Here is a 70051-nt window from a genome sequence, read left to right as displayed (position 1 = left end):
TGTAGGCCGCCAGCCTCCTCTGTCCAGGGGATTCTCCAGGCAAGAATACTGGAGTGGGTTGCCATTTCCTCTTCCAGGGGATCTTCCTGACCCAGGGATTGAATGCATGTCTTCCGTCTCCTGTGTCTCCAGCATTGGCAGATGGGTTTTTTACCCCTGAGCAGCTGAGAAGCCCCCAGAGTGGATGAGCATCATTCAATCCACTGAGGGCCTGAACAGAACAATAAAATGGATGAGGGGAGAATTTACTCTCTGCCTGACTGAGCTGGGACACTGATCTGGGACTTAGACCATCATTGCACCTGATTCTCGGGTCTTAAGACTCAGGCTGGAACTGCCAGGTTTCTCTAGGTCTCCAGCATGCAGACAGAGCAGCAGACCTTGGGACAACTGCCTCCCTGATTGCACAAGTCAATGTCTTACAGTAAGAGCAACTATCTATCTACCGTCTATCCATCCTATTGGTTCTGTTTCTCTGGAGAATCCTAACAGTCTGCAAAATGTGGATAGCATTTAGTGTTGTCTTGGTGTGTACTTTAAAAATGTAAATATAAATGGCATCAAATTGTAGGTAGCTTTTAGGAACTGATTGTTTTTACTCAACAAAACATTTTTGAGATCTTGCATGTTTGTACATATAGATTTAGTCCTAGTTCATTCATTTAAAATGTCGAATAACTAATAACAAATCAATATATAAATATACTTCATTTTATTAATTCTAGTCTACACTGATATTCCACAATACATGTTTGGAATTTTTTCCCAATTTTTTTTTTAATATTGCAGACAATGCTGCAATGAATATCCACATATATCCTTATGAATCTGGGCTAGTTTTTTTTTTTTCCTTCAATATCTAGAAGTAGAATTGATAGGTTATAGATAATTTAGGTTAAGTGTATTTCCACTTAAATAGTTCTGATAAATCACCCTCCAAAATGCATTAATTCATATATCCCTCTCCACCAAGAATATTTAAAGATATTTTCTACCTGAAGATCTTGCTGATATTCTTTAATTCTTATAAAACTGTGAGGTTGTTCTTTTTTTTTTAGAATTTTAAACATGAATTTGTTTTTGTATATATTGTGAGGAAGAGATCGATTTTTTTCCTTAAGTCAACTGTCCTGACACCTCTCATGAAGAGTTGTCCTTACCCCACTGGTTCAAAATGCCTTCCTTATCCTAAGTCAAATCCCCCTCAGACGCATGAAGTGCTTTTATCAGGTTTTTTTTTTTTTTTCTGGACTCTAGTCTTTTCTTACAGAATTGGTTGACCAAAAAAATTTTTGTCTATTAGCAGCCTCTTGTAGCACATAGTTGTCTTTAATTTCATTCAAAACAATTTTGTTGGATTGTATTGTAACAGCTGTTATATTAGCATGTGTTTTTAAAAATAACTTATCAAAATTGGTGAATTTTTGTGTAGCCATTTTAATAATGAAAATGGAAAAAGAAGGAACATTTCAGCATATGCTTTATTATCACAAGAAAGGTAAAAATGCAATTAAAATGCAGAGGAAAAAAAGAAAAGTTTGTACAGCATATGAAGAAGGTACTGTGACTGATCAGAGTCAAAAATGGTTTGCAAAGTTTTGTGCTGAATATGTCTCACTGAATGATGCTCAACTGTCAGGTAGACCAGTTGAAGTTGATGGCAATCAAACCTAGACATTCATTGAGAATGATCAATGTTATACCACACAAGATAACAAACACACTCAAAATATCCAAAGCAAGCCTTGAAAACCATCTGCACCAGCTTGGTATATTAATTGCATGGAAGTTTGGGTTCTACATAAGTTAAGCGAAAAAAACCTTCTTGACCATATTTCCAGCAGCAATTCTCCATTTAAACATAACAAAAACTTCCATTTTAAAAACAAACTGTGACTGGAGATGAAAAGTGGATATGTAGAATGATTTAGAATAGAAGAGTCAAGTGAAATGAACCACTACCAACCACATCAAAGGCTGGTCTTCATCCAAAGGTGATGTTATGTTTATGGTGGGATTGGAAGGGAGTCCTCTATTATGAGCTCCTTCCAGAAAACCAAACAATTCATACCAATAAGTATTTCTCCCAATTAAACCAACTGAAAGCAGCATTTGAACAAAAAGCATCCAGAATTAGTTAACAGAAAACACGTAATCTTCCATCAGGGTAACACAGGACCCTGTTTCTTTGATGACCAGGCAAAAACTGGCTGGGGAGTTCTGATTCATCTACCGTATTCACCAGACATTGCACCTTCAGATTTCCATTATTTCAGTCTTTACAAAATTCTCTTAAATGGAAAAAATGTCAATTCTCTGGAAAACTAAAAGTCACCTGGAATGGTTCTTTGCTCAAAAAGTATTGGTTTTGAGAAATTGGAAATGTGACGTTGCCTGGAAAATGGCAAGAAGTAGTGGAACAAAACGGTGAATATGTTGTTCAGTAACATTCTTGGTGAAAATGAGAAAGGTGTCTTTTTGTTTTTAAGCTTAAAAACCAAAGGAACTTTTTAGCCAACACAGTTTTTATGTGCACTAATGCCAACTGCTTTTTTCAAATTTATTTGTTTATTCTTGGCCACACGGGTCTTTGTTGCTGAACCCTTTCTCTGTTTGCGATGAGCAGGGGTGGAGGGCTACTCTTTGTTGCAGCACAGGCTTTTCATTGCTGTAGCTTCTCTTGTGCAGCACAGGCTCTATCTAGGACTGGTGGTCTTCAGTAGTTGTTGCACATGGTCTCAGTAGCCAGCTGTTTTTAAAACTGCAGCTTTATCGTAACTCTTTAGATCTGGTAAAGTGGATCCCATCGTTTGTCTTTTTTTTTAGGAGGCTAATGTAACATTTATATATACCGCATAAAACCATCATGAGATATTAGGTATCTATGTCTGTGTGTTTACTACTGTTTTTTCTGCATTAGAATAAGAGCTCCAGGAAGCCCTTTTTTGTTTTGTTTTGTTTTATTTACCACTGTATCCTCAGTACTTAGAACAAGGTTAGGCCCGAAGTAGGCCCTCCGTAAGTTTTTGTTAAGGAAATGAAGAAACAGATTTTAGAAGCATCCTATCAAGTTCTACAAAGAGTCTTTTTAGTATCTTGTTTGAGATTGCATTCAAGTTTTCCATTACTTTGAGGAGAATTGACATTTTTATGATGATAGTTATCCCATTATTGAACAAAACAGCTGTCCAGCATTAGTCACTCAGTCGTGTCTGATTTTTTGTGACTCCATGGACTGTAGCCCACCAGGCTCCTCCGTCTATGGGATTTTTCCAGGCAAGAATACTGGAGTGGGTTTCCATTTCCTTCTCCAGGGAATCTTCCCAACACAACACATCTCTTCCCTTTTTGGTGACTTTCAATTTTATTGTTTTCTCCAGGAAAGTTCAAGTGTGTTCTCAAGCGTTATCATTCAGTCAAGTCTGACTCTTTGCGATCTCAGGGACTACAGTGGGTCAAGATGCTCTGTCTATGGGATTCTCCAGGCAAGAATAGTAGAGTGGGTTGCCATTTCCTCCTTCAGGGGAACTTCCAGACTCAGGGGTTGAACCTGGGTCTCCCTCATTGCAGAAGGTCTTCAGTTCAGTTCAGTTCAGTTCAGTTGCTCAGTCGTGTCCGACTCTTTGCGACCCCATGAATCGCAGCACGCCAGGCCTTCCTGTCCATCACCAACTCCTGGAGTTCACTCAGACTCACGTCCATCTAGTCCATGATGCCATCCAGCCATCTCATCCTCTGTCGTCCCCTTCTCCTCCTGCCCCCAATCCCTCCCAGCATCAGAGTCTTTTCCAATGAGTCAACTCTTCACATGAGGTGGCCAAAGTACTGGAGTTTCAGCTTTAGCATCATTCCTTCCAAAGAAATCCCAGGGCTGATCTCCTTCAGAATGGACTGGTTGGATCTCCTTGCAGTCCAAGGGACTCTCAAGAGTCTTCTCCAACACCACAGTTCAAAAGTATCAATTCTTCAGTGCTCAGCCTTCTTCACAGTCCGACTCTCACATCCATACATGACCACAGGAAAAACCATAGCCTTGACTAGACGGACCTTAGTCGGCAAAGTAATGTCTCTGCTTTTGAATTTGCTGTCTAGGTTGGTCATAACTTTTCTTCCAAGGAGTAAGCGTCTTTTAATTTCATGGCTGCAATCACCATCTATAGTGATTTTGGAGCCCCAAAAAATAAAGTCTGATACCTGTTTCCAATGTTTCCCCATCTATTTCCCATGAAGTGATGGGACCGGATGCCATGATCTTAGTTTTCTGAATGTTGAGCTTTAAGCCAACTTTTTGCTTTTAAGCCAACTCTCCTCTTTCACTTTCATCAAGAGGCTTTTTAGCTCCTCTTCACTTTCTGCCATAAGGGTGGTGTCATCTGAATATCTGAGGTTACTGATATTTCTCCCAGCAATCTTGATTCCAGCTTGTGTTTCTTCCAGTCCAGCATTTCTCATGATGTACTCTGCATAGAAGTTTAATAAGCAGTGTGACAATAGACAGCCTTGACGTACTCCTTTTCGTATTTGGAACCAGTCTGTTGTTCCATGTCCAATTCTAACTGTTTCTTCCTGACCTGCATACAGATTTCTCAAGAGGCAGGTCAGGTGGTCTGTATTCCCATCTCTTTCAGAATTTTCCACAGTTTATTGTGATCCACACAGTCAAAGGCTTTGGCATAGTCAATCAAGCAGAAATAGATGTTTTTCTGGAACTCTTGCTTTTTCCATGATCCAGCAGATGTTGGCAATTTGATCTCTGGTTCCTCTGCCTTTTCTAAAACCAGCTTAAACATCAGGAAGTTCACGGTTCACATATTGCTGAAGCCTGGCTTGGAGAATTTTGAGCATTACTTTACTAGCGTGTGAGATGAGTGCAATTGTGCGGTAGTTTGAGCATTCTTTGGCATTGCCTTTCTTTGGAATTGGAATTTACAAATAGCTGTGAAAAGAAGAGAGGCAAAAAGCAAAGGAGAAAAGGAAAGATATAAGCATCTGAATGCAGAGAATAGCAAGAAGAGATAAGAAAGCCTTCAGTGATCAATGCAAAGAAATAGAGGAAAACAAAAGAATGGGAAAGACCAGAGATCTCTTTAAGAAAATTAGTGATACCAAGGGAACATTTCATGCAAAGATGGGCTCGATAAAGGACAGAAATGGTATGGACCTAACAGAAGCAGAAGATATTAAGAAGAGGTGGCAAGAATACACAGAAGAACTGTACAAAAGAGATCTTCATGACCCAGATAATCATGATGGTGTGATCACTCATCTAGAGCCAGACATCCTGGAATGTGAAGTCAAATGGGCCTTAGAAAGCATCGCTACGAACAAAGCTAGTGGAGGTGATGGAATTCCAGTTGAGCTGTTTCAAATCCTGAAAGATGATGCTGTGAAAGTGCTGCACTCAATATGCCAGCAAATTTGGAAAACTCAGCAGTGGCCACAGAACTGGAAAAGGTCAGTTTTCATTCTACACATGGACATCACCAGATGGTCAACACCGAAATCAGATTGATTATATTCTTTGCAGCCAAAGATGGAGAAGCTCTATACAGTCAACAAAAACAAGACCAGGAGCTGACCGTGGCTCAGATCATGAACTCCTTATTACCAAATTCAGACTCAAACTGAAGAAAGTAGGGAAAACCGCTAGACCATTCAGGTATGACCTAAATCAAATCCCTTATGATTATACAGTGGAAGTGAGAAATAGATTTAAGGGCCTAGATCTGATAGATGGAGTGCCTGATGAACTATGGAATGAAGTTCGTGACATTGTACAGGAGACAGGGATCAAGACCGTCCCCATGGAAAAGAAATGCAAAAACAAAGCAGAAGGTCTTATATAATTCTAATTAGTTTCTTCCTAAGTGTCACAGTTTTTGTTACTCTGATGAATGAAATTTTAATGTTACTATTACACTTTCAAATTACTATTTTTTTAAACTTCTTTAAAGTTTTTTTTATTTATTTCTTTGTTTATTTTTGGATGCGCTGGGTCTTCATTGCTATGCATGGGCTTTCTTTAGTTGTGGCAAGAAGGGGCTACTCTTCATTGCAATGAGGGTATTTCTCATTGCAGTGGCTTCTCTTACTGCAGAGCAGGGACTCTAGGCAGGACGGCTCAGTAGTTGTGGTGCAGGAGCTTAGCTGCTCCTCGGCATGTGGGATCCTCCCAGACCAGGGATTGAACTCACATGCACTGGCAGTCAGAGTCTTAAAACACTAGACCACCAGGGAAGTCCCATCAAAGTGCTATTGTTGGTATATAGAAAAGGTCTCTTGATTTCAAACACTGATCTGGTGAACACATCAGTTGTTGCTCTGGGTTTTCAAGGTGAGTAATCACATTATCACAAATAATGGCAATAGGGCTTCTTCCTTTCCAGTCTTAAACCTCTTCTTTGTCTTTACTTTCTTATTGTGTTAGTTGTAATTTCCAGTATACTATTGACGAGTAGAGGTATTCGTTCATTCCTGACTGCATTGGGGGTATCATTCAAAAAAGGTCAAGGCTTGCTGCAATAATAAACAGCTCCGAAATCTAGTGGCTTAACACAATCAAACTTTATTTCTCACTTGTACCTCATATTCAACACAAGTTGTGGGTAAGGGAGGCGTTCCTTACTGTTCTTTCTCAAAGCCTCAAGCTGATGGAGGCTCTTTTCCTCCATGGACGTGCGCTTCCACGACTGCTATGACAGAAGGAATTGCACACTGGCTTTGGAAGCCTCTGCCCTGAAGTAACTCATATTCTGTCCACTAGCATTTCAAGGCAAGTCCCATGGCCAAGTCTAACTTCCAAAGGAGTAGGAAGGCGTGATCCTGCCATGTGTCAGAAAGACAGCTGAGCCACGGGAATGTGCCTCATGCTCCATCATCACATACAGTGTTTGCTCTACGTTTCTGGTAGATAGCCCTTTATCAAGTTTAGAAGTAAGTTCATGAGTTTGTTTAGAATTCGTTAAGCAAAGAATGTATCCTTATCGTAAATGAGTGTTAAATTTTATCAACTGGTTTTATGCCATCTGTTTTATGTATAAATATTGTTTTTCTGCCTTAATTTGTTAAGGCATTTATACATGATGATTCTCTGCCTAAAACATTCTCCTCCACAGTCCTCTTCAAACACTTTCCTTGTTAATTCTTTCTCATTCTTTAGAGCTCATTCATTCATCCAATCAATACTGACTGAGCAATGCTATGTGCCAGATGTTATTCTAGGCACTTAGGACAGCAATGAACAAAGCAGATGAAAGCCTTGCCCCTGTGGATCTACCTTACCCTGAGGGGCAGGAAGAAATAAGCATATGAAACAAATAAGTAAATCAGATGCAGACCAATAGTCTTTTTTACTTTTACTTATCTGTTTACTGATGGCCGTGCTGGATCTTCGTTGCTGCGCACAGGCTTTCTCCAGCTGTGGCAAGCTGCGGCTACTCCTTGTTGTCGTGCACGGGCTTCTCACCGCGGTGGCTTCTCTTGTTGCAGAGCACAGGCTCTAGGGCACATGCGCTTCAGTAGTTGCAGCATATGGGCTTAGTAATTGTAGCTCTTGGGCTCTAGAGCTCAGGCTCAGTAATTATGACGCAAGGGCTTAGTTCCTCTGCGGCATGTGGGATCTTCCAGGACCAAGAATTGAACCCGTGTCCCCTGCATTGGCAGGTGGATTCTTAACAACTAGAGCACCAGGGAAGTCCCTGTCAATAGTTTTGGACACAGCAGAAGAGAAGCAGAGTAGGGCAAGGGAGAAATGGAGGTATAGGGAGGGTACACTCAGAGTAAGTCTCTCAAAGAGGTGACATCAGGGAAATAACTCAAAACAGGGGCGGAGTTTACTAGGCAGGTATCCAAAGGCAGACTGTTCCAGGCAGAGGGCAGCTGCGAGCTAAAGGCCCTAGGGTGGGAGTTGCCATGTGGGTTCTAAAATCAGTGAGGAAGCTCGGGAGCTGAAACTGAGTGAATGACCCTGGCAAGCAATGAAGCTGGAAAAATAGTAGAGGAGGCTGACCATGAGGGCCTTGGAGGAGGTCATAGCAAAAACTTGAGTTTTTCTTGGGCTGATGAGTTTTGAGCTCTGGAAGAGTTTGGAGCAGAAGAGGTACAGAGTCTACTGTGCTTCAGAAGGATCCCCCAATGCAGTGTTGAAAACTGCCTGTAGGCTGGTGAGGGCAGAAACAAAAAGATAGGAGGAATCCCCTATGGTAAACCAGGTATGAGATGAAGATGTCATAGCAGTGGAGATGCTGAGCAGTGGTCAGATTCTGGGTATATTTTGAAGGAAAATACCATGATGATATTCTAATGGATTAGAGTAAAGCATGAGAAAAGAAGCCAACGTGGCTTCAAAACTTTGGCCTGAGCGATGGGAAGGATGGGGCTGGAAGATTGGAAGAGGCTTTAGGAGGATAAGGTTTCAGGTGGGGGAAGATCAAGAATTCAGTTGTTTTTCTTTTTCATTATGATGATTTTTTATTGATTATAATTCACATATCATAAAATTCACCTCTTTAAAATGTGGCTTCGATGCTTCTCAGTATATTCATGAGTTGTGTATTCACCACACTATCTAATTCCAGAAAATTCGTTGACTCCCTCAAAAGACCTATACCCACTATCCACTCTCCATTCCCCCCTCCTTGACATCTACTTTCTGTCTTTATGAATTTCCCTATTTCTGGAAACTATATGTAGATAGAATCATACAACATGTGGCCTTTTGTGTCTGGCTTCTTTCACTCAGCATTCTGTTTTCAAGGTTCTGGACTTGTTGAATTTGAGGTGTTTTATTAAACTTCTAAATATTTAAGTCTAGTAAAGAGGTTCGGAGAAGGCGATGGTACCTCACTCCAGTACTCTTGCCTGGAAAATCCCATGGACGGAGGAGCCTGGTAGGCTGCAGTCCATGAGGTCGCTATGAGTCGGACAGGACTGAGCAACTTCACTTTCACTTTTAGGTTTCATGCATTGGAGAAGGAAATGGCAACCCACTCCAGTGTTCTTGCCTGGAGAATCCCAGGGACGGGGGAGCCTGTTGGGCTGCTGTCTACGGGGTCGCACAGAATCGGACACAATTGAAGCGGCTTAGCAGCAGGAGTGGCAGCAGTAGAGAGATAAGGGCTAAGGGATAAAGAAGATATACGATATCTGTAAATAGATGCACAGAATCATTAACATATAGAATAACACTATTTCAAATCATGAGATGAAGTGCAATCCCTCATCAGGAAAGTAAGCACAGAGAGAACAAAGATGTCAAGCATCTGGGACACCTGAGCCCTGGGACCCTTAAACATCCGGAAGAGAAGACGCTATCACAGGAGACTGAGAAGGGTCTGCAACAGTGACTGGGGATCCTGAAAGCCTAGGGAGAAACCGCATGGAGAGAAGGCTGTGATCCCCTGGGTCTCAGAGGCTCCTAAGAGGTCAAGTGAGATGAGGACCAAGAAATGACCATTGGGTTTAGCAAACAGGAGGTCATGGTAACATGACAAAGAGCTATTTCAGACCAATGCTGGGGAAGAAAGCCTCATCAGAGAGAGTTCAAGAAAGACCGGGAGAAGAGAAACTAAGGACAGCAAGTAGTTTCTCCAGTGGGAAGCTTCTCTTCTCCAATTTCTCTTCTCCCCTGGGGTGATAGAGAGGGGAGAAGTGAGGCCAAGACTGGTTTTTGTATGGTTTTCAAGATGCAAGAATCAGCATGATGTTTGTTTCAGATGAGAAAGAAGGATGCAATAGAAGCCAAAAATTAATGGTGCAGGAAAGAGAGGAGAGAATTGCTGGAGGAGGTTCCTTGAGTAGGTGATGGCACAAGATTGACCCCAAGGGGAAGGCTGGCCTTTGATGCGGCACAGACAGGTCATCTACGGAAAGAGATGGGGAGACGGTATGTGGATGCAGACTTGGCCAGCAGGCAGAGTAGGGGTCTGTGTTCCTATGTTTTTGAGGGATGGATGAAGCATGCTCTTTGGCTGACAGTAAGGATGGGAGGAACGCACTGGGAATCAGAAGGGAATGGAATGCCATCTAGCAGGGAGCAAGTATACTAGGGAAGGATAGTATAAGTCCAGGCAGCACTAGGGTGCAGATGAAGTCTGTGTGTCCAGTTCAGAAATCACCCCCTCCCAAAGGTCTTCTGACCCCAAAACTAGGTTACTCCCCTTCCTGTGAGTCTCACGGCCCCTATGGTGCTTCTCTTTTACAACTCTGATCACACCTGGAATGAAATGTCAATGGTATTCTCTAGTTCTTTAATCCCTGTATCCCCTCACTTAGACTGTAAACCCCAGGAAGACATCAACAGACAGTGTCTACTCAGTCGCTGTATCTTGCCATCTAGCTCCTCCTGCACAGTATTCTCTAAATACATAATATTTAAATAGTTGAATCAGTTCAGTTCAGTCGCTCAGTCGTGTCCAACTCCTTGCAGCCCCATGGACTGCAGCACGCCAGGCATCCCTGTCCATTACCAACTCCCGGAGTCTACTCAAACTCATGTCCACTGAGTCTGTGATGCCACCTAACGATCTCATCCTCTGTCCTCCCCTTCTCCTCCCACCTTCAATCTTTCCCAGCATCAGGGTCTTTTCCAATGAGTCAGATCTTCAAATCAGGTGGCCAAAGTATTGGAGTTTCAGCTTCAGCATCAGTCCTTCCAATGAATATTCAGGACTGATTTCCTTTAGGATGGACTGGTTGGATCTCCTTGCAGTCCAAGAGACTCTCAAGAGTCTTCGCCAACACCACAGTTCAAAAGTTGTTCGGCGCTCAGCTTTCTTTATAGTCCAAACTTCACATCCATACATGACTACTGGAAAAACCATAGCCTTGACTAGATGGACCTTTGTTGGCAAAGTAGTGTCTCTGCTTTTTAATATGCTATCTAGGTTGGTCATAACTTTTCTTCCAAGGAGTAAGCGTCTTTTAATTTCATGGCTGCAGTCACCATCTTCAACCATATTCAAATAGTTGAATAAATGCATGAAATAACGAATGAGAAAAGTCCCCAAAGTGGCGCGTGTGCTTTTAGTCGGCCTAAACTTCCGCAGCAACTCCTTCCACATCCCTGACAGAGTCTGGACCTCCACTCTCCGCAGCTCCACCCACCCGTCCCCAACTCCATCTCCATCCTCATCCCCATCCCCATCTCCATCGCACCCCCTGCCCATCCCCATCCCCTTCGATGGCCTCTCGCATAGTTCCGCTTTCCCGGCGCTGCTGCTTTAAGAGTCCGCAGAAGCCGAGCCGGGCGCTGATTGGTGGTTTATTCTAATGATAGCGGATGAGCTCATCTGCAACCAATGACCAGGCTGCACCGGCCAGACCCCTGCACCTAGGAGGAAGGCGGAAAGCAGCAGCCCGCGGTGGTACGTCCCCCGCGGGGGCGAAGGGTAGGTGGCCGCAGGGCTGAGTCGGGCCGCGCGGACCGAGCTCCTGGCTCGGGCAGGTACGGTGTTAGCCTGGCTCCTCCTCCATACCCTCTTCCCCAGGAGAGAATGCCCTCATCTCTCATTCCCCCAGTCCCCTTCCTTGGCGACCCTCACGGGGCGGTGCACCTTGCTTGCAGGGGACTCGCTGGCTGGATGCATGTCTTTCTGGGTCCAGACGCAGCTTTGCAGCTCTGCCTAGGAGGACCCGGCCCGGCGGGTGAACCCTGAAGCTAGGCCCTGACTTAGAGCAGCACACACTGCCGACCTGGGTGCCTCTGATCACAGGCCTCCGAGCCGCATGCCCTGGTGACTGGGCCGAATGGGAAGGGAGCGGCTTCCCTTCCTCCCCTCCTCCACCTCCTGGCCTCATCCTGGCCGGGGCTCAGCTGCCCGCTGGCTTGGCGATGTGGGTTTTCCTCTCTGCCTCACTCCCCATCCTGTTCTCTCTTCCCTCTCCACAGAAGTAGAAATGACCTGGGGTTTGGGCCCCGCCCTTTCCCAATGAGGCCTGAGAGAGCAAAGGTGCAGAGGCTTCAGTGAAGGATGGAGGCAGCTTTCTGGCCTCTGAGCTCTTTCCTCTCCTTCCGCCACTGCTCTAACCCTGGCGGCCGCTTGTATCACTTGCTGCTCAGGGTGGAGCTGCCCTCCGGTCCCTGGAGGCCACGTGGCCTCCTGGACTTCTCAGAGCAGAGCCGGGGGGACAGAGCCATCCCCTCCCTAGGGCTGGCTGGGCTCTGACCTCATTCATCTAACTCCATCCAGAGTGGTACTGAATCTGCCAGTCAGTCATTTCATTTGCCTGCAGTCTTTAAGGCCAAGCCTGGTGCCCAGCTCTCCACCTGGCTCCTTGGGGGTCCTCACTCCCTGACCACACTGATCTTGGGACCAAGGGAAGTGAAATAAAGCAGGGGCAATCCCTCCTGTTCGGGGAGGTACCATGGAGCCGAACCCTGAAGGATAAGTGAGATTCCCATGGGAGGAGGAGGGGGGGGCGGACAGGGCACAGTGTAAGGAATGGCCTTTGGGCCCCAAGCTTTTGCTTCAGCCTCAAAGTATGGTGACCTGCATATGTTTAATGTGCACAGAGGCCCTTTGAAGGCAGCTCTGTATCACAAATATTTTCAGCTCTCTCTGATGCTCAGCACATAGTAGGTGCTCCAGAAATACGTGTTGAACTGAATTTGAATGGAAAGAATTGTAAAAACAACTCAGAGCCCAAAGCATGTTTTTATTGTTATGACCACTACTTAGGAAAGATCTGGCTTAGTAAGGGGTATTACCCCCATTAGCTCTGATCCCTCCAGCCCTTGGAGGTGAGTATCAGTCTCCACAATACTCAGTGGAAGAAACCAGGGTACAGATGGGACATTGTCTCCAACTGGGTTCTTCCTAATGCCTCTGCTCATTCCAGGTTCCTGACCCAAGGCAGCCATGAGCCTGGTGGCCTGTGAGTGCCCTCCTGGCCCTGGCCTGGAGCCTGAGCCCTGCTCTCGAGCACGGTCCCAGGCTCGCGTGTACCTGGAGCAGATTTGCAACCGGGTGGCTCCGGGGGCACCTGACATGACTAAGCACGACTACCTGGTGGATGCAGCCACTCAGATCCGGCTGGCCCTGGAGCGCGACGTCAGTGAGGACTACGAGGCCGCCTTCAACCACTACCAGAATGGCGTGGATGTTCTCCTCCGAGGCATGCACGGTGAGGCTGGGGCTGGGCAGGGGCCGAGGAAGGGCCCATCCCATCATCTGTCCATCTGTGCTGGGTGAGCAAGGCTCTGTGCTGGCCCTGCAGGACCTATGAGAAGGACAGTAGTATTGATAATAATAGCCTTCACTTATAAAGCAGTTCCTTTACACTAGGCACTGGTCTAAGGGCTTTACCTGTATCAATTCATTTCTGATTCACAGTAATACAAACCACTGTGTATGTTCTGGCATGTACTTCCAAATATACAAGAATGATTTTTATTCCTATTTTCCAGATGAGGAAATTGAGGCACAGGGAAGTTAAATAGCTTGCTTAAGACTCCACAGCTATCAAATGACAAAGCTGAGACTTGAACAGTTTGCGCTCTAGAGGCTATGAACTTGGCCCACTAAGCTCTCCTGCCCCTGGAGCTGGGCTAGGGTCCTGCCCTCTGGGTACTTGCATTCTGATGGCAGAAGATTGATGAGTTGATGATGGACAATTATAGTCCCAGGTAGCAAGGACAATGGGGAGGAAGTAAAGGGAGGGAAAAAGGAGACTGAGGCCAGACAAGCCTGGCACAGGGCATTTTCTAAAAGTCAAAACCCTAATCTGAGCCCTGAAGAATGGTAGGTATGCTGTCCAGCTGAAGAGCCTTTAGTGGGAAAGAGAGGGGACAGGCAGAGAACACAGGCAAAGGCCTGAAGGTAAGAGGGGAGGCCTGTTCAGGGCAAAAGGAGGCATTTCCAAGTTGTGGGAGAGGCTGGCCCTGAGGCCAGTTGGAGACACCCGAGGGCCTTGATGGCCAGCCTGGGGGTAAGAGTCAGGCCCCAATTCACGCTTCTAGTTGCTGCAGTGATGATGCCTCTCAACAGCTGGCTTCATGCCTGTACCATGAACACCTTTACCCTCCAGGCCCAATGCCTGTTCTGGCCTCTTTCATACTGGGCATCAAAGATAGCAGAAGGTGTGCTCTCTGGGGGCTTCTCTTTCTTCCTGAAAAACAGACAGGGAAACTCCGTTCCATCCCTTCCCAGGCTGTGACAGTGGCCAGGAGGTTGTGCATGCCAATTGTAAGGTGCTATAGTCCGAGGGCCGCCCCCCCGCCCGGCTCCCAGGCTCTCCCACCACCATCCTTCGTCCTCCTCCCCTGCTGGTCTCCCACCCAGAAGAGGACTCAAGAACAGATGAGGGGTCAGAATCCACTGACCAGCCTCAGAAATAGCTGCCCTCCTGTGGGGGGCAGAGTGTGGGCAGTGGGAGCCAAACCCCCGCCTCCTCCCAGGGCTGGCAGGGTCCTCTTGACCCCTTCTCCCCACAGTCGACCCCAACAAGGAGAGGTGTGAGGCTGTCAAACTGAAGATAACCAAGTACCTGCGGCGGGCGGAGGAGATCTTTAATTGCCACCTGCAGAGGACGCTGGGCAGCGGAGCCAGCCCTGATGAGGTGAGGAGCCCCCAGAAGACTGAGGGATCCAGGGGAAGAGAACTAAGGCCCCCACCCCCCAGGCCAGGGAACTGTCGCCTTGCCATCCCCGGCTGGGCAGACAGTGGAGAGCACAGGCAGGCTGGCGCGTGTCCCGGGGCTGCCGCCCTGCCCTCCTCCTCCTGGCTTCCTCCCTCTCTCTCCCACACTCTCCGTAGCTCATTCACATTCTAACACTTGGTGAATCATCTCCAGTCCAGTCTCGCACCCTCACAGAGGAGACACACACACAGAGGCAGCTCCTCACCCTCCCACACAGCCCATACAGACACTTACCTGTGTACATACTCAGACTCCCAGAGTGCTTTTCTGCTGGGCTGCAGTGAGTGTTTGGAGCAGACATGAATACCCACCCACATGCGTATACACAGACATGAATACCCATGTGCATATACACATACCTGAATACGTGCATATACACATACCTGAATACGTGCATATACAAATGTGCACAAATCCTCTCCCCACATCCTGACCCAGCAGGCCCCTCAGAGAGGGTTGAGAATGCACGCCCACTTTTCAACCCCTAGGTGTGCACATACACACTCCTAGTCTGATGCACCTTGTAAGATGCTTCCCACAGTGCAGGTACCTGGGCCTGCCTTGGTCTTTGAAGCCTGTTGCCCAGGTTATTTCCCCACCCCTGGGAGCATCTGCCTCCTGTGGGTGCCACTTTTGAGAGGGGGTTTCAGAGGACTCCTTGAGCCTGGGAGGAAGCCCGGGTAGGCGCTGAGCTGAGAGGGTGGCCTGGCCACCCTGGACCAAGGCTGGGTCTGTCTCTGTGAGGTGGGGGTCTGCTCGTACCCTGGTCCTTGCCCTCTGTGGCCACTGGTCTCCTGGCAAGCTGAGCCCTGCTCGGTGCAGCTGGGTGAGGAGGCCGTGACCCTGAGGCTGCCGTGGGGCTCTCTCCCGCCACCGCAGGGTTTCAGCAGCCTGAGGCTCCGGCCCATCCGCACGCTGAGCTCTGCCCTGGAGCAGCTGAGGGGCTGCAAGGTGGTCGGGGTCATCGAGAAGGTGAGCGAGCGACGCCCAAGGTGTGGGAGGACACAGTGTGTGTGACCGGGAGTGGCCAGTGCTGGAAAGGGGTCAGGGGGTCCAAGCAGAGAAGGGCAGCCGGGTCCAGGGGTGCCCCACCCCTCCTCCAGCCCAGCACACACCAGCCCCGGCAAGGAAAAAGTGAGGAAGCCACAGAGGCAGACAGCGCCTCTCCACAGACCCTCCAGCTCAGACACAGAACCGCTCCCTCGGCAGTTCAGCACAGCAGCCGCAGGGGCACCCAGCCAGCCTGAGCTGCCTTGTGCGCCCCCACTTCCCGCTTCCTCCAGGGGCTGCAGCCAAGAATCTCCCCTGCCAAGCCCAGCCCAGAGGTTCCTGGGGCAGGAATGTGCTCATCGCTAGAAACCTGCCTTGTCCAGGTCCTTGGCAGCTCTGCCCTCTGTCTCCTGGCTTCTCCCGCGGTGCCCCAATCTGGGATCGGCTCCCTTAATTCAGGGCAGACAGGAGTCGACAGTGCAAACTGGACCTGGACACTCAGCAGAAGGACAGACAGGTTGGGTCAAATGAGATTTGAGCCAATATTCGATTGCTCTCTGCCTGGACCCAGAGATAGCTGGAGTATTTGCTTAAGTGTTTTTATGTTTTTTTCAAACTGAACCGTTCATCAGAATCACCTGGGGGAGTTTCCTAACCACACAGATGCCTGGGCCCCATCCCAAACCCACCAAATGAGAATTTCTAGGGTTGAACCCAGGCATCTGTCATTTAAGACACTCACGGGGGATTCGGGCGGGTGTGGGAGCCAGCAGAGAAAAGAGGACTGGTGTGTGCTCCTTCACACACTGCCGAGGATGAAGTGCTGTCTGGACGGGCACCACGTGGCCCCAGGCAAGCTCTTTGCCCTCTCTGGGCACCGGTTTCCTCATCTGGAAGTGGGGAAGGGATCTTCCCACCCACCCAGGGGGATGTGGGAACTAAAGTGAGATAATTTTTGGGAAAGGCCTGGCACACGCTAAAGCGTCTGATACAAGTTCGATGGCTGAAGGCTGATGACAAGAGTGGGTCAGCAGGAAGCAGGCTTCCCATCCCTGGCTTCGCTCCAGCGGCTGCTCCCTATTCCCTGGAGCAGGCGCCTGGTCTGTCAGCCAAGGCCCAGCCAGCTTCCATCTGCCCAGCCCTTCCCGCCCACCGCGTTCATCCACGTGGCTCGGCCGCCCCCGGGGGGCAGGCCAAGGAGGCGACAGCCACCACTGTTCGCCCGTGTGGGATCCCACTGAACCGATGGTGTTATGGAGAGAGGGGTTCTGGGTCAAATAAGCTTTAGAAACAGTGCGTTAAAGTTACATTACTTCATTGCTTTAATTCTAGGAAGTTTCAGGCTTTGAGGGTGCAAATGTACACAGTGAATCTCCAAGAGGGAGGTCTATGACAGAATTCCCCGAATTTGAATTTGTTTAACCCCAGACACACATGTGCAAAGCATTTTTGGAATCCTGTATTCCGAGGCCTGTGCATATGGGAAAAACAGATTCAGGCCAAGCCCAACCGTTCTGTCTTACAAGTGCCCTCTTTTTTCCTTTATTACCTTTCTTGGGCACTCAACTTAGCCACTCCGCATCCCTCCTAAAATCCTGTGGCCTTTTCCTGTGTCATTCACAAGCCAGGAAAATCAGTCTCCCAAATTAGGAGAGATGTTAGGGCCACTGGGCCCAGGTCCCTGCAGCCACGCCCGGATGGATGTCACTGCCTTTCATTCCATAGCTGTGCCCAGACAGCCCAGGGCGGGTGATTGGCAGAGCAGTGCCAGTCTGCAGCAGCCCCAGCCTCAGGGCAGCAAAGGGCCCCACTTAGGAAGCCTTGAGAGCCCCCAGAGAGGTCCCACTGTGAGGGTTCATGGGGCTGAAGAGGGTTTCCTTGGGGCCAGAAGAGATACCTGCAAGGGTAGGGGGCGGCAGAGAACAGTGAGGTGGGTGGGTCAGGGACTAGGTGGGCAGCTGGCCAGGATGCCTAGGGTCTACTCTCAGGGAGCCTTGGGGGGCTTAGGAGACAACACTGGCTATTTGCTGAGCTTCGTCCAGGAGCTAGGCCCTGAGTCAGGGATGGGAAGAAAGAGAAGGACAGCCAAGTCCCTTCTGTGTTTTTGGCTCAAACATGAGGGTGTTTAAAATTATTACTATTTATCAGCATTTGAAAATTGGCAGGTTTCATAGAGAAAGCCCAAGTTTCCTACTTTTCCTGAGAAATGAGAGGATCTGGAAATGCAGGCTCACATTCCTGCTTGTCAACCCCAGGCAGATGAAGGGCTGCCTGCTTTAATGAGGCGCTCGGCCAGCCCTTTCCTGTCCTGCCCACTGGCACACATGAACAGCCCCTGGGGACCTTTATGCTTGAGAACCTATTTGAAACTTCTGGATTTGTTTGCTCCAGGAGGGAGTCCTCCTGGCCTTGACACTCTGGACATTTTAAAATAAAGGGTTAATGTGTTTTACCAAAGTTTTAATTGTCCACACATCCCAAGAGCTCAGTGGGTTTTATTTTTTAAAAAAGAGACTTCCTTTTTTAAAAAGATGGGAGCTGGCACTCAGAACTGCCTTACACCTTCCTGATAGCCTTCTCTCCTGGCATCTGTTAAGCCCACTGTAGCCGGCACAGCTGCTGCATTAAACCGGCTCAGTCTCCCTGCGGGGGAAGAAGGATTATACTGTACAGTCAGATATAGTAGTCACCAGCCACATGGAATGGAATGGAATCGTCGCTTCAGTCGTGTCCGACTGTTTGCGACTCCATGGACTGTAGCCAGCCAGGCTCCTCTGTCCATGGGATTCTCCAGGCAAGAGTACTGGAGTGGGTTGCCATGCCCTCCTCCAGGGGATTTTCCCAACCCAGGGATCGAACCCAAGTCTCTTACATCTCCTGCATTGGCAGGCAGGTTCTTTGCCACTAGTGCCACCTGGGAAGCCCATAATACTATTTTTAAAAAAAATTTTTTATAACACCGCGTGACATGCAGAACTTCCCCGAGTGGGGATTGAATTCACACCTTCCACAGTGCAAGCGCAGAGCTGTAACCACTGGACCACCAGGGAAGTCCAGTTTTAATAAAAATTAAATATTCTCTCAGTGGCACCCACTGTATTTCAAAGGCTTGATAGCTACATGTGGTTCATGGCTTCTATATTGAACAAATAGACAATATTTCTGTTACAGCAGAAGGTCCTCCTGGGCAGTGCTGCATTTTAACCATTGTTCCATAGAGAATGTAACTGAGGCTCATAGAGGTCAAGTGACAAACCAGTGCTCTGTCTCCCGTATTACAGAACAGAAGAGGAAGGGGGTTTTTGTTTTGTTTGCTTGGTTTAATGGTGGCAGGGGGGATGCCCCCTTTGCTACTCTTTTGAAATAGGATGTAAAAGAAAAGAGTTTGAAACAGTAAATGGGAATTTCCTAGTTGTCCAGTGGGTAGGACTCTGCAGTTCCACTGCAGGGAGGCACAGCTGATGCCTGGTTGGAGAACTAAGATCCCGCAAGCCATTCAGTGTGGCCAGAAACAACAGCAACAGCACATATCGCCCACCATCCCACCTCATTCCAAGATAACCAGCATTGACGGTGTGGCCTAATTATTTCTTGATTCTTGTGTGTGTGTGTGTGTGTGTGTGTGTGTGTGTGTGTGTTCTTTTCTTTTTTAACTCACTGTTTCAGTGTACTGATCAAGTTTTGTTTCTGGCCTCTCTGACATTCCCTGCTGGTTGTTTTTTTTTTTTTCTGAATATGTAAATGAGAAGCCTTGCCCAGGACAAGGTGGTGGGGAATCCCACTTGGCAAGAGGCAGTAGGGAATTATCCGGGGTGTCAGCACTTGTGGGAAACCGTGTTATCCTAAATGACCCCAAAGTTCACTCTTTCAAACTCATTGGGCGGAGCAACAGGGACCAGGCTGGACTCCATCTCCGGCTGTTGGAGGAGAGACCTCTAGTGGTCATAAGGGGTACCTCACTCCTGATGCCCCAGCCGTCGGAATCCACCACCTTCATCTCACTGATGGCGGGGAAACTGAGGCCCAGAGGGGAAGGCATGTGCCAGGTCACCTAGCTATGCCCGTTTTCAGTTATGTCTTCAAGGCTCCCGGGTCAGCCCATCTGAATTCGCATCCCGGCTCCGTGGGACCGCAGGCAACGTTACCTCTCTGAACCTCGATTTCTTCATCAATAAAATGAGTCACGTAATACTTGGGGCTGCCCAGGTGGCACAGTGGTAAAGAATTCGCTTGACAATGCAGGAGACGCAAAAGATGTGGGTTTGGTCCCTGGGTCGGGAAGATCTCCCGGAGGAGGAAATGGCAACCCACTCCAGTCTTCTTGCCTGGAGAATCGCGTGGACAGAGGATCCTGGCGGGTCTCGGAGAGTCAGACACGATTAAGCACAGCACAGCAGCACAGGGCCTCACCGGGTAGGGCTGTAAGAATGAAACTAAGTAAACTAGATAAGGCCCTTAGCACAGAGTAATACTATACAGTATAATACTATACTGCTGCTGCTGCTAAGTCACTTCAGTCGTGTCCGACTCTGTGCAACCCCATAGATGGCAGCCCACCAGGCTCCCCCGTCCCTGGGATTCTCCAGGCAAGAACACTGGAGTGGGTTGCCATTTCCTTCTCCAATGCATGAAAGTGAAAAGTGAAAGTGAAGTCGCTCAGTCGTGCCCGACCCTCAGCGACCCCACAGACTGCAAGCTACCAGGCTCCTCCATCCATGGGATTTCCCAGGCAAGAGTACTGGAGTGGGGTGCCATTGCCTTCTCCAGATAAGGCCCTTAGCGCAGAGTAATACTATACAGTATACAATATAATACTATACTATACTATAGTAATACTATACAGAGTGGTACTATACAGTAATACTATGCACAAGTTTCCCTGTGCCGATATTAATAGCCATCAGCAAAGACTATAGAGAGCACGTTATACAGCAGGCTTGAGCTGCTGCCATACTTGAGTTGTCTGACTTAACAACACCCTCTTAATGGCCTTCTGAAGCAGGTACTGCTATGACCCAGGGTGCAGGTCTTGCCCTCATGTGCCCCCCTGTCTGGGCTGAATCTTCTACCTTTCTGCCCTGACAGGTCCTCTCCCACGGCTGGGGTTCACCCCTGCCCATAATGGAGATGAGTCTAGGGCCCAGCTCCAAGCAAGGCTCTGACCCAGCAGTTGGCAGACCACTGCCTCCAAACAAAACCGACAGGAGAAGGAAGAGGTTGCTCGCCAAAGACAGAGTCCAGAGGAAAAGACCATTTAAAAAAAGCAAAAGACCATCGCATCACTGGGAGTGGGGGGCAGGGGGTGCGACCTGAAGGAGCAAGCCAAGCCCGTGTGGTTTGGGGCACCACTGGGGCCACATTCTCAGAGCCTTGGCTTCTTCACCTGTGAAATAAGAGTTAAGAGAAGGTGACTGGCCCTGAGGTCCCTTCCAGCCATGACACCCTCAGATCCTGTGGAATGAACCATTCGCCTCATGTGTGGAAAGCCCTGACTACTTCCCTGTGTGGCGCAGGGCTCTGGGAATACAGAGCTATACAGCATGGTCCCTGCGCTCTTGGAGCTCACAGCCCAGTGGAGCGACAGGAAATCACACACAGTGTGCTGGGGGTGAGCCGGGAGAGCTCTGCAGACAGATTAGGAGTCCTGGCCTAATCTGAGGTTGGGAAGGCTCCCTGGAGAAGGTGGTACCTGATAAGACCTGCAGGTCTAACGAGGGTGGATGAATCGGACAGGTTCAATGTCATGTTGGTGGAGGAGGGGATATACTCTGTACCACCAAAGCCTGACATCCCTGCCTAGCCTGGGTGGAGGAGCGTGGGGCCTGGGGTTGGGGGTGTGGAGCCCCGGGAACTAGCCTGTGCCTTGACTAGTGCCTCCTGGACCTCTGCAGGTACAGCTGGTCCAGGACCTAGCGACTGGAGGGACCTTCGTGGTGAAGGCAGGTGCCACCCCACCCCCTGCCATTCCTCCTTCCCCTTGAGACCTTCTCGGAGCTCTTGGAAACCCCTGCCTTCTGGGGAACCTCTACCCAGAACCCGTATGGGAAGCCCACGTTCCCTCCAGATCCCACAGCTGCTAGTTCTGCACCCCGGGCATGTGCCCGACTTCCCAGAAAAACACACACATATACTGCCCTACCCTTGGCCCAGACAGGGAGGGGAGGGCCTGCCTTCCATGGTGGAAAGAGGGTTGCGGGTCAGGACAGGAACTAGGGGGAGGCAGCTGCTCCTCAGAGGGGGCTCCCACACTTCATCTGGTTGTCCCTGAAGAGCAGAGTGGCCTCTGGCCGGTCCCCAGCTGATCTGCCCGGCCTGCCCCCTCCTCAGGGCCTGTCCAGGTGCCACGTGGCGAGCCGGGAGCGGCTGACCATCATCCCACACGGCGTCCCCTACATGACCCAGCTGCTGCGGTACTTTGTGACTGATGACTCCATCTTCCTGCACCTGGAGCACGTGAAAGGTGAGCGGACCCCGGGGGCCCCATCGGCTCCTCAGGCCTTCAGGAGATTGTCCTGTCTCATCCCCTTAAAATTCGGAGCTCATTACCCAGCCACAGGCCCAGCCTTCCTGGAGGGTGAAGGCAGGACTAGCCTGCTGCAGGCTTCTCAGTGATGCCAGGGGGCAGGAGACGTCCAAGGAGGACGTTCACATCTTGGATGAATGAGGGCACGTATGCAGGTGTCCCCTTTGTCACCATCTCCCCCAGTCTTGGTTCTTTTCACTCTTCTAGTCCATGCCCACCCCCCCGAGTGGCCATATGGGATGATGGTGCCAAAGCTGTAATTACAGGAACTGGGCCACAGCGGATATTTATTGATCAGCTAGGATTTCTGTTTGTTTGTTTTCAATGAGGTGCATCTCTCTGGATCGTGACATATAGTCATCACAGATCCATGCCTAGCCTTCTTTAATTTTACTTAATTAAATTCATGACACTATTCTCCCTTTGTGCTGTGCTCAGTCGCTCAGTTGTGTCTGACTCTTTGTGACCCCGTGAACTGCAGCCCTCCAGGCTCCTCTGTCCATGAGATTCTCCAGGCAAGAATACTGGAGTGGGTTGCCATGCCCTTCTCCAGGATTCTCCCTTTGAAAAATATATAATACATCAGACACTGGAGAACCCGCCACCTAGACCAAAGACATTAGAGAATAATTTACATCTTCTTAGGGGTTAAGCACCTATTTTGTGAGGCTGGGGCCCCGTCACGGGTGGGTGGAGAGGAGGAGAGAGGGCATCCTGGGCTTCGGGAGGGGAGGGAGCCAAGTGAGGATCTGAAGGCAGAGGGTCTGTGCCCAAGACAGAGGGGGAGCAGGCGTGGGACAAAGACGCGTCCACACTCATTTCCTCTCCCGTCCCCACGCTTGCGGCTCCCTCTGCTTGGCCCAGGAGGTACGCTCTGGTCCCACCTGCTCTCCCAGCCGTGCCCCCAGCAGTCTGGGACCGGATCTGGCTCCAGTCTGGAGAGGATGAAGGCTCCACTAAACTCCCGTCTCAGCCTCGGGACCAGCTCAGTGCCCCCGGGGCACACCCGCCCGCGGGACGGAATCCCTCTGGAGCCTCCGTGGACTTCTCAGAGCCTCACCCCAGCCAGGAGGGTGGTGGCCGTTAAACCCCAGAGAGAGACTGGGGGTGAAGCCTCAGCCAGAACGAGCACTGCCCGCGTCTGGGACCTTCCAAAGGCCCCAGGTGGCCGCCTGCACTCCCACACCGGGCGAGGACTTGGCCGGAGCTCGGAGCCCGCGCCCCCATGGGGGCTCCCTTGGGTTCGGGCCGGGGCCGGCCGGGTGCTGGGGGGCTGCAGCCGAGGCAGAGGCCCGAGCCACCTCTCGGCCTCTGGAGGGGCCAGCCTGGTGTCCGGCAGGGGTGCCTGGAGTCTGAAGGAGGAGCAGGTGAGGCAGTGGGCGGCCGAGACGCTGCTGGCCCTGGAGGCGCTGCACCAGCAAGGGGTGCTGTGCCGGGACCTCAATCCCCGGAATCTGCTCCTGGACCAGGCCGGTAGGAGCCCCAGGCGGGGTGTGGGGGCTGGGGGCAGAGGAGTGGGCCCTAACCCCACCCCACCCCTCAGGAGGGAGGCCCCCACAGCCTTGAGATTTCCCCAGAGCCAAGAGGAGGCAGACGGTATCTGACTGTTCCCCCTGGACCACCCCCACCCCCTGCCTTTTCGGGAAGGCCTCGGCCAAGCCCGGCTGGCCGGCTGTGGTTAAGCTTGGAAAGCACACCCTTTCCCCACCCTGAGCTCTGGGGCAGCCGCTCCTGTGATGACCAGGTTGTTCCAGGGGCCTTGGGGGGCCGAGCCCCTAGGGAACCTCTGCCCAGCACGGCCCACTGGCTCCTGGGGTCCCCTGCCCCACGCCAAAGGCTCCAAGATGACTAACTGCGGTTTTCGTCCCCCTCTGGCTCCTCCCTGCACACACACGGCATGACAAGGCCACATCCGGCTCACGTATTTTGGCCAGTGGTCAGAGGTGGAGCCCCAGTGCTGCAGGGAGGCTTCGCACAACCTCTACAGTGCCCCAGGCAAGAAGGGAAGGGTGAGGCAGCCCCTGAGTGTCTGTGTGTGGGTGGGCCGGGGGACTGAGGATGAGAGAGGCAACAGGCCCATCCTGGAGGTGGGGATGGTGGGGAGGGGTTGAAGGGAGACCTGCCCTCTCAGCAAGGCTGAGGACTGTTCTGGCTCCCACAGAGGTCGGTGGGATTTCGGAGCTGACCGAAGCCTGCGACTGGTGGAGCTTTGGGTCTCTCCTGTATGAACTGCTGACTGGGACGGTGAGCTCTGTGTGGGCAGGGTGTGGAGCCTGGCTGGTGTCACTGAGCATAGAATGGGCTGGGGTTAGTCCAACCGGTCAGTCTTGGGGGCTGAGCCTACCTGATCGCTCAATACCTGGCCATTGGGCCCAATGTCTTGTCAGCACAGGCCCCCTCTCCCCCAGCCCAGAGGCCGTGAGAGAAGGAGGAAGCAATTCCCACCAAGGCCTTGGCCACACCTTGCACCCCGACCCTCGTCAGGCAAGTGGCGATAGCTTGGGAGACTGTCAACTTAGATGAGGGAGAGTTGAGCTGCGGTGCTCAGGGAAGGTTCCTGGAAGAGGGTGCCTGGGCCTAGCTCTGGAGGGCAGCTGAGTGTGACGCAGCCTTGTTCCTCAGATCATCCCTCACAGGCCTCCTCTCCCCACTGCTCACACCACGCTCCACTCCCCCTCACACCCCGTCCCACACCCTTCAGAGCTGTGACCCCTAGACTTTGGCTGGAAGACCAGAGAGAGGGTATCCATCATCCCAGGCCGGCAGCTGCCCTGTCCAGCCTGGGTCGAACCAGAGCTTGAAGTTCCCCTCGCAAACACCTTGCTCAGGGTGGTGGGCTCAGCTCTCTGTCCTCCCTCATGAGCTCAGTGCTGCACCTGGGGCTGGTTAAGTCAGGCAGCAGGGAGAGGCCAAGCTCCATTTGAGCAGGAAATGTCCTGAGTGGATGTGGTGTAACTGGAAGTTCAGAGCTGACCGGTCACTCCTGGCTCCCTCCTGCTTTGGTCCCGAGGCCAGGGCCTCTGAGAGCTCTGGCTGCAAACAGCCGCCCAGAGTGGTTCTCTCCTATTAGCCAGGGCCCTCCCACCTGTCCAGCTCAGGGCTCCTGGCCCTCCTCCTGGTGGCTTCTTGCCTGTCTTCCTGACCTCCAGACACACCCCTCTGCTCCCCCGCAGCTGCACCCTTCTGGAACGCAGATAGGTCCTGCCTTCTTCTCCCACCACAGCCCTGCCTTGACCCTGGCAGGAGCATGCCATGGCAAAGGAGCCGCCCGTGGAGATTTGCTTTCTGTAAGGAGACAGGTTTCAGTGCTATTCCTGATAGAGTGCCTGCCCCGATGGCAACCCAAGACCGGTGCTTCTAGCAAGCTTGGAGCCATAGGGGCCTGGGTTCAAACCCTGAACTCAGCACAAATCCGTCAACCTGCTTCTTGCCCTTAAAATGGGGGTGCCAATTGCTTACTTTGAAGGTTGTTGCAGAAACTAGGGATCACAGGTGTCAGGCACCTTCCTCAGCCCGGCAGGCAGCAGATCCAAAGCAGAAGGCGATGGAGTCATGGCCATGCCCGTGAGGTATAACACAGGGCGAAGAGATGCAATCTCGGCCGCCAGTGGAGTGTACAGACTCCTGGGGGCCGCCTCCCTGTGTCTTCCCAGGCGCTGTCCCAGAGCCACCCCTCAGGAATCCAGCCCCACACCCAGCTGCAGCTGCCCGAGTGGCTCAGTGGCCCGGCGGCCTCCCTGCTGACTGAGGTGAGGTGCAGGCGGCCTCCCGGTGGCGCCTTCTTGGCCTGAGGGTGGACAGAAGGGAGGGCAGAGCCCTGTGTGTGAACAAGTCACCCCATGTACTAGGTGTCTGGCATGGGTGCAGGAGGGTCATAGGGCCAACAAATTTCTATACCTCGGTGGCCAAACACCAATGTCGACCCCCTGTCCGCCCCCACCAGGGTAACAGGGTTCCCGGGGCCTGGCCAGCCTGCCCAGGGCTGACTGGGCTTTTCTCCGCAGCTGCTGCAGTTCGACCCGGCCCGGCGCCTGGGCGCTGGAGGAGGCGGCGTCCATGAACTCAAGGCCCACCCCTTTTTCAGTTCCATCCAGTGGAGCAAACTGGGGGGGTAGGAGGGCGTGGCGTCAGCGACAGGAGCGGCTGGACTGGCCTGGATCTCCTCTCCTCTCTTTGCCTGCCACTTCCCAGCAGTGGCCCTAGGGCAAAGAATGCAAGGCAGCTTGCCTTTCCTGGTCAGGACTCCACCCTTGGGCCTCAGAAGTCTCATCACCACTGACCAGGAAGGGCCTTGTGGACTCCCCCAGCCACCTCTTGGAGAAATGCTTTCTAGTCGGTGCTGAGGGGCAGACATCTCAGCCTGTTAGACAGCTTGAACGTCTCCACCTGTCCACCCTCCACCCATCAGTCAACAGTCACCTGCTGTGTCTACACCCTGTACCTTGAACTGGGACCTGCCCTGTTAAAAGGTGCCTTCCTTGGCATTAGCTCTGAGCTACTGACCACCTGCTGAGCCGAGAAATCTTGACTCATGATCTGCCATGTGCCCCACTCAGGGTGTCTCTGGAGACTCATCTCAGGTTACTAGTACCCTGGCTTCCTGGCTCCAAACCAGGGCTGTCCTAGCTCGTCATCTTAGCCACGCAACTAGTGTGCCCCTTCTACCAAAGGCTACTTCCCCAGGGGGTGGGGGAGGCAGGGAAGCAGGGAAGAAGTCTGTAGCGGATATGGGGTGGAGCGGGGAGGGGCGGGGGGGGACAACCCACCCCCTCCTGACCATGCTGCTTATCTTGTAATTACAGACCTTTGAGAGCAAAAGGAAAGGAGGGGAGGAAAATAAGGATAAGGAGGGAGGGGGAGAAAGAGGGGAAGGCACAGCTCTGCCACTTACAGAAGCTTTATAAACAGAATAAAGGGCTCCCTTCCCCAGCTAGCCCACCCACGTGGAGAGAAAGCAAACCCTGGCCTGTGGGTCTGAGCTGGGGGACCACAAAACCGACTCCAGCCTGAAGCCACTTGAAGGAAAGTTGTCTCCACTCGGGTTCCCTTCTTGGACATTTGTCCTGTTTACCATTTTGCATTTCAGTGTTGAGGGTCCACTCAATCCACTGCCCACTGTGACTTCATTTCCTTTTGAAATGAAACCACGCATCACCCAGAATGATTGCCCAAGCTTCTAGCCGGAAGCAAGAAGTTTCTGGTCTCTGAAGAGCTAGGATAAGTAGTTACCCCCAAAGATAATTCCCTCCCCAGATTTGGGGGCCCTCTTCTTCCTCTTAGGACTCACCCTGTCACTGGGGTGTGGCATCCAAGACAGAAACTTCCATCGACCTCTGCCCTCAACTCCTTCTCGCCTGAGTCTCCATCACCACCAGGGGGACACCACCCTCCAGTCCTGGCTGTGAAGGGCTGGGGACCGGTGTTGTGGGGAGGTCCTTGGGATGAGTCTGAGGCAAAGGACACAGGGAGGTGCTGGCTCTCCCTGGGGCTTGCCCACCCCTTCCACCCCCACTCCAATAAAGCTTCCTCTTACCTCTGGTGTCCTTGCCTTATTAACACAATGAGAGGGGCCCTGCAAGAACGGGATAAAGGAGGGTTCTCCCAGAGGAGCTCCATGACAACCAAGAGTGTGTTTGGAACCTGCTAGGAAGGAGGAAGCAGGGCTCGTAGTGAGCAGCATGCCAGCCTATACCCCTCAGAGCAGCTGTGAACCCACAGAGAAGTCCCAGCACGTAGAGGACACCGGAAAAGTCTTCAGAAGGCCGTGGTGCTTGCGGGTGGGGGTCCAATCCTCACAGAGACCCCTTGAACACATGGTGGCTCCTGAGAAGGTTGGAGCTCAGGGAGGTAAACGAGAGGGCCTGGCCAGAGCCTGGTGGAGCCCGTTCCAAGTCTGTTCCTTCTGCTACACTCCGTCAAGACCACCCCTAAGCACCGAACGAAGTGCCTCTGGAACTTCTGGGCCTCCTTCGTGCAATAAGCACTGCACATCTGGCACTCTGCTAGGCCTTGGGTTTAGAACTGTGGTCCCAGCGGGGCTTACAGTCTGTCTCCATTTGATAAAAATGGGGCTAAATACATCTCCTTTGTAGGTTTACTAAAGATATGAAAGCTTGTAGCTCCATGCCCCAGATCTGATCATTCTAAAATTCTTTCATTGAACCCAAGTTTCTTCTCCCTACTCGCTCTAGTTCTGCCCTCTAGGAGCCACTCTGTTCCTGTGACCGACCTTCATACAAAGATGGTACCACTGTGAGCAAGGTCCGCAGGCGGGGACTGCGTGGGCAACAGCCAGGCTGTTTCAGCCTGGACACTACCAGGCACTGTCACACGTACGCCACACAGATCAGCTCTCCGCCCCACCCGCTAACCCTCACAGACCACTGCCCCAAGAGATGATCTACTCTCATTTGTTCTGACCAACCTTGAGCTTCTGGGTACCCACGTGGCCATCAACTGAAAATGTGAAATTATGAGTCGCTCCACCTCTCCCCAGTCCATCCCAGAAATAACAAGAGGCCCCACCAAAATGTAAATGTCAGCATTTGAAGGGGCCTCAAGCAGGGGGGAACAAGTTTTTCCTCATCAGTACAACCTCAGTAACCAAAAGAAGTACAGAAGCAGAAACACTGTTTGCGAACATTTGCCCTTTAATTTGCATTTAAAATCAGTTTCTTTAAATATTTTAGTTACGTTCTGAATAGTGAAGACGTAGTAGCTGCTGCAGGCACTCAGTACTGGCTCCCACCCCTCCCCCCACCCAACCCCCAGGCCTTGCTTCTGCTCAAGATACAAATGGGCATTCCATACTAAATGGCTCCCGGTGGTCAAGGGTCAGCAGCCTCAGGCCTGGATGCAGTTGGATACAACGTGATGAAGCCCAGTAACTTTCCTGACAAGATGTGTGCATTTAACCATGCTCCGAAGAATTCCAATGTGGTGCCCAGACCCAAGGCAGCACCTCCAAGGTGACACTGGCCTTTTCTCCACTGTGTACAAGCATCTTGGGCTGGTTTCCACCACAAGCCATCCTGCACCAGACCTGTGTTCTATGGAGGAAGAGCTGAGGCTCCGCTCCTGAAGGGCACTGACACAGGAAGGAACTGAACTGCCTCTGCAGCCCACAGGTTTATACCAACGGGATTTAAAAGCTCAAGACAATTCGAGCCAGTCCACAGGAAGTCACCTCCACGCCAATCTCTACCAGGAGCCATGCGAGCCCGCGGCTGGGACACGCTCGGTCTCCCTGCCAAGAGGTGCTGGCATCTACATGAGGACAGGATGGGAGAAACTGTTCCTAGCAGCCGGGAAAGGTCGGCACCACCTCAGCTGTGTGTGCTTGGGCCAAAATGGGTCTTCCTGGTGCAGTTATGACGGAGAGTGTGAGGGCAGGCCTGGGCTCTGCTCCAGTCTCGTTCGTAACACATGACCTCAGAATCCGCCCTCTCCCACCTCAACGCTGCCTACTCCCCGGCTCTGCCCCTCCAGATCCCCCAGCATGTGCTTCCTGGAAGAGGTAGAAGAGGCAGCTTTTAGACAATGACAGCTGAGAATGCAGGTGCCACTTGAGCAAAGCAGCACCCCGTGCCCTGTGGTCAGTACCTCCACACGGGTGGAATCGAGTGAGGACGCGCACAGCCAGGACACAGGCTGCTCTGAGCCCAGGAGGCAGAGCACCCTCCTAGGCGTCTCAGGAGAACAGACGTTCAAAAGATAGAAACTTAATCACATGGTCCCCGGCAGGTTCCCTACAGTGTACTGGACAGGAAGAAAGTGAAATCACCTCTGTGGAGGGCTAATGGGAGGAAAGGCAGGAATAATAACGAGCATCCATTAAGGCTCTCTCTCTCCCTCAAGCTTAAGGAAATCAGATATTTTCGCATAGGAGAGGGTGCAGAGAGGGAGAGAGCCTAGCAGGAACACCGAGAGAGGCCTGTGACTGCTGGTTACATAGTGCCCTGGTTTCCTTGCTTGAGGCCAACAGCATGTGCCTGTCACCAGGCTAACCTGGGGCCTGTGAGGGGACAGGTTAAGACTGGTTTTCAGTTCCTGCATGGTTGACGGGTAGGGCACAAGGCTTCCTCCTAAAGGTCCAGTAGGAGGACTCTGGGATCCTCTACCGCTGCCTTGATTTTGCGGAGGAAAGTCACAGCCTCTCTGCCGTCGATCAGCCGGTGGTCATACGTCAGGGCCACATACATCATGGGCCGCACCTCCACCTATAGAGAAGAGAAGTCAACAGGTTTGTCTGCAGTGGGGCAGAGAAAGCCCTGATGAAGCTGGGAGATGACTAAGCACAGCCCACAGGTAAGTCCCCAGGTCCAGAGACTTTCCTACTTTGCTTTGTTGCTTCTAGATACAATGTGTTCAAAGACCAAGCCAGACCCTGAGTGCAAAACTCACATACTCAAAAACAAAAAGCTTAACCCAAGAAAAAAGGAGTCTCCTTACAACTGTCTTTAAATAAAAACCATGCTCTGCCCCCTCACTTGTCTGCCATCTACAAGGAAAAGTTCCTCTTCAATTTTGGCTACCTGCAGTTTTTTCTTTAAAGACATAATGATATTTTTTTTAACTTGGGGTCCACAAATTCTTTGAAACTCTATGCAAGCTTGGGTATATGAGCATTTTCAGCAGATATCTATAATTTTTGGATTCAAGGAGTTAGGGACTTCAAAAGGTTCTAAACACAGGGGTCCCAGAAAACATTTTCCTATCAACATAGCTCGCGAGGCTAGCTCAAGACCCTCTGACCTCATTCCCTGACTCCCAGAAAAGCTCTAACCCTCGTTACGACAAGCGGGCAGGCTGGCAGTGGCTCTGCATTGCAGTCCTCCACTTCCCGAGGCAAGGACCACGCCTTCGATGGCACCCCCACGCTCCCTAGAGAAGGAAGCCTGCTGACTAGTCCCAGATGAAGGAGCAAGCTTTCTCAGCTTCATGGTGCTCAAACCTTAACGTGCCTCAGAACCATCTGTACTTTCTGCTTCACTAGGTCTGGGAAGGGGCCAAGAGTTTGCATTTCCAACAAGTTCCCAGGTGCTGCTGTTCCACACACAATTTGAGAACCAATGCCTTAGCTATTAATTAAAAATGAAGAGATTCAACTTACACCTGAAATTACAGCGAATCTTTAAGGAACGTTTAGTTAAGACTTCCCTCACCTCATCATATAGCTGCTGGGACATTAATGGGGATGGTTCCTACCTTGCCTCCCACGACCACTGGCCTATCAACGATGGCATGCATGCCCAGGATAGCAGACTGAGGGGGGTTGATGATGGGCGTTCCAAACAGCGAGCCGAAAACACCTCCATTGCTGATGGTAAAAGTACCACCATCCATATCTTCAATGGCAAGTTCATTCTTCCGGGCCTAAAACCAGATTTCATGATTGAAAGGTAATGTCAACTCAGCTTCCTCCACCTAAAGGAAGTCCCGAAGGCTCACATCTGAGATTAATGGTCCAAGTTCTAGCTTTAACTGAGATGCCTGTGACTAGTTACAGGCCAGAGGAAAGGACTCCGGGATCTTTCCTTTTCCGAGCAGGTTTAACTGGATGAGATGAGATCTTCACTCACAAGAGCACCATAAGCTCCACCAGAGCTGTACTTCGACTCTCGCTCGTGACTGCCGTTCTCAGGGGCCACGTCCTCCTTTCACAACAAAGGGAAGCTCCAGCTCCCTGAGCACCGCTCACTGGCCCAGCCTTCCCAGGGTCTCTTCCCTGACCTGCCCTGCAGCTCACACACACCCTTCCACTTTACCTTCTCTCCCAGTTCACTGATGGTTCGCTCAATATCGGCATAATTCATTGTTTCCACATTCCTGATGACGGGAACCACCAGACCCTGATGAGAGTAAAAAGCTCTTTTCAGGTGTAAATTAATAGTACCCATTATAGTTACAACTCTCTTGATTCAAGCCAAAGGTCTCCCCGCCCCAGAGTATCTTAATTACTCAACATGATTAATGTAGTCTAAAATATTTAGACTTGCAAAAGATAAAAGAATGTGGTATGGTCAAAAACAGGTTTATTCTTCAAACAACTCCCTTCTAGAAAAACGAAAGTACAGAAAAAAGTCTCTCAAGAGGTCTGCTTCTTCAAATGGGTAAGAGTCAAAGACCAGAGCTCTCCACTTCTTGCTCCAACATACCCGAGGGGTGGCCACTGCAACGCTGATGTCAATATAATCCCTATACACCACCTCTTTGGTTGCATCATCAATCACTATGAGAGAGAAAACACACATTACATACAACTCCCCAGGCTGAGGCTAGTGAGGAAACATTTGCATTAATAGAGTAAAAGTCCGAGACGCTTCGTACGGCGTGGACTGACAAAAACCACTGCATTACAAGTGGCAGCCGGCACCCCTCTTATTCCCACGCCAATCAATCCTAACTTCTCCCAAGTGTCCTGACTAAGCTTGAGCACAGGAGCATCCGTCAACTCCGCAGCCCTGACAAGGATCGGTACACGGGCTAACACAGGGTAAGTATGTGCCCAAGTTCTCATTCACCAGCTCTACTCCAGCCCTCCCTCAGCTAACGGCTGAGGTTTAAAAGTACCCCCCAGAAAGGGCAAGTTAGTAAAGGAAGTGGAAGTGGGGGGATGTCACCCATTCTGCTGCTCACTTGCAACAGGGAGCGAGGGAAGCCTCTTTCCAGAAGACTCAGTAGGAAGCGGTGTGGTCTGTCTTTAATATGCTAGCCTGAGAGAGCAAACCAATAGCTAAGAATTTAGGTCTGGTGCTCATGAGAAAACACAGGCTCAAGAATCTTTTCCATAGGAATTCTATGTTGTTTTGTAGATAAGACACCACAGAAAAGCATATAAAGTGAGAAAGAGGACAAGGGAATTCTGAGAAATGCCTACATGTACGGGCAAGCAGAAGAGATGGAGAGAGTCATCAGGAAGCATAAGAACAGAAGAATTTCAGAGGTTTCACATTTGGATGAAACCAAGCCCTTCCCCTACCTGAGGGCACACCACCTGGCGGAAGGGATTAGGATTTCTATTTCTAGTCCTTTCGGGACCCTGCACTGCTAAGGGTTGCAAAAGTACCCAATGTGCTATAATCTTCCAAGGACACAGAGAATTCTCTCAGTGGAGAAGAGAACTGCTTGTTAAGTCCACATTTCAATGATGTAGGTGAGGAAAAAGAAAGGAAAATGAGCATCAAGCCCACAAAAGAGGGGCCAAGCCCAAGGCCTTCCAATCCAGTCCACTGATCAGAAATCAAAGGTTACCCTGGAGCTATGCCAAGTACAAGAAGTCAGGTCCCAAGTTACAGGGCTTGTGGGAGAGTGGGCACCAGCCACAGCAAGAGTTTCCACACTGACATGAGAAACTTGGAGAGATGGACTGGCTCAGAACTGCCTGTCGCCAGAGCCGCTGCCAAGCTCTGCACTGGAACGGGAACCTGTTCTGCCCGGCTGGTGGGGAGGAAGCACTCATGATGCCCATTTAGGAAGGTCAGTCCAGAAATCCCTAAGAAAGGTACTCAAGTTCTCACACATCTGAAATAAGAAGCCTCAGTCAGAGGACCATCATTTTTGTGTCTTAAGCAGGGGGAGAATTTCTGTATTTACACACATACCTCCAGGACCTCTGTTGATTCTGGCCATCACAAACTCACCTGCATTTACCACAGGCTGCTCCTGCAAGGCAAAGGCTGAGGCCTTCACAAATGCAGACATGAAGCCTAGTTTGAGGTTATGTTTCTTCAGAAAAGCATCTTTGTGCCGAGCCCGCATCTCCTGGATGTTACTGCAAGAACACATTACAAAACAAACTGACCACAAAAGCCTCAATTCTGACTTTCACACTGGTTTCTAACGTCAGGCATACAACTGGGTAAAGTTTTCCCTTACTCTAGACCATGTAAGTTCAAGTTTTGAAATACTCCACTAGAGGTTAACACAATTACTTCATTCCTTTAAAAGCCTGGGTCCAAGGGAATCAGATCCACTCTGTGTAAGGATGATTTCATGCTCCAGAAGTCAGAGATTTTGTGACAGACAAAATGAATGAGTTCATAGCACATCAACAGTTTCACCCTGGACGAGAAAGTGCCTTCTAGCTGCACTGAATTTATGAGCTATCTACTCTGAAAATAGTTTGTTTTTTTTTTTCTTAAAAGCATAAAGGCCACAAAACAAGCACCATTCTTTTTATTAAACAGGCTTCCCTGGTGGTTCAGATGGTAAAGAATCTGCCTGTAATTCAGGATACCCAAGTTCAATCCTTTGGTTGAGAAGATCCCCTGGATAAGGGCATGGCAACCCACTTCAGTATTCTTGCCTGGAGAAGTCCATGGACAAAGGAGATTGGCGAGCTACAGTCCTTAGGGTCACCAAAGAGTTGGACATGACTGAGTGACTAACTTTTTCATTCACTATTTCTTGTTTATTTTCAAAATACCACCAAACCTAATTATAACTTTCTTGTGACATTCCTAACAAATGAAAACAAAAAAAAATCCCAAACCACACACGTGCACAGGTTTCATGTGAGCAAAAACAGTCTTGACTACCTATGGATGGATACAATCCAGAGCTGTGTTAGGCTCATGAGGAAGTCAGTGTATTCATGCATCCCCCCAGAGTGAGCAGTTCTATCTGCTTGGTTCCTTCAAATGGGCACTCACACCCACCACACACGGTGGTCAATGCAAGACACCAAGACATAAAGACAATACACAGTTCTTGCCCTTAAAATTAATATGATGAACATAGTTTCCTTGGTTATTTAGAAAAGTGACCATGTGTGGACCTAAGCTTTTTAAAGTATAAGCAACAAGGCTACTGGGAAACCTTTGCAGTGAGACCAGTCTTTGTTCTTTTGGGGCTGGTTTTTCACAAACATACAACACGTGTACTAGAGTTAGCGGGAAATGGCTTTCCCATCATTTTGCTGCAGAAATCTCCGTATTTATGGGAAGACAGTTGTGTGACGGAAATTGAATTTAACTTTATCTCAGGCCCAAATGCTCAGTTTTCTCTTTCTCCCTATAATGGCTTAATCTGACATTAGCATGAAAGATAAGATGGTATAACTTTAACTCCCCTCTTTAGACCTCTTGTTTTTTAAAACGGAAGTTTTCCTAGGGGGACTGATTGGGTTTAAAATGTTTGTTTTCCTGAGTCTAACTACATTTAGTGCTAGGATTACCACCCTAAAGACATTACTGGTTCCCAAGACACAAGAGCTGCAGAAGAGGGAAAGAGAAGCGATAAACATCTCTGCTCTCAAAACTGCCCAAATGCTATTGTCTGGTCATTAAGTAGTTTCTATTTCAGAGTTCTGTCCTTGGAGGCAGAGGCTGGGACAACAGGGGAGAGGAGGCAGTCTCAGAAAGGCCCCTTATGGGTTAGCTGATCAGCACAAGACCCAAAGGGCACTCAATCTAAACCAGATTACCGACTGCAGAGGGACCCCAGGCCATCATTAAGTGAGGCCTCAATTAGCTGCTGAAAGGAGATCCAACTACTGTACTTACTTTCCAATCAAAGCTGTTGGGCCAACTGCATCTTTCAAGGCCACAAATATTTACATGTTTTGTCTTAAGGAATTGGGTAGAATTTCAAAATCCAATTCAATTTGTGTACAATTTGGCCCTAATGCACTGAAACATAAGCCGCAGCCTTTGTGATTCATTAGTCAAGGTCCTTCCCTACATCCTATGGATACAGGAGAAATCTTTGGCTTGGATGACGTCTAGTCTTTTGGGGGAGCTTCACAATAGAATGGATGATGGCCAGTGAAATGGACCACAGAATCCTACTCTGTGAACAATGCTACAGCATGCTGTGACTAAATCTTTTCCCTCTCTACATTTTTCAGACCCCTTCCAAAGAAAACTGTTTATCCTAGTGAAATGCAGATTAGCAGACTAAGCACTTGGGATAAAAAGCAGCAAAGAGATGACCTAAAGACTTGATGACTTTACTTCGTGTATTAGATACGAACTCTTACCCTGGCCCTGAAAACATTCTGTCATATGGATGCAACTTTCTTTACCATTCTTTCCTACACATCTTCCTCACAGTGATTGTTTCTCAGACGTGTCCTGTACTTTTCTATCTGTGCCAGGTCCATACTGTTAACATCTTCTGGAACGACGGTCCTCCATTATGTCAAAATGTGAATCGTTAAGGCCCCTCAAAGATCTTTTTCTCCAGGAAGCCTTTCCTGACTCCTACCTCCACCTCAAAAACAAATGATCTCATTCTCTCCTCCACCTCACACTTTTTGTATTTTTGTGATACTTGTTTTTCTAGATTTTACTTTACATTTATCCAACAAGATGGTAGCTCCAGGCTAAGGGTTCTTTATCACTCATCTTTGCATCCCACCAAAATATAGTGTAATATCTTGTGCACAGTAAGCACTCAAAAACCGTCTGTGGACTTTAACTACATTCTCTTCCCTACATCTGTAAACAAAGTTTTGAAGAAGAAAAGTGAGTCAACAATTAGCTCAGTATAGAAATAAGCTTACTGAATCAGCCCGTTTGGTTAATATTCTGAGGTCTTTTTCTTTAAAAGCAAAACTTGCTTCCCATTTCATTGTCAAAGTTGAGAAAGGTGAAAGATATAAAAAGCCTATGCCTTTCTACCCACTCAATCCTGAGTCGCTTAGGAACACACATAAGGAGCAGTCAGAGTGAGAAGGAAGCAGGGAATGGCCCCTTGACTCTGGGCATGCTGTCAAACGATCCTCCATCCTGAAGGGGAGCCTTGTTGGCCTGGCTCCCCTCTCTCTACTTGTTAATAGTGGTCATTAGAGCTTAAGACTATTACCAGCCTCGTTTATCAGAAATCACAGGATTCAGGTATACATCTACAAGGCTAAGTTTTTTAAGTCACAGAGGAGACAGGCATAGTATTAGGAAAGTCAATCAGAGAATGAAACCAGTGGGTCACTCTGTATAAGTCAAGAAACAGTGCAAAGAAGTACTTCTTTCCTGTTACGTTAATTTTGGGCAACTTCAAGTGTTTTTCAAGAAAAAGAGCACAGGGAGGAGGAGGACTAGGGCTCACCTCATGTCAATCTCATTGAAAGTGGTGAGCATTGCGCAGGTGTTCTGAGCCTCCTTCAGACGCTGAGCGATGCGCTGCCTCATTCTGTTCATTTTCTCCTGAAAGAGGGAGTGGGACAAGTATCGCCAACCTGGTGTCTTTGGACCTAGCCCTCCCACTTAGTCTGCAGGAGCACTGGGCTTGCTGGGAGGGGATAATTAAGGACTGTATCCAGGCTTCCTCTTTCCTGGGGTGGCTTGCTCCTCTGAGCAAAAACAAGGAAATACAGACAAAAACTACTCACTCAGATGTGCCCTGAAGTCTGATGAAGAACAGAGGCCCAGGAAATGGTTTGGTTTATAAACCAAAACCAATTTATGGAAAGGAAGAGTGTGGTGTAGGGCTAGCCAGCCCAAGAGTCGTCATAGACAAGGCAATTTCTGGTGATAAAGACTTGCATGATAATAGCTACTTGTAGAATGGAAACTCAGAAGCAACACATTTCTCAGGCTATCGTATTTTTAGGAGGTATTCTCAGGCAGAGGAACCCACACTCTTGACCATACTTCCTTGAGATTTTATGTCTGCCCCTGACTGCCACTGGGTAGCCCTCAGCTAAGCATCCGGGAAGAACAGGAATAGAGCTCACTAAACCACCTCTCTGAAGTGTGGGAGGGAGGAGACGCGTTACTAGGCTACCATCCCCCGCATGCACCTTTCTCACCCACAGCACTTCAGTGGGAGCACGAAAGAGTGGGAAAAACCAATGGACAAGTGTTCAGAAGGCCTCCAGTTCTAGTCTCATCATCTGAATGAACAGTCATATGAATGAACAAGCCACTTCCTAAACTGAATTTCCTTGCCAGGCCGAGGGAATCAGCTGCCGGTCACTCAAAGGCAGGCAGAGCAGACCCATATTTTATTAATCTCAACACTGCTCCTCGGCTTTTTTCTTGGAAGTGGTCCTTAGAGGCTTACCCGATGTTCTGAACGCAGACCTATACCAGCTCCTGCCTCAGCTCTTGGCGGGGCAGCGGTGGGTTTCACAGCAGACACTGTAAATGAAGAGAGGGTACACTGCATCAGAAAATGAGAAACATTTACTTGAGTATATGCCCGTGCTTTCACACTGCACTTGTCACTTAAGCCTCAAGGTGTGCTAAGATACATTAGTCATTCCTACTTCACAAATGAACAATCTGGTCAGAGAAGTTAAATAACTAGTCTAAGGCCACACAGCTATACACAGAAAGCTGAGATGCAAACTCAGGTCTTCTGATACAAAGTCTAGAGTTTCTTCTACAATGCAGCCAATGAAACCTGTCCAGAGCCATAATTAGTCTTAGACTTTGCCCTCTGAGGGAACGTGGCAATAGATGAGATGGTCTCCTGTAGAAAGACACGTGGGAGGCAGAGGCTTACCTGGTTTGCTAGTGAGCGGCTGTGAGGGCGAGGGCACAGGTGGCATCTGGGTGGGTATAGGTGCTGCAGGGGGAGGAGGAACAGCAGACACTGCGGGTTCTGCTTTTGGGGCTGCGTCAGCAGGGGCTGCAGCTGGCTTGGCCTTAGCAGGAGCAGCTGGAAAACAAGAAAAATAGATGCCACTGGCACTATGTGGAATGGAAAGCAACCAAACTGCAGATACTAAGTAGAATTTAGCAGCAAAAGCTCTCTCTCTCATCAATTAGCAAATGCTTCCTGAGTACCTGCTATACGTGTAAGGCTATGAGATACACAGAGTGATTTAAGGCACTGTTTCCCCAGGACTCCTAGACGTCCTACATTAGATAACTGGCTGAATTCAGCTGCCTTCCTGATTGCATAAATATCTATTAGTCATCAAATTCAGCCAGTACTTTCAAAGCACCTAAGTCAATGGTAATAGACTTCAATGCAAAAGAAACCCAGCAATTTAAGATGCTGAAACACACACATAAAAGCAACAACTTTCCAGTTACAGTAATACTGACTGTCTCCTATGTCTCCTATTTTAACATCACATGTGGAAGACCTATCTTAACTATTAAAACATAAACGCTTAAATAATCAAGGTCACATTTAGACTTCAGAGTTCAAAGCATTTTATCTAGAATAACTCTCAGAAACCAATGAGGTGGTCAAGCAATGAAATTCACAACTTTAAATATTTTTTTACTTTACCCATTTGGATATCACCATCTGGGTTTATATTTAAATCAGAAGAACAATCCTCTTAAGGAATGGTCAGAAGATGAAATTCTCCAACCAGAAGAATCAATCTTATTCCCTAGTCTTCTACTGTATTTTCTTTCCATTCTGGGCTTCTAATCTTACCCTGATCGAACATAATGAGGCCATCTACCATCTTTCTGCTTACCTATCTTAACCATGAAATAGACTTTAGTAGTTACAGCATTTCACTAAGAATCAAAAGTCTTCTTTCCTAATCTCTAATATACTGACTATAAGATCCAATATAAATTCATTTCCTTATTTCTCATTTCTTCCCAAGAAAAATTCAACCCTCCCTAAAAAATGTTGTGACAGAATAGATGTGAAAAAACTACTCCAAAATTCTCCATAATAGACGTGATCAAACACTGCTGCTTCTCACTTTAGAATAGTGGCTCCCAGCCCTGGCTATGTATCAGAATCACTTGGAGAGTGTTAAAGACACTAACAAAAACTATGATAGATAACCAGGATCTGAAAACCCCAGATTTAATATATCAGAATCCCTTGGCCTCAGAATCTGGGCATTTGTATTATTTTTAAAGCCCCCATGTGACTCTGCTGCCAGGGTGGGGGAAGGGGATGGGAAAAAAAACACTATCTCTAGAATCTTCTTCCTTCCTATTTAAGAAAAGGTCCAGCACCAAAAAGAACACTACTGTGAGGTTTATTTTCTTAATAACCCTTTTCTTCTAAAACTTGACATTTAAAGCTCACACTATATATATATATATGTCTCCTCTTTCTGCCTCACTAAAGGCAGAGGGAGTGCAAAATGATATTTGATGTATCAAGGAATTAGTATATTATGCTCAGCCCCAATTCCGAAGGGGAACACTGGAGACCTTGACAACCAGGAGAACTTCTTTACCGCCAGTTTTCCTGAGTGTGAAAAGAGGAGTGCCTCCTTCTACTTTTCCCCCATCAGGTACCAAAAGAGCTTCAATCACGCCATTTGCTGGTGATGGAACCTGCACAGAGGTCTTCAAAAGGAAGACAGATGGAGAAAGAGTCCAAAGTTTTACTCAGCATTAGAAAATTAATTGTATAGAATCTCAAATGAGTCACAAGAGTTGCAACACAGATATACAAGACCCTGCATAAACATCAAGGCCACACTTTCAGAATAAGAGTAATCAATGCTACTGTGAAGATGCACCTTGTCTGTCCTTTCCCAGAAACATTAAAGCAAGATTCAGTTAGTGTTGCCAAATGATACATAAAAAACAACTGGAAACAGTTCATGTATACACACATAAAAGCTATAAAACCAAAGCTACTAAAGTACATAGTACATACACCTAGAACAATCTAAAATTAAACTTTAAATGCTTTTCTTCTTTTTACTGAGCTATTCCAACAATTTTACTGAGGCAACTAACAATTATCTTCAAACAACTAAGTCCATGTTCCTTTCATTAGGTTAAGACACCAAGCGGAAACCATGAAAAGATGGCACTAACAGGGCAAGCCTACCTTGTCAGTTTCAATCTCACAAACCACTTCATCTTCTGCAACTGTGTCTCCAACAGCTGAAAAGACAGTCAAAGGCTACCTGTTAGGGGTGAGCAGTGGGTAACAAGAAAAGTAGCCATAAAATCCCCTTTGGCAGGTGTTACAGGACCCCTTTCCTACAGGCCAGGGGAAGGTACACTGCATGTAAAGAAAAGAGTGGAGCCACAGGTTCCACTGATTATCATGAAGGTGAGGGGAGTAAAGGGGACTTTTCAAAAGTATTTAAACTTAAAAAGTGAGAAGGCAGTAAATCTTACCTTTCTCCCACCTGACATCCCCCTCTGTGACAGATTCTGCAAACGCTGGGGTTTTGACTGTAATCACATCATCCTCTAGGAAAAAAGGGGAGGGGGGAAATCACACAGTCCATATTTTTCCTTTTTTTTCTGCCATTAAATTCAGTCAATTGCTATTCTTCTCATTAAAATTCCATCCCCAAGAACGCAGGGAGCTGAAGGTACTTACTGCATACAGCTGTAGTTCTAAAGAAGCGAACGCTGAAGATATTACTGCTGTTAATGCTACAAAACAAACATAAAAGTAAACTCCTTTAACAGGTGAATCATTCACATTTTAGTCTAGATAAGCCATGATGAATCACCTTTATTTTTAATAAATTTTTACTGGAGTATAGTTGATATACAATGTTGTGTTAGTTTTTGCTGTACAGCAAAGTGAGTCAGTTATACAAATATCCACTCTTTTTTAGATTCTTTCACCTTCCCTTTAAACCAGTGACTCTTGACTAGGAGCGCCCATCACTGTTACCTGGGGAACTTTTTCAAAGCATACCTGTCTAGGCCCCATTCCCAGAGATCCTGACTCAGCAGGTCTAGAGTAAAGCCTGGATTACTTGGGTGCCTCAAGCAGCGAGGCCCTTGGGTGAGTGAAATGTGCTGCAGTGAAATGCCAGCTCTTCCAGAACAGACTTACGTTTGCATCTCTGAAGAAAAAGACAGCATCTTGGTCCTTTGCACAATCACAAAAGGACTCAGCTTCCTGATTAGGTTTTTTCTTAACTGAATCCAAGTAAGATAAAACTGTGTGCCCTCAGGGTACTTGCCACTTTGCCATGTAAAACAGAATTTCTGTCTATGTGATTAAAGATTTAGATAAGACAGCAAGATGAAAGTAAAACAAGGTGTTATATGCAAAATAAACAAAAAAACAAACAAAAAGCCCCACTGAAAACCTCATAATCACCTGTTCTCCTGCCAGAAGGCAGCACATCAGTCCACTTTGGACTCACTCAAGAGGAACCTCAAAAAGAGCAAGGTATTCTCTGATATGACACTAACCTGAAATAACGTAACCTGGAGAATGATATGACCATGGAGAATCATGGTATCTGGTATATGGTATCTGTGGTTATCTGTCATATACATACATTTTGGAAGAGTGATTTGGACTGATGGGAACTTTCACTTTCTATACTTCAAGACTGTCTGAATAGTCTACAATGAGCACCTTTACAATAAAAAGTGAAACAGATTTAAGTTGCCTTTGGTATTTTTAAGTTCTATGTAAAATCAAGGGAAAATGTGTTATTTAAAAAAATACAGAATACAAAGTGTTCTGCATAAAAGTTTCCAACCATGTATAGGTACATGTTCATGGGCAATAACTAATGGGTAACGTGTCAATGCAGAGACTGCTCTCTGAGGACACCCAGAATCTGGCACATCGGCTGTCTCTGGGAATAGGAACGCAGTAGCATGGGAGAACAGGATAAAGTCTTCTCATGGACACTCTTTTTACTTTTCAACCATGTAAATGTGTAACCTATTAAATAAAAACAAAAAACCAAACACAGTTTTACAATAAAAGATTTTTAGTAAAATGGGTACCTTATGCACAGAAAAAAGACAAGATACAATACAGAAACAGTTACTAGATTAGAGTAATACCCTAATCTGTGATCCTCATCATTCAAAGTTTAGGGGTTTTTAAAATAATTAACTTTTAAATAGTTATTTGTTTTATTTATTGCACAGGATTTGTAGTCGCTCTAATTTTCATTTAAACTATAGATGAGAAACACACTTTGACACTCCCTAAATAATTTTAAATTTACAAAAGTATTAGATGTTAACAGTAGTAAACTTAGAAAGAGCAAAAAGAACATTCACAATGGGACTATACCATACAATACAAAAGGAATAATTTTATAACTTGCTTTTTCCCACTTGTAGAATGAACATATAGCATAGCATAGCCTAACCCATCCATTGTTGTTTGACCATTCTGAGAAACACGGGTACACTAGGCGTTCAGTACAGAGCCCTAGAAATGGGATTGCTAGATCAAAAGGTACACACAGTTCAAAGACTTATGAATGCCAAACTGCCATTCTAATGCACAGTGAAGAAGGAGCAATCTGCCGACCCTTCATTTTAAAGATTCCACCTATAGAGAAAAATAGCTTGACAGCTGCTCAACAGGAAACTAAAGAGCGTCCTCTTACTACCACCCTGAAAATACTTGGAATGCAAAGTAGTGTTAAGCAACACTCATAGGCAGAAGTTAATCTGAAACACACATGGGTGGCCTCTCTCCAAATTTTGCATTATGCAATAGTAGCATTCCTTCCCTCTACACTAGTCAAAGTCCCAGGAGTTAAATACTAGTCTCTTGCTTTTACTGTTTCTAAAATGCGTAACTATGCAACCAAAAGGATGCTCTTAACCTCCACAATAAACGTAACCTCCAGTCCTTCAGCTTCACTTGTAGCCAACCAGAATATTTAGGAGCATCCTTCTAACAATTCCCATAAAAAGAGGATTCCAGCTCCACTTTCATTATAATCTGAACACCTGGTCCTGACACACTCCTGGTCCAATACTTCACATGGGGCTGAAGCTCAGGCTCATATCATAAATTAACATCAAGTTCAGGTCAAGGGACTCAATATAACCAGCTTGATTACTAGGCTTGAAAGACAGGAAAGAAAGCAGATGGTCAAACTGGTGTCTTCAATACCCCGGGTCCACATATCTGTGCTCCCCAGTGATACTTACACAGTCTTCCTGCTGTCAGGGTAACCTGGTCCCTGACATAAGGAGATCCCTGCAAGAAACAAAACAACTCTTAACCAACAACTCTTTATCTCATACAGGATACCTGCTGGGAATGGAGAAGCAGTTGTTCACCCCCTAACTCTGAGATAGAGCAGGATCAACAGCAGGCAATAATATAATCTGTATCACACAGAGTCCTGCCTCTTAAACTTTTCCACCATAGTAACCGTAATGGCAGAGAACAACAGGTATGTGCGACTGCAGGGAATGGGTTTGAGGAAGAAAGGGGAGAATTCTATAATCTTATTTATCTCGAAATTCATAAACTTTCATTATCCCTGTATGTTTTCATGATAGAATGCCTCTACTTCCCAAGTTTTCAAATACAATGGAAGCCTGAGACACATGATAGCTTATCCTGTGACTACACACAGCCTAAAGAAGCAGTGGAAAGTTTGGTCCGAGTTTGCTTCCCTGGTTACTTAAAATGCACTGGAAGTTTTGTTGCCTGAATCCCAACAGCAAAGACCAGGCTACTTCTGGCCCAAGGTCTTCAGCTTGCTCAAGCAAACTATTACACCTCCTTTCCATTTATTGCCTTCCCACTCTTGCTGAGACCTTCCATTCTGGTCACACTCAACAAGGTGAGAGCTTCTTTCTGCCCCACCAATTGTCCTTATTACAAATAATCGCACTGCTGCCACAGACAACTAATTACTCTATCTGCTTCACCTGATTATATTCTTTCATGTGTCTTGTTTTTTCAGATCAAAAACAACTCTTTCTGAACCATGGGCACAGGAAATACCAACTGGAAGACAATTCTCTCTTGTCCCAGCTTCCCACAAACATCCTCAAGGTTTCAGTCAAGTAAGTCACCTCTTTATGATCAATAGCCAACAACTACAGTACAAATCCCAAACACAGCATGTTGATGAGCTTGCAGCCAGCAAGCAGCCCATACTGATTTTTGGAACTCTAAGTTCACTTTAGAGTTTATCCTACAGCAAGTTTCATTTGTACAGTGCTTTAGAATTTATAAAAAGCTTTCATATAATGACCTCATTTTGATTTTCATCTCACACTCCCTGAAGTGGAATGACCATTGCCATTCTTCTCATTTCATATATAAGCAGAGCTTTGGGAGGTTAAGTGGCTAGCCCAAGGAGAAGCCCTTAACCAGAACACAAAAGGCAAGAACAAGGCGCTTCCCATTGTCCTGCCAGTCTATAAAATGGAGAAAATGTTTACTGACATTTTTCAAAACTCCAAGGTAAAGAGTTTATTAATGAGAGTCCCCTATGAGCTAACACTGTGCTGGGTTCTTATGATCTCATGACTCTAAGGATGAAGTCCAAAACCTTTACACGTTCCTGTCCAGCCCTTCCAGACAAGCTTCTTTTCCATTTCTATGACTGGTCATGCCTCTTTCTGTCTGAAAACTTTGCCTAAGCCATTCATTCCCTTTGCCTAAAATATCTTTCTCTTGGCCATCTCCTATATATTCTCCAAGACTTGGCATAAATGTCACTTCTCTGGGGAAGCCTTTACTGATGGTGCCACCTCACTCACCACCCTCCCAAGCCTGGCTATATCATCCTACCCCCTACTTCTCTTTCACAGTAATCACAATGTAATTATGTACTTATGTAATTAAGGGTACTTATGTACCCTCCTGGAGGGTAGAGACCACCTCTATCCCTGCCACCTAGCATAGTGTCTGGCATGTAGTGACAATTCAACAAATAATCTATTCATTGTGAGTAAATGATAATATGATGGGTGAGGAGTTCAGGCTGAGGAGCAGACTCAGCTTGACCAATAGTTGGCACAGTGACCTTGGTCAAGGCACTTAACCTCTCTTGGCCTTGAGTCATACATTCGTAAAATAGAGAAAATATTTATTTTACTGTTTCTTGATGAGTAACTGAAAAAATGCACAGAAAGCACTCAGAACAATACTTGGCACATAGAATGCCCATAAGAAAATCAACTCATTCAATGAATATTTATGCCAAGCATATAAAGAAATTATTGGGATTAAAAACCTGAATTCTTTCCACTCGTCTTTCTGCCATCTTCTATCTCATGCCACTCTCTCCCTCAACCAAAATGCTCTGGCCAAATCACCTCTTTTGCTAGTTCCAAAATATCGACAAGCGCTTTCCTTCCTCAAGGACTTTATACATGTCATTCCCTTTCCTTCTCCTGCTCTTCATCTGGATGGCTCCTGTCCTGCCACATCCTCTGGGTCACAGCTTCAGTGTCCAGCTTCACTTGTTTCCTTTTCAGCATCCAGGATAGTCCATTTGTTGAGCAATTTACATATTCTTTCCCTAGCTAGGTTGTAAGCTCCCGGAGGGTGAGAAACTCACCATCCACCCTTCACTGCTATATCCCCTGTGAGTGCCTAGCAGCACAGGTGCCTGACACTGAGTAGATACTGAGTAACTGTGCTAAATGAACAAACGGCAGCTGTTACTAAATAGCATTTGGGGTGGCTTCCAGTGGCTAGGACTCTGCACTTCCAACCAATGCGGGGCAGGGGTTGGGTGGGGCGGCGATCCCCGTTCCATCCCTAGTCGGGGAACTAGATTCCCAAGTGCCTCAACTAAGACCCGGTGCAGCCAAATAAATCAATAATTTTAAAAAATAAAATAATCTTTTGTTTCGCTCCTCTCTCTCTCTCTGAACACGAGGCGGAGAAACACAGGCACCCAATTTCCTCACACGCGGTCTACCCACGAGGAGGCGAGAGCATTTTTAGGGGACGGCAAAAGGGCAGAACTTACCAGGCAGGGAACGTCTCACTAGAGGGCAGTTCCCCTGTTGAGAAAGAAGACGTCGGTCACCCGAGACGAAAAGTGAGGGAAGAAACAGCTTTTTCAAGTACAGACCTAAAGCTGCCCCCGGGACTGGTGACAGGTGAACCTCGGGCCTCCTCCCAAAGGCAAAGGCAACAGCAACAACGCGGGCGGGACGCCGGGCCTGCCAGACTATCTCAACCTTCCCCCACAGGAGTGAAAACCCACCGCCTTTTAACAGATTAGAAAAGAGGCCCTGGGATCCAGACGGGGGCTTCCGCGGCGCCTCCCGCCCCGCGTCCCCGAGCTCTAATAGAGTCTGGTGTCCTGGCGGGCGCGGCTCTGGGCGGCTCCTCCGCCCGCGCGGACGCAGGGTGGGGTCCGGCAGGGGCCGCGGCGCCGGCGGCCGCGGGAAGAGCTCCCGGCCGCTAGGCTCCACAAGACGGCCCCGGAGGCGACAGCGGCTCCGGGCCGCCCAGCCCCGCGGCGGCGGCCTCCGCGTCCCGGTGCCCTTGGTGCCCGGCCTGGCCGGCGCGCCACGCCCCTTGTCGTCCCCACCCCACCCCGTCTGCCCGCCGGCGACTTTCTCTCCCGCCGGGGGTCCCGGCCCGGTCGGACCGTACCTTCTGGAAGGCGGAGAGCGAGCGGCTGAACGCCCGGGACGCGCAGCGGGACCGGGACAGCATCACGGCGGCGGAGCCGAGGGCGGGCGGACACCGGATATCGGCCCCGGCAGCAACCGGAAGTGGGTCGGGCCGCGGCACCCGCTGCGCGGGGAGGGGGGTGAATGGGTGTCCGGACCGAACCACTGGCGGGAGGAACGGGGCGGGGCCTGCTGCGGCTCAGGCCGGGCCTCCCGAAGGCTCCTGAGACCGTCTGGCGACAGATCGCTCCGGCTCCGGGTTGCCACCCTCCCCGTATCTCTCCGCGGAGCTTTCGGATAAACTCGGCGTCCATCTCTCTTGGGACACCCTCCCACCCAGGGCACCGCGCTATTCCTTCCCCGCATTCCCGGGGGGCAAAAAGCCGAAGGCGGCGTGGGCTTCTTCGGACTCGGACCTTGGGCTGACGTGCCTGTGCGATCTTACACTTTGTGTGGCCTTGGTCAGGTGACATTGCTTCCCTAAGCCTCAGGTTCCTCAAAGATAGAGCGGGGAAAAAAAAAAAACAACAAACTTCGCTCGCTCCCTAACCCCGGAACAAAGAACTGGAGCACCGAGGAACCTCTAAAGGGCTCCCGTTGCCCTTTAACTGACCTGAAGATGTTCAGCAAGCCTTCTTCTGCATCCTTGTCTCCTCATCATCCCTGCTCAAACTCTCTCCAGCCGAGCTGGTTGTTCCCCATACCTCTTGCGCGTTTTGGAGGCTCTTCGTCATTCTACCCCTCGAATATAAACTCCGTGAGATTAGGAACGTGGTCTATCTTGTTCACTTCTTATATCTCTGGCCATTTACTAAAACTACAGTTTTTGTTAAAATATTATTAACTTGTAGCACTGTATACGGAGAAGGCAATGGCAGCCCACTCCAGTACTCTTGCCTGGAAAATCCCATGGACGGAGGAGCCTGGTGAGCTGCAGTCTATGGGGTCGCGAAGAGTCGGACACGACTGAGCGACATCACTTTCACTTTTCATTGTCATGCATTGGAGAAGGAAATGGCAACCAACTACAGTGTTCTTGCCTGGAGAATCCTACGGACGGCAGAGCCTGGTGGGCTGCCGTCTATGGGGTCGCACAGAGTCGGACCCGACTGAAGCGCCGCCGCAGCAGCACTGTGTAAATTTAAGATAGCGTAATTTGATTTATGTATCTCATGAAGTGATTATCACAAAAAGTTTAGCGAGCATCATCACCTCAGCGTTCAAAAAACTAAGATCTTGGCAATCCATTCCCATCACGTTATGGCAAATAGATGAGGAAAAAATGGAAACCGTGACAGACTTAATAAAAGTCTCCAAAGTCACTGCAGATGGTGATTGCAGCCATGAAATTAAAAGACACTTGCTCCTTGGAAGAAAAGGGATAACAAACCTAGACAGCGTAGTGAAAAGCAGAGACATGCCTTGTGGATAAAGGTCCACCTAGTTAATGCTACGGTTTTTCCGGGAGTCATGTACAGTTGTGGGAGTTGGACCATAAAGAGGGCTGAGGCTCTCCAATTGTGGTGCTGGAGAAGACTGTTGAGAGTCCCTGGAAATGCAAGGAGATCAAACCAGTCAATCCTAAAGGAAATCAACCCCAAATATTCATCGGGATGACTGATACTGAAGCTCCAATACTTTGGACACCTGGTGCAAGAACCAACTCATTGGGAAAGACCCTCATGCTGGACAGATTGAGGGCAGGAGGAGAAGAGGGCAGCAGAGGATGAGATGGTTGGATGGCATCACTGACTCAATGGACATGAGTTTGAGCAAACTCTGGGAGATAGTGAAGGACAGGGAAGTCTGGTGTGCTGCAGTCCGTGGTGTCTCGAGGAGTTGGACATGACTTAGCAACTGAACAACAAATCATCTCATATAGATACAAAATTTAAGAAATTTTTTTAAAAAATGCTTTTCTTGTGATGAGAACTCTTAGCGGTTATGCTCTTTAAAACATTTATATATATTAATAACATACAAAATAATTTATCATATTGTATGTTGCATCCCTAGTACTTATTTATAACTGGAAGTCCAATCCCCCTTCCTCTGGTAACCACAAGTCAGATCTCTCTATATGTTTGTTTGTTTTTGAAATATAATGTATCTCCAGCACTTAGAACAGAGATTGCGATAGTTTAGATGTGCAGTAAAAATTTCTGGGCTGAATTGTACTGCCCTGCTTCAAACTGAAAGCACATGGCACTCATTCTATTCTTTAGCTTTCCCTCCCCTTAAAGTCCCAGGCTCCTGAGTATTCACTTTCATAGTTCACTCTCCTAATAGAAAAGGTGTTCTATACGCTTCTGGTTGAATTAAGAATGAATGAATGAGCCACTTGGTGCCTACTCATGTTGGTTTCTTTAGTTGAGTCCTCTTGCCTGGTCTTTAGGAACTTTCTGGTGCATTCAGTGATGCAAACCCTGAAAGCACTTCCCCTGGAATTCTGGAGGGATGAGCAGAAGCCGTAACTTGAAATAGAGAAAACATCCTTGCCCTGCCGCTGCCCCTGATCAAGTCCTCAACATCCTTCACCTAGATTATTTTAAAAAGCTTCCCGAAAGGACCCAGGGGGCCATTCCCAAATTCTCTTAACTCATTCCCCACACCTGTGTCAAAGATGTCTTTGAAATGCAAATCCAATCCTGTCACTCCCCTGCTTAAAGTCCTTAGATTGCTTCTCCCTATCAGTGGGATAAAGTCCAAACTCTTCAGTGTGACCAGATAATCTGGCCTCTGGCTATGCTGTAATCCTCTCTCTACTTGCCCACCCTCATTTGCACAGGTTCTGAGCTTCCTTAGCTTTCCTTCACTCCTTCACATCTTTGCCTGGGCTGTTCCCAGCTCCCGTTTGCCTGCTGCTGCTGCTAAGTCGCTTCAGTCGTGTCCGACTCTGTGCGACCCCATAGACGGCAGCCCATCAGGCTCCCCCGTCCCTGGAACTCTCCAGGCAAGAACACTGGAATGGGTTGCCATTTCCTTCTCCAATGCATGAAAGTGAAAAGGGAAAGTTAAGTCGCTTAGTCCTGGCTGACTCTTAGCGACCCCATGGACTGCAGCCTACCAGGCTCCTCCATCCATGGGATTTTCCAGGCAAGAGTAATGGAGTGGGGTGCCATTGCCTTCTCTTAGGCACTCCTAATCATCTTCTACATACCTTGTGAATCCCCTCCAAATCCCATGTAGCAGAATTAACATATCTTTTCCGCTTTTCCAAAGCATGTGCCTGTATCTCTACATTGCATTGTAATGTCATTTTTACCTGTCTGTATCCTCTACTGGGCAGAGTAGCAGAAGGAAAAGTAGACTTTGTTTTCCTGAATGCTCGGCACAGGATGCAGTCTCTGGTATTCCGTAGGTACTCAATAAATACAAGTGGAATGAACACAACTGCCATGCTGACAACACTGACGGATGCAGCTGAAGAGTCCAAAAACAGTGATCAGAAGTCGTGGCAATCTCTTGCAGGGGTAGCTGTTAATATTTCTTAATAGCTACTTAATTTTTGCAGTTTTCAATAATTAGTTTTTGAGATTCTCATTGACAGTTTAGAAGCTCAAGCCTGGAAATGTGGCAAAGCATTTCTCCTGGAGTTTCAGTCATCACCCAAGTTAATTAGATGTTACAGTATCAGTTACTGCACACATGTAGGAGTGTACATGTGTGTGTACACACGTATCTGGTAACATGCAAAATTTATCTCACAGGATAAAGGTAGAAACTAATTTTCTTGAAATTCTCATATAAGCTTCCGTGGAGCCCAAGGTCCACCCCAATCAGCTTACACCTTCTGTATTTAAAGCCTCCCAGGACATAGCATCATCTGTTGGGACAGGAGTTGATGACTACAAGTTCATAAACTTGTGTTTATGGCAGGAGTCCTAAGAAAAATTTTAAATTTTTATGGTAAAATATATATTCAATATGGCATACATGTGTGTGATTTAAAGGAAAGGAATAAAAAAGAATACCCATGCTCACCATTCAGCTTAAGAAATGACAAAGCCCTCTGTGACCCTCCTTTGCTGGTCATCCCAGAGTTAACCCCTGCTATACTGGACTGTATATTAACCATCTCCTTGTTTTCATCGCAGTTTCAGTCTGCATGTGTCCTAAACTGTACACATGTTTTTGGCTCTTTAAACTGAGGAAAATATGTATTTCCTTTCAAATTGTACAAGGAAAAAATATGTATTTCTAGGAAGAATAAATGGCTCAGTTAATTAAGAAAAATAAACACCGCAGAGAAGACATGTGCGTGCGTGCTCAGTTGCGTTGGGTCTTTGCAATCGAACCTGTGTCTCTTGCATCTCCTGCATCAACAGGCGGATTCTTTACCACTGTGCCACTTGGGAAGCCCCACAAAGAGAGCAGCTCAGCCTAAATAATACACACAGTCTAATTTTTCTCTAACTGAAATCTCCAGTATTCATAAGTGTGTCCTGAACTTCACACTCAATCCTTTCTTACATTTTTCCTAATATTTACCAGATGGTAGATGGGGCTAGAGCCTGGGGTCCATAGAGACTATATCCTATATTCTCTTTCTATTCTCATGATACCCAGATTTCATCCATCTATCTCTTCATTCATTTGTAATTAAAAATAATGAATGGATAAGTACTCAGCAATAATCTACACATTTGGGCCTATTTTTAAATGCAATATAAATGGAATCACAGTACCTGTATCATTCTGTGACTTAAGTCTTTCACTCAACATTATGCTTTGAGGACTTATCCATGGTGAATTGAGCTTTAAGCTCATCAACTTTCATTGCTGTGTTTCACAACATTCACTTTACTTCCCAAAATGAAGGAGAAGTTGCTAAAATTCAAGTGATGTTTGGGGGAAGTGATTTGGCCAGTGAGTTCTCCCCAGCTCTGCCAGAGAAGGGGGCTTTGGGCCCAGCAAATGACCTCCCCAGACCTCTGCTGGAGGGAGAAGTCACATAGCTTTCCTGCAGAGCTGAGATGCCATGTTTTTGGTGCTGAGCTGGTTTCCTCAAGAAACTTGAGGGACAGGGAGAAAAATGATCCCTTTGGTGCTGACTCCCTGGAGAATCTGGAAGCAGAGGTCGAGAGCGCTATGTAATGGGAGAAGCTGGATAATTCAGTCTCAAAATTTCAAGAGGCTCTGTGGATCCTTAGGCAACAGCAGAAGAGATGGTATTTCAAGAAGGTCCTCTCTGAGCTGGCTCTTCTGCGCATCTGAGTTGGGGTGGGAATGGGAGATGGCAGGGGGCAGCCAACCAGCTCCGGCCTCTATCTGCATATTCATCAGCCCCTCCCGCCCCCACCCCCATACTGGTCGGCTGTGCTAGGCAGCCCCCACTGTCCCCAGTGCCTGTGGCTGCTTCGGAGCCAGGTCTGTCAGATAGTGCCTTGCACTGAGAAGAGGTGGGAGGCTTCCCTCACCCAGCCACAGGCACCAGGCCTGCCTGGGGAGGAAGCAGGGAAACCAAAATCACTTCCTGACCATGGCTCTGTGCCCAAGGCTGGTAAAGGGTGGGCTGCTGCAGCTCCTGGGGTGGTGAACCCCACCTGGCTGAAGAACCTAGGACTGGACCTCCCCGAGGGCATCTTCTCCGTAAGTAACACTGTCTCTTCCGTTTACCTTGCTCGAGTACTTTTTTGGATGACGATGGAATGCTTGCTATGAAAAATTTCAAGTATTCAGAAAACTGTAGAGATAAGGGTAACTATACCCATCTATGGACCCTTCACCTAGATTAATCATTGTTCATATGTTGCCATATTTGCTTCATCTCCTTTTGTTGGCTGAAATACTTTTAAGCAAATCACCGACCATGAAACTTTTCACTCCTAATACCTCATTCTCTAATACCCTGGAATGCATCTCCAAGCAGGTTTGTTTTTTTTTGGTTTTTTTTTTTTTTTTAAGATTTGTTGATGTGGAAGTCTAGAGTTTGTTAAAACATTGCTTCTGCTTTATGGCTTGGTTTTTTGGCCCCAAGGCATGTGGGATCTCAGCTTCCCAACCAGGGATGAACCCACACACCCTGCATTAGAAAGTGAAGTCTTAACCCCTGGACCACTAGGAAAGTCCCTCCAAGCAGTTCTGAAGCTCTTTTTTCATTAGATCCTTAGACAGTCTTGAGTGAGGGGGTGATAATCATCCCTATTTTAGAGAAGCAGACAAGGCAGAAAACGTGCCTCGAGGGCAAATGGCTGGGAGTGGAGCCCAGACCTACCGTCCTCTCAGAGCACCCATCTCAGCCACAAGAAATGGACTCTCCCGCTGAGCTGTGTTGTTCTAGACAGCACTGACACATGGCAGCCACTGGCTAACCTTGGGCATGTCATGCCACCTCTCTGGGCTTCAGTGGCTTCATCCATAAAGCAAAGGCCTGGCTTGACGATCACGGATCGTCAGTGATGTTTTCACTGATTTTCAGAAAAGACAATGTAACGAGTTGTTTTTTTTTTTTAATGAAGCTGGATATTATGCCAGTCCTCTTTTTTAAAAACAGGGTGGTTAAGATTCTTTTTTTATGAAATAAAATGAGAGTAGATTTCAGTCTTTGTACACTTATTTTTTGTGCCCTTACCTGCAAATAAAGTGTCAGCAACTCTCAGGCTGATGCTTTTTTTTTTTAATATAAATTCATTTTATTTTATTTTGTTTTTATTTTACTTTACAATACTGTATTGGTTTTGCCATACATCAACATGAATCCCTTTTTAAATTATTATTTTATTAATGATTGAAATCTAAAAGTCTGGAAACACTTACTGTACCAGGGCATTCCCTAAGCCCATTCCAGTGCTAAAGTGCCAAGACTATGGGGCCTCCCAGACCTGCCCTAGGGGGAAAGGAAGCTTCAATTTAAGAAACACCTATTATCAGTGCTGGAGAGTGCAAGTTTAGGTACTGGGCATGTGTTAACATCTGCAATCCTCACCAAATCCCTAGGAAATGGCATTATCAACGCCATTTCACAGACAAAGAAACTAAGGAAAGAGGCAAAGTTAACTTGTATGAGAGCTGGTGAATCCAGCACAGTAGATGATTCCATAATTCACGAGCACTGGTCATACGGACCACCAGGGCTTCTGAAGGGATTATATCTCAGTCTGTCAGTGGTCAGGGCTGTGCCTACTGGGCCATCAGTCTGACCTCCTCTCACCATTTCCACTATTGGCCAGTGCAGCAGGCAGAGCTACTCAGGGCTGGACCGGAGATGAATGGGCGCCTCCGCTCCTGCCTACAGCCACGTGAAACTAATGCAGGGGCCACAAGAAGATGAAGCAGAGGTGAGGTCATATGTGAAAACACCTTAGTAGAACATAAAAATGCTGTATGTCCTTGAGATATACCACCTAGCACAGGTCTTAGGTGGCAGCTAAAGTTTGCTGAGCCTGCTAAGGACTTGGATGGAAAGCTGTTCAGAAATACTATGGGTCAGGCAAAAATGCATTTGTATATAAGTGTGTGATTAAGAGATCATTATTATGACTCACTGGTGGTGGGCCCTTAGATCCCATGATAATCTGCTCAGGAGAAGCTGTTTCAGGATAAGGCTGCTGCTGCTAAGTCACTTCAGTCGTGTCTGACTCTGTGTGACCCCATAGACGGCAGCCCACCAGGCTCCCCCGTCCCTGGGATTTTCCAGGCAAGAACATTGGAGTGGGTTGCCATTTCCTTCCCCAATGCATGAAAGTGAAAAGTGAAAGTGAAGTCACTGAGTCATGTCCAACTCTCAGCGACCCCATGGACTGCAGCCCACCAGGCTCCTCCATCCATGGGATTTTCCAGGCAAGAGTACTGGAGTGGGGTGCCATTGCCTTCTCCACTTCCTTCCATATTTCTCCAACCATCTTGGGGCAGTGATCTACTAGGCTGGTCCAGTCAAAATCCAACTGAGTCTAGGAAGTGAATGAACAAAATCCTGCAAAGACAAACACTAAATTTTCCCAACCCAAACTTGGCAGGAACATTATCAAGGAAATAACAATAAACCTCGTATAAACCTTGGGCTGAGCATCAGTCACAGGGATGAGAATGAGTCAGTATCTCTTGGGCTTCACATGGTGCCTCTCATCTAAGGACTCCCTACGGCCAACCTTGTTTTATTGACTGGTTCTCAGTGGCCCTGCTGGAGTCTGTCAGCAGTGTTTGCTGTTCCACAAGCGTGGACACATCACAGAAGGAGAGACATAACCTGTGAGCTGCTGGTCTCACCCCAGCCTACCCTGTGGGCAGCTCTTCCCCTTTGTCCTCTTGGGGAAGAGCTTTTGGGAGAACTCAAGAGCGATTCCGTGGAAGGGCACAAACTCACAGAGAGAAAGGTTCTCAGGTTAAGAAGTGATCTGTGTTGTTGAGAATACCCCAGACACTGACTTTTAAGCTGGTGCCATGACTTCAAACACTTCGACTGAAAAGAAATGACAGAGAGCTTCTTGCCTATATCTGTTATTTACTTGAAATTCAACCTCGCCCGCATTTCGCCCTTTCTAGTTATAAAATCCTCTATAACTTTGGAGTGATCTTATGAGGCCTGAGTTCTATGCTTGTGTTTGTAGCTGAATTTGCTTCTCCTGTCTGGTGCCCAGAAATGTATGTCTGGGAAAGAAAAATGCCTGTTTTGTTTGTTTGTTTTAATAGATCCCATTTTTTAGAGCAGTTTTAAGTTCCTGGCAAATTAACCAGAAAGTACGGAGATTTCCTATATATTCTCTGCCCCTAAATATTCACAGCGTCCCCTATAAATGCAAGTTTTTAATTATTCAAGGCAAGGGATCCTTTTTTAAAATTACAAGAGTGAGAACATACCCCTTAAAAATATGGAAAATATAGAAAAGTTAAAAAAAAAAAGAAATAGAGAAAAAAATTACCTAAGGTTCCATCACCCCCAAAGAACTATTGCTAACAATTTAATATATTTCCTTGTCATGCTTTTTTCCTTTGTATTTTTTTCCTTTGTATTTTTAATGTGATTTTTCTCTCCCCCTATTTATTATAAAATAATATCCTACAAACTCTTCTCAAACATGATTTTTTAAATGACTGTATGACATAACATCACATAGATGATACCATACTTTATAATTTATTTAACCATTCTCTACTCTTATAAATAATAATAAGGTAATCATTGTTACATAAATCTGTGGGTATCACATCAATTTTCTTTTTTTAATTTTTAAAAATGTATTTTATTTTTTAATAATGTCTTGATTTTACTTCTTAGATGTAGAGTCATCAACTCAAATGACATAAACATGTTTAAGTTTCATAATATATGCAACATAACTATTTCTCCCAAACTATATGAAAAATGAGCAAGAGATACAAATTATGAGATCACATTTCTACCTGTCATGTTGGCGAAGATTTAAAAGACTGACACTGATAAAGAACTGACATGCTCGGTGTTGGTGAGGATGAGATCATATGTGTTCTTTTAAAGATACGTTGGTAAGAGAGCAAACTATTTAAAAGTATACAAGTACAAGTAATGCATGAGTACCTTCTGATGAAACTTCAATTAATACAGAAATATACAGTTACAATTAAAAATTCTCCTTCAGACCCTCATCTTTACTCCCAATCAGTTGATACATTTCTAGAGGGCAGGTGGGTGACAAGTATGAAAGTATATGTTGAACATAAGTTCAACATATACCTAGTTTCCCAGAATTTCCACTTCCAGAAATGTAACATAAGAAAATAATATGTTCCCAAGGATATAGATAGGAATGTTCATCTTAATACCATCTCAATAATAAAAACAGCTAACACATCAGCAATTGACTATGTGCCAGGAACTGTTCTAAATCCATGACATACGTTAACTCATTGGATCCTTACAACAGCCCTGTGATAACAGTGCATATTATGGTTATTCCTGTTTTAGTGAGAGGAAGGCTGAGTACCAAGAGGTCCCAGCGCTAGTAAGTGGCTCTAGGGATTCAATCTGGGCAGGCAGCCCCATGTCTGGGTCATGGAGTGTCCACTCTTGGTCTCCTCTGCAAACGAGCTCCATCATCAAGTGCCCTTATCCCTGCCAGCCGTGGGTTTCTGTCGAGGTTCCCACCAGCCCACAAACAAGAGCAAGGCAGCCAGCCCCTCCAGCGGCTCAGCCAGTGGTCACCCACGACCACCAGGGTTCCCTGGGTTTCACTTTCAGTAACAACTTTTGCAGAGGTGCCCAGTACCCTGGGGACGCCAGCCCCTACCACCCCAGGCCCCTCAAGGTCGACTCAGGCACTGATGGGCCACCTTCTTTTTCAAGAAGTCCACACCCCTACTCATGGCCACGGTGTTGAAGTCCTCAGTCCCCCAGCATCCAGAGGCATGGTCACCTGTGACCTGGCTTGGAAAACCATGAGGAAGCAGCAGCCTGGTGGCCAGCCCAACAAAACCAACACCAGCCCCCCGTCCAGAGTGGTCACCGCCAGCCACCAGGCTTCCTTCCAAGGCTCTAGGCACTAACAGCCCTGCCCCACCCCTCCCCTTCCCCCAACCCCCAACCTCAAGGCTTCACGGGCAGTAGCCAGCAGAAGCAGCTCCATTCTTTAATATCAAAACAGCAGAACTCCAAAAAGGAAGTTAAGAGGATCTCCTTTACTACTCAAGCCACACGAGAACCTTCCCGACACCCCATAACTCTGTGCCTGGCACAAAGTGGAAAGTCAACAAGCAAAAAATTAAAAAAAAAAAAATCCAAGCAGACTCCAGGGTCCATGCTCTCAACGCCTCTCTACGGCTATAACAGTGAAAACGGAGGAATGAATCTAACTGTCCCTAGAAAGGAGCAGAGAAGCCTGGTGGGCTACTGTCCATGGGATTGCAAAGAGTTGGACAGGACTGAGCAACTACGCACACACACACAGAAAGAGAATTTACCAAATAAGTTATGGTCCATCCATACAATGGACTACTATCAGCTTTTACAATGTTGCTGTAGATTAATATTCTTTGACACAAAAAAAGGGAAAATGGAAAGCTACAGAATTATGTATTTATGATTCCATTTTATTTTTTTAAATAAATAGAATTATGAAAATTATGGAGCTTTATACACAGAGAAAAAATGATGAACACCAGTATGTCGGCTCTGAATTTTTTTTCCTGGGAGGCAGCATTATAAGTGTCTCTCTTCTCCTATTAACACATTTCTGTATTTGGGAAGTAAAATGATCCTGTATTACTTTCATGACTTTCACTTTTCAAGAAAAGCAGTAAACCTGTTTTCAAAAGGTTGTGACAATGGTCACTTCTATCAGTGTGTGTGAGAGCGCTGCTAGTTAATTTTCAAACAGACAGCATCGCTGCTTCAAGCCACACCCAGACCCGGGGCTGGGGCCGCAGGCTGGCCCAGCATTAGAGGTTTCCTGTTTCTTGGCTGCCTGGATGCAGAGTTTCCATGGCTGTCCTACAGAGATGGGCGTGACCGTCTCTGGGCAACTGGCCACGGCAGTGTCTGGCTAGACTTACAGTTTCTGACATCAAAACATTCTTGCTGACTGTTGCTTCATCAGATATACCGAGTCCTGTCCTTTACTCTAGTGGTTGTGCCGTGCAGGGCACATGGACTACACCGAGCACCAGAAACGATACTGTCAACAACCCAGGGAGATTTGGCAGCTGGTGGTTCTATGCCCTTCTGTCTGTCTGTTTCTGCCTCTCGGTCTCGCTGTGTTGGTTTTGTTTCATGCACAAGGCTCTGCGCTTGGTGTTGGGGGGATCTGAAATATCGCGCCTCTAATGAGGAGATAAAAGTCAGTCCAAATAAAGTGCTGAGAGAATATGTAACTGAGCACAAACCTGTGTGGTGACAATTGGTGATCAGGCACTACTTGGAGAACTTAGAGCGTGAAGTGGGGTGGGGGACACACTGACTACTTCAGAAAGGAGTAGGCATTTCAGTTCGATTTTAAAAGGAGTAGAGGCTCATCGGGTGAAAAAGCAGAAGGGCCCCCCAGTTGGAGGGAGCAGCAGGTGCGAAGATCTGGAGGCATGAAGCAGTTTGGTGAGCTCAGGAAAGACAGCCCAGGAGAGCACAGCCCAGGTAAGGGTTGAAGGTAGGGGCTCCTGAGGAGTTAGAGTAAGACCGGGGTTACCAGGAGCCAAGACATCTGTACCTTACTGTAAATAGGAAGCTAGCAAAGGCTTTGATTCCACGGAGGGGCATAAGCAGACCTACATTTTAGAAAATTAATGTCAATGACAATGTTGCTGAGAAAAACCATCAAAAGGGACTTCCCCCACCGAGCTCCCATCACCGCATCTACCCACCTGCCATCTCCTGCCCACGTACCTGCCTTTCTCATGCCACCACCAATGAACTGAGGGTTCTCCTCTCTAAAGTCAGCCCTCATCGTCTGCGCCACATCACGCCCCCTCCTTCCTACCCAAAGACAAACCTCCAGAAATTCTCCCCCTCTTGCCTTTATTAACAAACATTATCTTTCTACAACATCATTGCTATTAGCCTACAAACATCCTGTGATGCCTCCTATCCTGAGAAGTTATCTTTTTTTTTAATTTAATTTTTATTGGAATGTAATTGATTTACAATGTGGTCTTAGTTTCTCATGTACAGTTATACATATCTATTATTCCTTTTCAGCTTCTTTTGCATTATAGGTTATTACAAGATATTGAATACAGTTCCCTATGCTATGCAGTAAGTCCTTGTTGTTTCTCATTTGCTTTGTATGTAGTAGTGTGTATATGTTACTCCCAAATTCCGAATTTATCCCTCCCTCCATCTCCCCTTTGGTAATCATAAATTTGTTCTCTATGTCTGAGTCTGTTTCATAAAAAAGTTCATTTGTATCATTTTTTTAGATTTCAATTATAAGTGATACCATATATTTGTCTTTCTCTGACTTACTTCACTCAGTATGATCATCTCCAGGCCCATCCATGCTGCTGAAAATGGCATTATTTCATTCTTTTGTATGGCTGAGTAGTATTCCATTGTATGTATGTAGCACTTATTCTTTATTCATTCATCTGTTGATAGACATTTAGGTTGCTTCTATATCTTGGCTACTATAAGTACTACAGACATGGCAGGGGTTGGGGGGGGGTGCATGTATCTTTTTTTCCACACAGCAAGCAGGATCTTAGTTCCCCATTCAAGGATGGAATCTGTGCCCCCTGCAGTGGAAGCTTGGAGCCCTAACTACTGGAGGCAATTCCCTGCATGTATCTTTTTGAGTTAGAGTTTTCTGCTGATATATGCCCAGGAGTGGGATTGCTGGGTCATTTTAGGAACCTCCATGCTGTTTTCCACAGTGGCTGCACCAATTTCCATTCCCACCAATGGCGTGGGAGGGTTCCTTTGAGAAACCCTCTCTGACCCCACTTCTCTTTCCAGCTACTTTTCCATTTATCTCTTCCTTACAAAACACCTTGAAAAAGTTGTCACAGTCAATGTCACCAATTCCTCTTCTTGTCCTCTCCTTAAAATTCAGTCCAACCAGGCTTCCCCTGCCCTCTACTCCACCAAAACTGCTCTGATAAACACCACAAGTGACTCTGAGTAACATCTGGAATTACTAACTTGAACGGTCAAGTCACAATCCTTATGTGACTTGACCTCTCCCATCTCCTAGAAACACTTCCTTCACTGGGCTCCCAGGACCTCACACACCCCTGGACCAGACTAGACTAGACTTCTTCTTACTTCACTGATTGCTCTTTGTGTTTCCCGCTTAGGTGCCCTCTTGCCCAGCCTCTTCATGCTATTAAGTCCCAGGACTCAGACTTCAGCCCCCTGCTCCTTGATGAGTCCATCCATCTATTTACCAGCAACTCTCAGTTGTATATTTCTAGCCCAGATCTCCCCATTGAGCCCAAGGCCTAGTTATCCAATTCCTTTCTCAGCATCCTCATTGAGATGTCTGATCATTATTTCACATTTATCACTTCCAAAACTGGGCTCCTGATATTCCCCCCCAAGTCGGCTTCTTCTGTAGCCCTCCCCGTCTCAGTTCATGCAACTCCATCCTTCCAGGCCGAACAATTTGGAGCCATCATCAGCGATGCTTCTTTTTCTCTTGGGCCTCACATCCAGTCTGTTATTAACAGTAAACCCCACTGGTTTCAACTTTGACATATATCCAGGATCTGACACCACTTTCCACTTCTGTTGCCATCACCCTGGTCCAAGCCATCTCATCTGAATTATTATCATCTAGTTGATCCCCAGAGCCTCCTAAGCCATCTCTCTGTTTCAACCCTTGCTCTCCACCCCTAGTTTATTCCCCACCCAGTAAAGAATGAGCCTTTTAAAACTAAGTCAGGTCACGTTTGCACATAGCCTTCCAATGGGTCCTCGTTTATCTCAGAGTGAAGGCCAATATTTTCACAGTTATCAACAAGGCCCTGTATATTGGCCTTCCATTCCTTCCTAAGTTATTACATCTGTCTCCCTTTGCATGATTGTTAGCTCCACTTGGGCAGAGGATTTTGTTGGTTGTCACCACTTAGCCCATATTTGTTGAATGAATAAATGAATGAATGTAGAAAAAGGACCGGAGTGAGAAGAGGCTAGAGGATGGGGACCAGGCATGAGGTATTGGAATTGCCCAGGTGAAAAATTATGAGATGCGGAGTCAGGAAAACATAATGGGAACAATATGGCAGAATGCGGTTCAGAGTCATTTTTTCCCAAAATTTACCAGCCATAGTGACCACATGTTGAGGATAAGAAGATGGGCAGGGGTCAAAGAAGCTCTCCAGCTTCTGGACTGAACAAGAAGATAGGTGGCAGAGAGGTAAGGCAGAGGGCAGCCACAGACTCTGGGTTTGAAAATGTTGAGTTTAGGAAATGGTCACTAAGAATAACTATAACCAAGCCCTTCTTTTTGGAAGCTGTGCTGTGCTTAGTTGCTCAGTCATATCCAACTCTCTGCGACCACATGGACTGTAGCCCACCAGGCTCCTCTGTCCATGGGGATTCTCCAGGCAAGAATACTGGAGTGGGTTGCCATGCCCTCCTCCAGGGGATCTTCCCAACCCAGGGATTGAAGCCAGGTCTCTTGCAATGCATGCAGATTCTTTACTGTCTGAGCCACCAGGGAAGCCCAAGAATACTGGAGTAGGTAGCCCATCCCTTCTCCAGGGGATCTTCCCAACCCAGGAATCAAACCAGGGTCTCCTGCATTGCAGGCAGATTCTTTACCAGCTAAGCTACCAGGAAATATACCATGTATATTTTAACTGAAAATATACATGGTTTGTACTGTTGTTATTTAGTCCCTCTAAGTTAAAATATCAATTGTGCCAGTGTAGTGATCATTATTCGGAGAAGGCAATGACACCCCATTCCAGTACTCTTGCCTGGAAAATCCCATGGATAGAGGAGCCTTGTAGGCTGCAGTCCATGGGGTCGTGAAGAGTTGGACACGACTGAGCAACATCGCTTTCACTTTTCACTTTCATGCATTGGAGAAGGAAATGGCAACCCACTCCAGTGTTCTTGCCTGGAGAATCCCAGGGGCGGTGGAGCCTGGTGGGCTGCCATCTATGGGGTTGCACAGAGTCGGACACGACTGAAGTGACTTAGCAGCAGCAGCAGCAGCAGCAGCAGCAGTGATCATTATTGGTTAGGAAGCAGCTAATGTATATGCAATGATCAAGTTGTACTTATTAGATATGATTTTTAAATATTTTTTTCATGTTATACAAATAGTGTATATTCATTGCCAAATGATCGCAGGAAGTTAAATGTTTCTCTTTCCAAGAGGTGGTAAACTATCCAAACTATTGGTAAAACTTGGCAATAGCAAATTCTTTCATTTATATTAATTTGGCAAATCACTGATTTTTATTTTTAGTAATTTACAAATGTCTTACTTATTCAAAGCCAGAATCTTCTAACTGACCTGAGAACCTAGCCTTCTTTCAGTGGCATTTCCCTCAAAATGGCATGCAGTTGCCATTTCCTCCTACCTTTCACTCTAGTGTTGGCATGAAGTTGCCCTCAGAGAGCTTGTGTTGTGTGTCTGCCAGCTGCCAGCCAGCTCCAAGTGGAGGCTGTGGTCAAGTCTACCAACTAGAATCCATTGGCTGCAGAAGAGCTGGGATTTCCTGAAGCAGAGAATTCCAAGCAAGCTTCAAGATGAAAATGGGAAGAAAGCAAAGTCTCTCCCACCAGCATTTGTACTAGAGAAGCAATCAAGAGTGGAAATCTGTAGAGAAAAAAGAAATTCATTTAAAATTTCTAGGAAAGGATGAATCTGCTTAACAGGCAGAGAAGTCAGTCTCTTGTGCAGGTCTTCTTATCTTTGAGGAAGGACCTGAAGTGTGTTTGCATTAGAAGACTTGGAATCTTAGTAACTGAGAGCCATTCTTAACCTTGATGAGCCTCAGTTTCCTCACCTACAAAATGGGAGAATTACACCAACTGTCAAGATTGGTGCGTGATGTAATGACTACACATATGAATGTTTCATAAACTCGAAGTGCCTTATACCTGCTACCTGAATTACCTCTTGGTTCAAATGCAGTGCACTTTGATATTCATGGGAATAAAACAGCTCTATGCAGCCTTTTCTAACATTGCTCCCTCATTCTCCCATACCTTCATCCCAGTCCCTTACTGTCTTTTTTCTTCATAGAAGTTATCATGACCTGAAAATGTACTTATTTATTCTCTCTTCCCCTGCTATACATCTTCCTCTATGAGAGTAAGACTATGCTGTTTTATTCACCACAGACTCTCCAAGCATCCAGAAGAAGTCTTGATGTACAATAGATGCTTAAAGAGCAGCGGTGAGAATGTTGAAAGACAAATGCATGATCCAACTCTTCCTGGAGCAGGACTGCATAGTGGTCAAACAGCACATTCTCAAACTTCATTTTGCTTGTTTCAAAGGCAGGTGCCCTAACACAGTACCAAGGACTTCTGATTAAGCAGGACTGGTGGGCCTACTGGATCTGCTATTTTTAACAAGTCCCCAGGGTGATTCTATTGCAGAAAGTCATTCTAAATCAAGATAAATCTTATTCTGACTCCAGCCTGACACTAACTATATGACCTTAGGGAGGTAACTTCTTAATTCCTCTGAGCCTGTTTCCTTTATCTGTAAAATAGGACTGCCAGCATTCCCACGGAGCTGTTAGGAGAATTAAATCAGGTAATGGGTGTAAAGTTATTGGCGCAATGCTAGTTAGGCAACTGGCTGCCACAATCATTATTATGGATTATTTTATTTTTATGTCCTGGCAGGACAAGAACTTTCTCTTGGGAGGCCTGCTCTTGGGAATGTCTTCAAACTGTGGTTGGGACCAGCGGCATCACCTGGGAGCTGGCTGGGGATACAGAAACAATCGCTGCCCCACGCCAGACCTGCTGACTTAGAATCTACATTTTAACAGGATTCAAGCTGATTCATCTGCATGGTCAAGTTTGAGAGGAACCGCTCAAAGTCACAGGTCCTGTTTTCTCCTGTCTCTGTTTTCAGAGTGCACAGGAGGTGGGTGAGCGCCCGGAATCCCAGAGTCTGAATCCTTCCTCTAAGTGGAGAGGAGAGATCCCCAGCTCCCTGGAGGTGCACCTCCAGGCTGAGGGCCTCCGGAGGAGGAACTCTCTGGCGGAACCCTGACTACGGCATCTGTGGAGCCAAGAGATGGATCCAAACTCCAGTTTGCTTTTGGGTCCAGCCCAGTATCTGACAGAACCTTGTATGGAAGGTGGAAGAAGCCTGTCCCCCAGAGAGCAGAGCAGATGCTCCCCCTTTGCCTGGAGTCAGGTCCCCAGCTCCAGCCTCTCCGACCCTGACTGCTTTGGGGATGAGCACATCCAGGCAAAGAGGGCCAGAGTAGAGACCATCGTCCGAGGCATGTTCCTCTCCCCAACCTCTCTGGGGCCAGGCAGGGCCCCCGCTGGGGACAGCCCAAGCCGCCCAGAGAAGCCCCGGGGGCGGAAGAGGAAGCAGAGCCTTCCCATGCAGCAAGACCCCCTGGAGACAGGCCCCGCAGGGAACCGGGGCGGCGGCAGGAAGGGGGGCCCTCGGGTGAGAGGACAGCTCCACCTGCTGAGGCAGCAGATGAGACACCTGCAGGAGCGTATCCTGCAGGCCGTGGAGCCCAGGGCCGCAGCCCAGGGCCCTCCAACAGCAGGCCAGAGGAACGGCTCTGGGTCTGGGCCCTGGGGGGTGGACAGCGACCACTGCCAGGGGTCCATCGGGGACCTCTCCAGGGTGGAGAAACACAGAGCGTCTGAGGTCCAGTACCTGTCTGAGGGGCCCAGATTTCTTCCCTCTGAAGCACCGGCCTTGCTGGAGAGTCTGAAGAAAGAACTGACGGGGGCCATATCCCAGGCTGTGGACTCGGTGTTACAAAAGGTACTGGTGGATCCATCGGGGCATCTGACTCAGCTGGGCGGGAGATTCCAGGAGCCGGTGCCAGATGGGAGAAGCGAGCCCTTGCCTCCCGAGGGCAGTGCCCGTAAAGATCCGCTTCCTCTGGCGGCCTTGCCCAGACGGGCCCAGCCGCCAGCGGGGGCTCCGCTGGGAAGCTTATCGCTAGCCAAACCTCTAGATTCTCCCAGGTACCCCGTCTCTCTGAGAATGATCCCCAAACCCTATCAGGCTTCCCCAGCAGACTGTTCCTTGGTGGTTGCACCTGCCCACATCCAGGAGGAGCAGATTCTCGGCCAGCTACTGGGCCATGGGCCCGGTGGCCGCTGGAGGGGTGGTCTTCCTCAGGACCCGTCTGCCCCGAGCCAGCCCTCCTCCGAGGTGGCCCTGCGACCTTGGGGAGCTGCCAAACTGCGACCTCTGGCCTTGAGCCAGCAGCAGTGCCCCTGGCCCTTCACGTCCACCTGTTTGGAAAGACTGCCCCTCGTTCCCCCAATGAAAATGGAGCCGGGTGGCCGGCAGGCCGTCATGGACACGCTTCCTTTCTCTGCGGCCCACATATCCTTTTTGGGCAATTGGGGTTCTCGTTTGTCCCAGCCCAGGGAGACAGGAACTCTGGATGCTGAGGGGAGGTTAGGGGACACATAACTGCTTGGCACAGGGAACTGCTCTGCTCTTCCAGAGGAGAGGGGGTCTTCTCAATGTTCATTCTGGGGCTTCCTTCCCCTGTGGCTCATAGCTAGTAGGTTCCTGAGAAAGTGGTGATCAGTTCTGAGATCTAAGGGTCTGGGAGAGCTCCTTTACCTTCTTCTGTAACATAGATTCTATCACTACTGACTTAGTCCTTTGGGTCTGGAAGGGGTTTGTTTATTTTTAAACCCAAATGGGCTCCCAAAATATGACAAAAACACTCTGTGGAAGGAGGGACCCCATCACTGAGACGTCAGCTGCTCACACCCCTTGGCCAAACAGGCCAAAGGAATGGCCTTAACTGAGGCGTGGCTCCCGGAACCTCTTGTCTCTTCAGGCAAAAAGAGACATCTGCTTAATTGAGACATCTCATTAAATTGCACCTCCTTGTGTCTGTGGAGTCACACAAGCAGGGTGAATAGTCCTGCCCCTTCTACCTGCACCAACTAGATAACTCATGGGCAATACACGAGGGGCCAGAAACTTGCCGGGCTGATGGGAAAGGGGAGATTTACTTCAGGGACAAGACCTGAGGCCAGGTGAAAGGGGTAAGAAGACTTCAGTTTAAGGACTAGCTTCTAAGCTGCAGCTGAGGAGAGAGCTGGGTGCTGTGTGGGTGTGGAGCAGGGTTGGGGGCCCCCGCCAGACAGGCTGTGGGGCCCAGGCTGGTCTGCAGGGGGTCTGAATCTTACTGCATCACCTTTGCAAGCCGTAGAGAGATCCCACTCAGAAACAGGCATTTCTTCAGAGTAACGCTCCCTCAGGAATGTAAAAGTTTTTGAAGCAAGAGAAGTAGTTGCTTGGGTAAACACTGTGTTAATTCTATTTCTGTGGGACTGCTCAGAGCCTTTTTAACATGAAGTCCGATGAAAAACACTAAGAGGAGAATGTATACAGTCCCACATGCATAAAACCAAAGAACCCTCTTTCAACCAGCATCTTGTGAGATTAAAGCTCCTGAGAACATATTTTGGATGTGGCTTTTTTAGTGAGCCAAGCTCACGCTGCTGCTTCTCAGGGACAGCCTTAAATTGCATCTCCTGGGTTCTGTGGAGTCACACAAGCAGGGGTGAATAGTCCTGCCTCTTCTACCTGGCAAGCTGTGGCAAAGGCGGCAGGAATGGGGTGGAACCAGCACAGGGCCACACCAGGCTGGCTCTTGTGTCCTAAGTGCTATGAGCGCCACCTGCTGGTCACAAGTGTTGGCAACACTGCCCAAGCTTGGACACCCCTGGGTTCTTTTCCTGGCAGGCAGAGAGCAACAGCCACAAACAAACCCAGAGCTGAGAGCATCTCGACAGCCACCAGCACACCTCTCCAGCAGCAGACACGGAGATATCACCATAGACTGATTTTCTTGTCAGATGAAAGCCCTCTGTAAGAGAAGCTATCTGTCCGGGTCTTTGATAAGAGGCCGCTGGTTAAGTCTCCCTGTCAGAGTCAGGCTGTGGAAGAACCTCAGGAACTCAGTCCCCAAAGATACTCCGCTGACCTTCCCCTGGGAAGGGTATTCTGCTGTTTCAGAAAAGCACCTCCTGTATGCCTGGCCCTGCCTCGTGAAATGAGGCTTGGGCTCTGAGAACTTCAGGAGGTTTTTCAGGGGCCACTCACAGGGCCTGGCTGCCCCGGTCATGTAGTTGACTACCTTTGGAACGATTTGGGGCCCCCAGGCAGCATCCTGGCCCCAATTATTCCCTCATTCTAGAATTATAAATTTGTTCTTCTGGGCCTTGAAAACCCGGAAGAGCAAGATGCTTAAGTATAAATGAACTTTCCCTTCACATGACACCCCTGTGAACAGGTGGAGCGGGTATCATGATGAGACAATGAGGAGTGACCGCACGCCTCCTGGGCGGCAGGCATTGGGACTGACAGTGCCCCTCTGCACTGCCACCTAGACACAGTTCTGGAACTCAGAACGCTCTGAAAACCTCTATGGTTTCTTTCTCCTAAGGCTGATGGGAGATTCTCTTGGTTGCAAAACCTGACCTGTGCTGTGGGCTAAGTTGCTTCAGTCGTGTCCGACTCCTTGCAACCCCATGGACTGTAGCCCGCCAGGCTCCTCTGTCCATGGGGACTCTCCAGGCAAGAATACTGGAGTGAGTTGCCATGCTCTCCTCCAGGGGATCTTCCTGACCCAGGGATGGAACCCACATCTCCTGTGTCTCCTGCATTGGCAGGCAGGCTCTTTACCACCAGTGGCACCTGGGAAGCCCTACCTGTGCTGATAGGAGGCCTCTTATAGACTATCTCACTTAGCACAATTAGTCATTGATTTTGCTGTGGGAACTTTATAAACTATCTGATTAGACAGCTGCCACAGACCCTGCTGTGGGCGGTAACTAACACATCGTACACGCACCATATTGCCTTGATACAATAAATTCTGAAACCTGGCGTCCATTCGGCCCACTGTTTCAGATAAGGGGTTGCGAGCCCGAGTTACCTCACCATCCTCCAGTATCCACTCTAGATCAGTATCTGAGAGGGACAGAGAAGCGGACTAAGTTGCTCAGAGTCAAAGACAGACACACGCAGAGTCAGGGTTCAAAGCCAGCATCTGACTGCCCAGCACAAGTTTCAACCACTACACTCCGCAGTTTAGAAATGGGGCCCAGAGAAGGTAAGCGGCTTGCCCAGGGTCACACAGGGACTAGGTGGCAAAATCTATTATCTGAAGCTCGGTGTTTGAACTCCCAATCCAGGATTCTTTCCACAGCACTTATAAACGATAAGAAGTAGGGCTAATGAGGCAGGGGGCAGGGGCCTCCTGGACAGCGTGATACAGTTGTGATCAGTTGTCTGGTTTCCTTTGGGTAAACTGAGAAGCCTTCATTGTCCTAAAGCTACAGCTCTCAGCCTCAGCTCCAAGGTTACCCTGTGTGTTTCCCACACAGCCCTAGGATTGTTCCTGGGAATGCTAAGTGTTTTAGCGTAAGACTCTTTATTTCCCTACCACCCTGGTGCTAGGTTTTCAGGCCACAATCCCCTACTCTCATTAAAGGGGAAGGGATCTGTTCCCAGAGTGAGAGGCATGGGTTGGAATAGAACTGCCATAGTTAATCGTGGGTTAAAGTTGACAATTCACTCACTTATTCCTTCATTCACCAAACATTTATTGAGCACCTACTCTGCTCCTAGCACCGGGCTAGGCACGTGGAATAAAAAGATGAAAGGGTAAGGCCCTCGCTCTCAAGGAGCTCACAGTCTAAATGGGGAGAGAAACATGCAATAAAAATCCCAATCACGTCATTCTTACAAAAAACAGCTTATACAAAGAACGTTGGTAGCCCAGGGTAAGGAAGGCCTAATTCGGCAAGGAAGGGTTTCACAGCGGAGGGGGCATCTGAGTTGAGGTGGGGAGGGTGAGGGGGAACTTCTGCCAGGCAAACGGAGAGAAGTGCAGCCCAGCAATTTGAGCTTCTTGAGCCAAAGTAAACCGTGATCTGGTACTCAGTCAGGTCAGGTGCTCGTTGGCATCACCACCACAAACGCAAAGATGAGGGCCAGAAAGCTGACTCCTCTCATTTTACAGACGAGGAAACTGAGACAGAGAGGAGAAGTCAGTCTCTACTTGGGGTTTTGAAATAGTTTATCTGGGGGACAGCTGCCATCTCTTCCCACCCTATCGTGAAAGCGCGCACACA

At 47.8% G+C, this 70051-nt stretch overlaps 3 protein-coding genes across 27 annotated transcripts in view; 2 read left to right on the top strand and 1 right to left on the bottom strand.

Moving 5' to 3' along the window:
• Positions 1 to 11317: 11317 nt before the first annotated feature.
• Positions 11318 to 27687, top strand: RPS6KL1 (ribosomal protein S6 kinase like 1). 24 transcript variants are annotated; one of them, XM_060418355.1, is made up of 12 exons: positions 11318 to 11443; positions 12838 to 13122; positions 14432 to 14556; positions 15517 to 15609; positions 21519 to 21566; positions 21955 to 22087; positions 23015 to 23623; positions 24056 to 24145; positions 24312 to 24394; positions 24538 to 24634; positions 25804 to 25899; positions 26155 to 26267. In XM_060418355.1, the coding sequence occupies exons 2-11, from the start codon at positions 12858 to 12860 to the stop codon at positions 25896 to 25898; spliced, it is 1638 nt and encodes a 545-aa protein (XP_060274338.1). In that variant the 5' UTR covers positions 11318 to 11443; positions 12838 to 12857; the 3' UTR covers position 25899; positions 26155 to 26267. The 24 variants fall into 24 exon arrangements, 17 of the variants coding, with proteins under 17 accessions (XP_060274338.1, XP_060274339.1, XP_060274333.1 ...); XM_060418356.1 differs by having other exon boundaries at positions 26122 to 26234; XR_009601297.1 differs by lacking the exons at positions 24538 to 24634; positions 26155 to 26267 and adding an exon at positions 26122 to 26139 and having other exon boundaries at positions 25617 to 25899.
• Positions 27688 to 28782: 1095 nt separating this feature from the next.
• DLST (dihydrolipoamide S-succinyltransferase) lies at positions 28783 to 47449 on the bottom strand. Its single transcript, XM_004010793.5, has 15 exons — positions 47348 to 47449; positions 46713 to 46746; positions 43921 to 43969; positions 41369 to 41424; positions 41161 to 41235; positions 40865 to 40920; positions 40260 to 40371; positions 38600 to 38755; positions 38156 to 38232; positions 37199 to 37296; positions 33793 to 33923; positions 32308 to 32381; positions 31918 to 32001; positions 31358 to 31525; positions 28783 to 30369 (listed from the first exon to the last, which is right to left on the bottom strand). The coding sequence occupies exons 1-15, from the start codon at positions 47408 to 47410 to the stop codon at positions 30235 to 30237; spliced, it is 1368 nt and encodes a 455-aa protein (XP_004010842.3). The 5' UTR covers positions 47411 to 47449; the 3' UTR covers positions 28783 to 30234.
• A 17464-nt stretch (positions 47450 to 64913) lies between these two features.
• Positions 64914 to 70051, top strand: part of PROX2 (prospero homeobox 2) — an 8897-nt gene continuing 3759 nt past the window's right edge. Inside the window, exon 1 of one of the 2 annotated variants that reach the window (XM_027972028.3) lies at positions 64914 to 65699. In XM_027972028.3, the coding sequence (XP_027827829.1) occupies positions 64983 to 65699 (717 nt within the window). In that variant the 5' untranslated portion in view covers positions 64914 to 64982. Of the gene's footprint in view, positions 66273 to 70051 lie in introns of both variants that reach the window. The other variant, XM_015097183.4, reaches the window with a different exon arrangement.

The sequence above is a fragment of the Ovis aries genome, chromosome 7 (genome assembly GCF_016772045.2).
Source record: "Ovis aries strain OAR_USU_Benz2616 breed Rambouillet chromosome 7, ARS-UI_Ramb_v3.0, whole genome shotgun sequence".
In the NCBI taxonomy this organism is placed as follows: domain Eukaryota; kingdom Metazoa; phylum Chordata; class Mammalia; order Artiodactyla; family Bovidae; genus Ovis; species Ovis aries.
The sequence above is the reverse complement of the archived record's forward strand: the minus strand, read 5'-3'. Positions and strand labels throughout refer to the sequence as shown.

Bases quoted from the DNA above. Each gene is read 5' to 3' on its own strand.
- DLST (XM_004010793.5), bottom strand. From the start codon at position 47,410: ATGCTGTCCCGGTCCCGCTGCGCGTCCCGGGCGTTCAGCCGCTCGCTC. The intron at 43,970-46,712 runs GTAAGTTCTGCC...TGTTTCTTGCAG, and splicing joins AGTGAGACGTTCCCTGCCTG to GGATCTCCTTATGTCAGGGA. The intron at 38,233-38,599 runs GTAAGCCTCTGC...CTTCATTTACAG, and splicing joins GCCGCTCACTAGCAAACCAG to TGTCTGCTGTGAAACCCACC.
- RPS6KL1 (XM_060418350.1), top strand. From the start codon at position 12,858: ATGAGCCTGGTGGCCTGTGAGTGCCCTCCTGGCCCTGGCCTGGAGCCT. The intron at 14,557-15,516 runs GTGAGGAGCCCC...CCGCCACCGCAG, and splicing joins GCGGAGCCAGCCCTGATGAG to GGTTTCAGCAGCCTGAGGCT. The intron at 23,624-24,055 runs GTAGGAGCCCCA...CGGCATGACAAG, and splicing joins TCTGCTCCTGGACCAGGCCG to GCCACATCCGGCTCACGTAT.